The following is a 72,089-nucleotide window of genomic DNA, read 5'->3' as shown; positions in this document are numbered from 1 at the left end:
GTAATCACCTCTATATCTTCCAGGAAGCTGATTTCTTGCCTCACCCCTGTCACCCCAGTTTAAAGAATGGGACTGAATAATATATTTAAACTTTCCAATTGATATGACTGATTCAGAAATAGGGGTGGACATAAAGCACAGAAGTATGAGCCAAGTAACTATATTATAGGGTAGCTCAAAACTCAAGTTGAACATCTGCATGACTATTAGCAGCATCTACACTGATCAATATTAACTTAACATCATCTTTCTCTAGAGAAGCTTTTGATTGAAAGGTCCTAAGAAGAGGCTGCTATATACAGTTCTTAGCCAGTCTGTGAGATTTCATGGGGAATTCAAAGGATTTTTTTTACCCTCAGGTAACTCACTTTGCTCAAATAGGTTTATATCTCTTATCTGTGGGGTAAAGAAGATGAAAAGTAAACGATTTGATGGTATGTGGTGTGAGGTTAGCAGGAGGAATTGTACTATAGATTCTGATATACCTTAAAGGGTAGGGGGTCCTATATCTTAAAATTGCTGGCATATTCCCAGATACTGTGTCCATTAGATTGAAGAAGATGCAAAAACGTTAATTGTAGAAAACAAAATAATAAGGAGAGAAAGAGAGAAAAAAACTGTATTTTTACAGCAAAATTATTAGTAGTAAAATTATCAGAGAAGAGCAATAGTATTTTTGTTTATTTGTTTTGCTTTGTTGCATGTTTGCTGGAATAGCTTTTAAATGTTAAATATATGGAATAAAAAATAAATATATAGAATAAAATATGATAATACTAAGTGGTCCTCTCCTCCCTACTTCACACACAGTATTTCCCTCATCCCTTTGGTCCTTCACCCCTTCAAGTAGTTAAGTTTATCTGTAGATATTTTTTATATGAGGGAAGGAATGTGACAACAAAAGGCAGTGTTCTTTCTGCCTCTTTCTGGCTTTTGAGTTTCAAAACACTCAAGAGCTCAATGAATGGAAAGGACTCATGGTGTGGATAAAATATTTTAGATAAGACTTCATGAGTCAGAGCAGATATTCCTCATCCTTTATTTCCCACCCCACCCTGGGCCTCAGACTAATGACAAACAAAATCCTCGGGTTGAAAGGAGAAATGAACATCAGAGATAAGCTATGAGACAAGTAGGATGGTTTTAAAACATGGCTCCAAAATTCTTTGACATGCTCCTCCTATTGAGAGGTAGGGGTCTAGGTCCCCTTGCCTTGAATCTGCTTGGGCTTTTGATTTCTACAACCAAGAGAGTATGGCAGAAGTAACTAGTGTGACTTCTAAGGGTGGGCCATAAAAGGTAATGCAGCTTCTACCTTATTTTCTAGAACAAGGGCTCTTGGTGCCAGAAACTGCCATGTAAGAATCATGGCTCCCCTGAGGCCACCATGCTCTGAGGAAGCCAAGCAACATAGAGAGGTCATAGTTGGAGCTCCAGTCAGCAGTCCTTGTCTTCAAGCTCTCCCCACCCAGGCTCCAGACGAGTGAGTGAATGCATCCTCAGATGATTCCAGCCCACAGCATTGAGTGTCCCCAGCTAAGGACAAGACATCGCAGAGCAGAGCCGGCATACCTGCTGTGCCCTGTCTAAATTCTCAACCTATCAAATTCTATGAGATAATAAGAAGTTATTTAAGCTGCTAAATTTTAAGTTGATTTATTATGAAGCAATAGTAGCTGGAACAGAGATTGTTTCTCTATTTCTCATGAAAGATAAACCTCTCAGATGTGTCTATAGAATCTGGGAGCAAAAGAGACTTGTGTGCATCTCTAGGGTACAGCCCCAGGAAGACAAGTCTCCAGTGAAGAAACACTGCCGTATGTCCAGGCATAAAAGGCCAGAGATAGGCTCACAGAGTTGCCCTGGTCTCTGTGGCACAGAGGGACCTCTATCTATCCCCAAATAGCATGGAGGTAAGAGAGAGAACTGCTAGATCTTTCAGAGCCTGAGGATGTGCCCTAGAGGGGCCTGGGTACCTTTGTTAGCCCTGCAAAGCCTATACACAATTCTGAAGTAAAGAGGTAGCCCTTAAGTGACTGATCAATATTTTGTCACCCTGTAGAAAAGAGGTGTAAGACAGAAATTATGTTGAATTATTGTAAAATTAAGACAATAATCTTTCTTATACTCTCAAGTGTGTGTACTGAGATACATTCTCTCTCCTTGTGCCTGTGGTATCACCTTATTGTTCCACCAAAATTCTACTTCAGGTTCACTTCCAATGTCACCAACTGCTTGACCACCAATATTATGAGTACCCTGATCAAGTATATTCAATGATCCAACATTGTCAATTTATTCCTAACTCCTTGGCATAAACTTTTATCACCACCTGGCCCTACTTACACATGCAGCCCATTTCATAATACTGTCTACTAAAACCTCAGTACCATTAAACCCTTCTGAACTTCCATAGGCCATATTCTTTCTGACTTCCATGCTTTTTTCTGTACTATTACTCTCCCTTTCTAGACTGTCCTTCCTTCTTTTCCACAACCAGATCATGTACGCCTGATAATCCTAACAAAATCCTCTCATCTATCAACACCCAGCACCAAAATTACCTTATTTGTGTAAGCTGTGCCATTACACCCAGGCTAAGCAGAGTTAGCCATTCCCTTTTTTATTTTATTTTATTTTTTATTTTTTAAAGATTATTTATTTATTTTATTTGAGAGAGAGCACGCACACAGAGTGAGTGAGAACACGAGTTGGGGGGAAAGGCAGAGAGAGGGAGAGGGAGAAGCAGACTCACTGCTGAGCAGGCAGCCCAGTGTGGGACTCTATCCCAGGACCCTGAGATCATGACCTGAGCAGAAGGTAGATGCTTAACCGACTGAGCCACCCAGGCACCCCTGCCATTCCCTTTTTTAGTGCCCCTGTAGCATTTTTTTTCATGCTTTGGTTCTAACACTCCTCATAAGAGTATTGTAATTATTTATATCCCTCTCTCTTAGAATTCTGAGCTTCATAAGAGCAATGTCTTCATCAAGTGTGTTGTAGCGATTGCTAAGCTACTATCCCCCAGGGAATCACACCTCTCCATATCCATCATCTTGTGTGGTTCATCCACATTGACTCTAAGCTTGGCTATAGGATTTATTTGGGGCAATGGAACACTGGTAAATGTGATTCATGCAGAGGCTTTAAAGATGCTTAGAAAGTGAAGCTTGCCTTTCCTTTCAAAGACATCCAGGCTGCCCCCCACCACTCCATTAACATAACATAAAAAAAAAAAAAAAAGACATCCAGGCTAGCGTGCTCGAAACATGGCTCAGCAAACAGCCAGCACCAACCACCAGACTCATGAGAGAGGCCCTTTGGTACTGGCCAGCTTCCACCTGACTTGCAAACTGACCATGAACCCATGAGCGATCCTAGCAGTGCCTTGAGGAGACAGATGGGCCATCCCAGCTGACCCTTTTCAAATTGCTAACACAGAGAATGTTTTTGTCCTAAGCCACTAAATTTGGAGGGGGGTTGTTATATAGCAAACCTTATAGTTGACTAACTGCTCTAATAAGCAGTTAGAACATCTTAGTGGCCTAATGCGATGAAACTTATTTCTTGTTTAATCACATTGCAATGTCGATTGACAGGAACAGGAAGCATCTCTGTACTACACAGCCATACAGGAACCCAGGCTCCTGTGTTCTTGTGATTCCTCTCTCTCTATTCCAGGTCCTTTGAGTCCTCTTCATTTACATGGCAGATGGAAAGAGAGAGAGGTGAGAATCACACATGGGTTTTATTTATGGGGAAGGTCTAAAACAGGCACATGATACTTCCACTGGCATTCTGTTGGCATGAACATGGTAGAGGAGACTGGAAAATGCAGTCTAGCTGTGTGCCCCCAAAGAAGAGGAGAACACAAATACTGGTAAGGATGAATGGTTACTGCCATAGGCAGAAATGTTTTATTCTACTTTGTGTGTTCCTCAGCCTAACACAACACCTGGCTAATAATAAATACTTCATAAATACTTATGGAATGAAAGAATGAAATATTCAGTGATGCTGTAGTGCCTTATTTAGGATAAGATCTGAGAATTATGCATGAAGGAACATCTGTCTCATCCAGGCTCCTAAATCTTTGAAGCACTGACTTTATGATCGAGCACTCACTAATTTAAAAACCAAGCCAAGAAATAGATATTGATGTTGTTCTGTAGCTGGGTTCCTAATACTGAGATGATGATATAATAGTATTTTCTTGTCCTGGAGCTTGTAAGGATATCAAATCTAAAAAAACACATTGAAAGTATATTTAAAGTTAAGTCTCTGATTCCCCAAGTCTGTGTGTGTGTGTGTGTGTGTGTGTGTGTGTGCGCGCGCGCATGTGTGCATATAACATTAGTATACTATTTAATCAAGCTACCAGTAACTTAAGCACTTTTAATGAAATATGTTACAAGTAATACAGTTAGAAAATTCATGCAATCTAATTTTCACTACAATGTATGATCCCACATAAGTACAATGAATTGAAAAGCCAAAAGGTCTTTAGTTCTAGTCTTCATTCTGTTATTATGTCTTAAGTTCCTTTAGTTTCTTACTAGCTATAAATTCTAGAATTCTTTAAATCTTCCTTATAAAGTATATGTTGGAGGTGTCCTTCATTTCTCTCTACCCACAAGTGAAAACAAATATAGACCAAGCTTCTTTATTCAAACTCTACAGAACAGTCTCTTTCTTGTTTTATTTTACTTGATAAATGAGAATAGGAGTAAACAAACTGTAAGGTGTAATCTCTGAACACCAAGCATTCAGGTAAAGAAGATGACATGGGTTCCAGGCAGCATTTAACAGAGAGTCAGGGTTCAGCCATGGGGTAGGACATGAGGGGTAACTGGTAACCTTCCTTTTCTCCTTAATATCATCTTCGATGTTTGTTCATTATGATTGATTAATACACTTTAAGGCATGATCTTTCCAAGCATTCTATTTCGAAATACACAAAAGATGGTTTGAGTTAACTATTATTATGTTGGCCTGACAGAGCATTTTTAGATTATCAAGTCCACTAGTAAGAGCTTTAGAGAAAGGGATGGCAAACAGGAAAGTTTTAGTGAGGAAGAGTGGTGAATGTCTGCCTGCCAAGTCGGGGCCCTGAAGGGCCACCAGAGAGCAGAAGGAAGATGCTGGGCACCAGACGATGGTGCCAGAAGCCCCATGCTCTTGGCTATGCCATCCCCCAGAGGAAATTAACAATAAGAACCATCGCAGCAAGTAGAAAGACCACAGAGATCACAGGTAACCTAATTGGGCAAGTGGAAGGCAGAATAGGGAAGCGATGCTCTTGGTTGTGAAGAAGGCACTGTGGAATAGAGACCAGAAAAGAAACAAAGAGTGGAACAAGGATGAGTGGGAGTGGCTAAACTTAGTCATTGATTCACTTGTTTATTAGTGCATATCCCAAACTTTTTCCTTCAATATTGCCCTTCAGCTGTTGTCAGGTATACTCTCTCAGGTTAATTTCAGCCCATACCTATGACATTAACTTGTCAGTTCAGCGGGAGGAAAGTAACCCAGGTAATTCAAAGGAAAGAATAATGTACAGCGTGGATATGCAGTTTGTATAAAGTTTTTACCTTTGATGGGTTACTTTGATGCTGTTAGGGACAGTGATAACCCAGTCCTGGAAACATCTGATATTAGGAACTGTTTTGATAATACTGGTATCACTCTGAAATTAGAGCCCATCCCTCATTTCCTCCCTATTCCATTCCTTTTCAAAAGAACTCTACAGAACAGATTAATGGTACATTGTTCTTCTATAATTCTCTGGTTACTCTCAGAGAGTCAGGGTAAATTGGAAGAGAAGAAATGCAAACCAGCTTGAGGCAGCACTGCCCAATTTGATCAAAATGAAATGCAACCATCGTGGGTTCGAGTTTGGTGGTCCAAAACATTGGAATGTTTCAAAGACATCTAAAATGCAATGCCAGTGTTGTTTTATTTGGTTTGGGGTTTGCTATCCCTTTATGTTAAACAGGAGTTTGGAAAAATTGCACAAAAGACTCACTGTCTATTTTCATGGATGCCTACATACTAAGTAGCCAGTGTTACTGATAAAGGAAAACATCAAATAGATGTGGACAAAGTCTCCACTCACCTACCTCATGAGCTTAGAGGAGGCTGAGGACAAATCACATCTGATCTTTACTTAGCGCACTTCTTCACAGTGGCAATCCTGTCTGAGGAACTAGATTCTGACTCTTCGAACTGCACTTAAAACAGATACTCACCTGGATCCTCCTACAGCGCCCCACGAATACCTGTGTTGAGTCCTCTGTGCATCAGGGTGGCTCTCCTCGAGGCTGGACCAAGGGATGAATTGAACACTATCCAGGTCTCCTTAAGGAAGATACAGGTACTACCAGCTCTCTCTGAACCCTGGAAAAATACTACACTATAAACCAATTTGGGAGGAGGGGAAGTTAAGTTCAGAATACAGAACGGCAAATTATATACCTTTGTGATTCACCAAAACATATTCTTCCGATATACTCATTTAAAATGTTTTATTTTGTTTGTTTAGCCCAGATAGCAAAATACAATCTTGTCAGTCAAGACTGACTTCAAACTGCCTGCGCCCGTTAGAAACGTTTCATTAATAACATGTGTTTACCATTGAGAGAAGTAGACTTCGTGTGCTAAGATTTTGTTTGTCAGTCATTCATTGGAACCCCACTGTTAATAGCATACAATGGTTTGTGGTTATGCCACAATTTAACCCAGGTTTAAAAATACAAACTAGAGCCCCGGTGGTCTAGCAGGAACAGGGAATGAGTGAAGGTATTGGCTCAACCTGCTTTGTGGGCTGGTGGCTTGGAATGCTTTACAAACTAATCAAATTTATTGACTATGATCCTGAGGAAAAAAAAATATCACATGCCGGGGTGTGCATCCTGGTTTGCCTGCAGTTTGGTGAGGTTCTGAAAGTCTGAAGGGGGAAACAAGGCAACTATTTGGCATTCCTTTCCCCAAAGACAAATTAGAAACAGATATCACAAAATAGGAGATTCTTTTTTCAACAGTCTAATAAGAAAAAGAGATTTTCTTTTCGAGTTTTAATTCCACTGTATGTGGAGGATAAGTAAACAGAGTTAATATTGCACTAGGCTGAATGGGCAGCAAAAATTCTATTAATTCAGTAGTTTGAACAGCAAGTGTTCTAAATGCAACACATGAAAGAGTCGAGTTTGCCTGTAATATCAGTTTACCTTCGTCGGGCCGACTGAAAGTTAGCTAGGATTAAACCCCACTAAGTACAGATGCACTCAATGCAGATATATCATCAGAGAGATCTGTGTGCAGAATGTTCGTTTAGAGCACAATGAAACATAGTTGTCTCAGCTATGGATAGAAAATGTCCTCGTATTTAATAAACCACCTCAGTTCTATGGAAGTGAGCTGAACAATAAGTAGTTGCTCTAAGATGTTTATGAAATCTCATAGTCTTGGAAATAACACCATGATCCTAAACATTTGTGAAATCTTATATCATATGTGCTTAAAACCAATTTTCCAGTTGCTTACAGTGCATGCTTTAAAAAATATTTGTATTTCAAAATAAAACAAGATCACATTTAGAGAAAATGTAACCCATAAAAAAGTTGCGTTAGCCTGTCCTTAAGTTATCTCTTTACACATTCCTAGAGGAGAGATTTGATACTTTAAAATTTTTTAATGGTTTGAGGATTTTTTTTTCCTTTCTTTTCATCATTATTTTTTAAGGAAAAGAACATACCTAGAGAGAAAAGTTTACTACTAGAAGAGCCATCTTCCAAGTTGTGAGTACTTAGAAAATGAAGACTAAGAGACAACATCTGTTAAATGTGCACTTTACGTTTTCAAAAGTTAAAGCTGACATTCACTTCGTCCACAAGTATAAATTGTGTGTGTGCCCTATGCGTGGCAATATGTCAAGGACAACGAAGGACATAAAGATGAATAAAACTGGATCTACCTCTGAAGAGCTGGTGTTTTGGCAAAGTACACAAACACCCAGTGGTTCTTAAATCCTTCAGTATCTGAAAGAGTAGGGTTTTGATCTCATTTTTACTTATATATGATTATTGGAGGTATTTCCTGTGACACTTTTGTTTATTTTTACCAGGACTTTGTGTATAACAAAATTTTCCTGTAATTGGTTTGATGGAAATATAAAAAGGGCACAAATGGTATTTAGTGTAAATGGCCCTTTCTCCAGGGAATGGGGGTAGGCAGCACACATAGACAGTAAACCTGAGGCTTGCCGAGTGATCCTTGATATCCAGAATGAAGGAAACAATTCTAGAAACTATGTCCTCTGCTTAAACTCTGACCAGACCGTAATACGGTCGGCTTTAATTCTAAATTCTAGCTGGTCCACTATAAAACAGCATTTTGAGGTTGTAAAATGTTTAATAATATGACAAGAATTTATTTTGTGTTATGAGGAAAATAATCATTTCACCAAATCGCTTAACAGCCAGGATTTTTTTTTTAAATATGCCTTATTTACAAGATTTCACATAGTAAATTCCATTTTTCCAGGGAATATGTCCATTAATTTATGTTATTGAATAGAGAGCTATAATTTGCCTTGTTTATTTGTTTTTTCCAACATGAATCTTATGTTGGATTTGAACCAATTTTAGACATTAAAATAATGCTATAATACTATTTAATGTACTGATTTTCCTTAATTAAAAATATCACTGATTACAGAATCTTCCAACTCGGGTCCTAAGAAGAGTCTTAGAGGTAAATTTTGGACTTAAAATGGTACCTTTCCTTGCCATCCTCACTGTGCTGTCAAAAATTGAAATTGATTTTCTGATTTATTATTTTCTAAAGACTGACACTTTCCTGAAGGAGTTGTGGCTAGTATCAAGTTGACAGTGAAAACTATACAGTACCCTTACTGTTAACAATCATCTTTGCTAAGATTTTCACTGTTTAAATCTTCAGATTGGAATCCTTGGATAGTAGTATGATTTCAAAAACTTCCCCTTTTTTCTCATGACCCCTACGAATAGCTACTGCTTTTCCAACATAATGACTGAAAAGAGCAAGTTGCAGAAAGATATCAAGTGACTTTCGGGAGTTTGACACACAGCCTAATAGTGCTGTGAATCCTAACCCCAATTCTATGTATGGAATCAAACTGCCTCTTTTCCAGGCTTAGTATAGTATCATTCTTGCTTTATAGTTTTGTCTAATTAAAATTAAGAACTTCTGTTCATCAAAAGATAACATTAAGAGACTAAGAAGGCAACTCACAGAGTGGATAAAGATATTTACAATATATCTATCACAAAGGACTATTATTTAGAGTATATAAAGAACTCCTACAAATCAATGAGAAAAATGCAGACAACTTAATAGAGAAACGGGCTAAAAGACTTAAAGAGGTACTTCATAAAAGAGGATATCCAAATGGCCAATAAATATATGGAAAAATCCTCAAGTTCATTAGTTGTCAAGAAAACGGTGATTCAACCACGATATAATGCCATTAAACACCCACCAGACTGGCTAAAACAATAAAGGTAAAAAATTCCAAGTATTGGCAAAGATATGAAGCCATTTGAATCTTTATCCACTGCTGGTAGTAGTGAGAAGTGGTATACCTACTTTGAAAAACTGTTTAGTGGTATTGGCTAATTCTTTTAGGAATATATATATATATAATTTCAACAAAATATATATGTATATATATTCAACAAAAATACATACTTGGATTTACCAAAAGATTTAACTGGAATGTTCATAGCAGCACTATTCATAATATCTCCAAACCAAACTGTATACTATCCAGATGTCTATCAGCAGTAGAGTGTACAAATAAATTGTGGCATCTTTACTCAATGGAATTTTATACAGCAGTGAGAATGAATGGTCTGCAAGTATATGCAACAATAGGGTAAATCTTGCAAAAAAGTATTCGGCGAAAGAAGTCAGACAAAAAAAGAGTACCTACTGTATGATTCCATTTGTATAGATTACAGAAAGGCAAAACTAAGCTATGCTGTTAGAAGTCAGGATAGTGGTTAATCTTATGACTGGAAAGGAACGTCTGAGAGGTTCCACAGTGTTGGTTCTGTTGGCTTGTTTTTTATCTAGGTTCTAATTTCAGAAGTCTTTTCAGTTTGTGAAAAATTCATCAAGAATACACTTAAGATAAATACACATTTCAATATATGTATTTTATATCAATAAGAAGTTTTTAAAAATAGCTTTGTCTCTTCAGTTTACATTGCTTAGGAAAAGAGTTGTGATATATCTTCTGTAGTAATCAAAGTAATCATCATGAAAGATGAGCCTACTAGCTGACAAAATTAAACATATGGACTCCCAGTTCATTTCCTTTTTAAACATCTTCCTTCCTTCCTTCCTTCCTTCCTTCCTTCCTTCCTTCCTTCCTTCCTTCCTTCCTTCCTTCCTTCCTTCCTTTTATTTATTTACCTAGTAAAAGAACTACATTAAACAAATTTTGTCTAATTCTGGGAAGGAATATTGTGCCAACTTACCCACCTAGATTAGTATAATATTAAGTCATTCATAGACTAGCTGCCCTTTCAAACCAGGGAGGAAGTGAAGGTTAATGCTTGCGGTGAGGTATATGACAAAGAAGAAACAGAGCTGGTATGAATATTTTCTGCCTGTCTCTACAACTTTATAAGGAGACAAGGAGAACATCCCTGTCCCATAAAAAAGCCCTTAATACATTAACACAGGGAATCTACCAAATTAATGCTTTCTTTCTCAATGGACCTACTTAATCTGCACAAAGATGAGTAATAATTTGTTTTACTGAAAGGCAAGCCATGAATATTAGAAAATTAATAGACTTCTTTTCAAGGTTTATAAACAGAAGTAGCAGCAAAACAAATTAGGTAGAGCACCTACTACACTATCTTTGTTTAACTGACAACTGGGGTCCTGGGGGTATCCCAAACAGCTGAGTCCAGTGACCTCAACCACATTTCAGCAAAAGGCATTCATACATCCTTAATCCAGGAAAGTGCAAGACATAACATCAAGACAAGAGTCGGTTTGGCCTGATTAGAGAATTCCAACTACCTATAAAATCTTTATCCACAAATTCTTCTCATTTAACTCTTTTTTGGATAAACAGGGACCTGTCTGTATATATATATAAAAGCAAAAGAGTTGTATTGATTGCTTTTATGAGATTACATTGAAAATTATAAAAATACGAAGTATCTCTGACATTTCCTCTAGTCCAAAATATCTGCAAAACTATTTCAAAATTTCCACAAAATCCTTGTCACCTAAAATTTTACTGAGCTATTTCTAAATATAGGTAACAGATATTTAAGCAAACCCTAAATTTGCAGTGACTTAATCTAATGGAAGTTTATTTGCAATTATTTGAATTGTCGGTGTTACCCCTAAGCATAGCAAGTGATTTTTCTCCACATGGTGAGTCAGAGACCCAGGCTCCTTCCATATTTTGGGTCTACCACACCTGGGATCTTACTACCATCATCTGCACTGAATTGGAGGAAAGGAAAAAATGTAGAAAGCATACTTGCTACTTAAAAAGCGAACTCTGAAACAACTTCCTTTCTTACTCCATCATTGAAAACTAATTGTGTGGCTGCCTCAAGATGCAAGGAGAAGGTTTGGGAAATTGTAGCCTTGCTGAGCAGCACCTCTGAGCCATGTGCCTCAGTGTAGAAGGAGAAATGTGGATTCTGCTCAACATGCGACCATCTGTGGCTAGACAGTTGAAGACAATTTTCTTCACCTCCATTGGTAGTAAACTTTACAACTAAACAAGGTGATGAGTAAATTGAGGCTTGACATTTCAGTTTAATAATGGAAGGGGAAGTGGACTAGGGAAGGATAGGAGTTAGAATTGGAGATTTGAGGCTGATCATGACTTTTTCCCTCTGCTTATGAAATATTCATAGCAACACACTCATTGACTCATTGACCAAACAAGTACATATAGAACACCTCTTAAATTTTAGACTTAGGCTCTATAGATACAGCAATGAACAAAACAAATTGCCTGACTCCATAAGGCATACATACATTTTAGTGTAAGAGTCAAAAAATAAGCAAATAAACAGATACATAATATCACATAGAGACGAGTGCTGTGAAGAAAAGGAGTGAGGGAAAGGTGATTGCAAATAACAGAAGTCATATATTCAATGGTGAGGTCAAGGAAGATCTCTCTAGGGAGTTGACAGTTGAGTGGAGAATAGAATGAAGTGTAGGAGTGACTCATTAGGATACCTGGGAGAAAAGTAAGGTCCTCAGGCAAAAGCAAGCCTTACCTTTCCAAAGAAGGGCAGAGTAGCTGATTCCATCTTGGCAGTGCTAGACTGGCCAATTCATGCAATTGATACAGGGCTGCTGAGGAAAGAAGCATTGGGGAGTGGAAAGAGATAGGACTTTCCAGAAAAGTCATGGAAAAAGACATGATTCAAAACTGAAGTCTGCCACTCACAGCTGGTATTGGTTTTAGGAAATCATTAACATATTTGACCTCTGATTTTCTCATTTGCAAAATGAGGAGACCTCTTTCTTTGAATGGTTATGAGGTTTACATGAGGTAATATACATAAATCACTACTGTTACATAGTACATTGCAAACATTCAATAAATATTAATTGCTCCTCCTTTATACCTAGTCCTGGGGATGGTAAATGGGAAATGATCTCTTTCCTTTTTCCATTCCTCCTCAAACTGTGCAACTTTCATGCCTTGTCTATCTCATGAGTTCTGACATCTTTTTCTGATCTCAGAGAACTGGCTTTGCTTCACAATGATGATGATGAAGAGGAGAGAGTGACCAGTCATTCTAAAAGGAGATGGACATTGATAGAGTCATCCACCCATCAGTGGTCCCTTCCTTAATCATTTATGCCATGTTTATACATTCAAGGATTTGGTTGGGAGAAGCCAGAAGTTCATGGCTATGCAGCACAGTTTGAAGGTCAAAGTTCTAAGTAGGCTTCTTCCCTATTTTATTCTGTCTGTGCTCATTATTCATTCATTTAATTTAAGCTCTGGGGCAAGTTGCTGTCTTTTGGAAAACTGTCGAGGAAAGATGAGATCAGTTGTTTTGTTGGGTTTTTTTTCTTCTCAGACTCACCTTTATGGATTCTCCATCTGCCTTGTGACTTGACCGTGGCCAAGACATTTCTGCATTCCTTGGTATACCAATTTGGTTTGGTTTAGCACAAATACATATTTAAAAGCCCTACTGAACTTCCATTGGAACAGGTCTGTATTAGCCCACAAACTAATTCTGAATTACTTTGTGTGCATTGCTTTACGTGTCATTTTAAGAGTACAGTCCTCATTCTTTCAGAATGTATTTATCATCACAGTGTATACATGTACTTCTGAATTTGTCACTTGACAGTAATATCCTCAAAGCATGCCTCCCTCTCTAGTAAGTCCTTGGCTCCCTGGGAAAAAACTCAATGCTTCCCATCTTCAGAGAAGCACCTAGTCACTCTCAGGAGTGCAAAACACCACAGGTTATTAAATATTTACTTACATGCACTTGTATTCACCTACACCCAAGAGTCCTGGTTGTAATTCCCTTTTCAGAGAGGTGGTGGCTTTATCACATGAATATCACTTTGAGAACAATTTACAGAGCTCTTTTGACTAGAGTTTATGGTCACTCATTTATTTTGCCTGCTTGGAGTCAAATCAGGTCTTCCTTTTTCCTTGGTCCTACCTGTCCTATCTCCAGGTAATTTCATTTTTTAAAACACTCACCCATTGAAACACCAAATTGCAATCTCAGGACCTCAGTGAGACAAACAGAATATCCAACAGTGTCATTGTAATTTGGATTTTGAAAATTTGAAAGAGTGCTAGAACATCTCTGGCCTCTGTAATAGCAAGAGCTCATTCTCATAAAAAAGTGAAGCTGTTTCCTAGACAACAGGTTATGCTCTCATAGCCTGGAAAACCCTGCCCAGCTGCCTTCCTCTCTCTCGCCCTGACAGCTCCCTTCAAGTTTTGCTGCTTCTCTCAGCATCTTGCTTCAAGTAAATCCTGCAAAGATGCTTTCAGGAACATCTGCACTCTCTCATGCGGGAACACAAGCAGAGCGGATATCCTGCAGAAGGAAATACCAGTAAACATTAAAACACCAGGAAAGACATTTGTTGGGGTATCTGCAGACACTTCTCAGGACTAAATAAGTCCCTAAATATGCCCTACTTCACGTAGCTGGCTATTGAAACTCTGTAAATGCTGCAGAAAACTTCTGTATTGCTTTTTATATCTCCAAATGCCAACCTCTGATGTGTTGGGGCAGGGCCTAGATTTCATGGTGCAAATAAAAAATAAACATTTGCACCAACTTTTCTTTCCAAAAACACCTTTAGAGTCCTCATGAATCTTGGACTGTAGTACAGTTGACTAAGAAAGCACTGTGCTTTGTACTTACAAGGTATTTAATAAATATCTGCTAAAATCAATGAATTTTAGAAATAGAAGTTTCCTTAGAAACTGTCTAGCCTAGGCACATAGTACCTTTGATAAAGTGGGCCACCCAAATCTTAATAGTCAGCAACCACGAAGCCTAGTTATTACATTCGAATTTCTACAAAATACTCCAGGAAATATATGGAGCTGTTCAAAAAGAACTCAAAGTATAATCTCTTGCTCTTAAGCTTAACTAATTGAACTAAAATTAGAATACTTTAGTATATTTTTTGGTAAATGACTTGAGTTTTACTGGAACATCTTTGAATCAATGTAAAAAATAATATTAAAAGCTACAATATATTTTCTGAGTTTTTGGCATTTGTAAAGAATATAATGAATGAAATACGTGCTAATTATAAAAATTGTGTGAAATATCAAAGACTATAAAGAGGACCATAAAAGTAGTCCTGCAGCAGAGACATAAATTGTTAATATTCCCATATCTTCACATTGTCTTCTTTCTCGGAATTTTTTAAAATAATTGAGGTCTCTTTATATTCTTTATTTTGCTTAGTTAATATTTTAGCATCAGTACTGTCCTACTGTGAGAGTCAGTCTCCAGTGTCCCTCAATGATCTCTACCTACTGGTATTCACATTTTTGTATAGCTGCCTCTCATATTGTACTAAGGTTGGTCTGTGTGATCAATAGCATATGACAGAAGTGACAGATTAGGTTAGATATGATTTCAGCTTTCATACTGATTGTGATCAAGTGTTCTTTCCCTCTCTTGCTCTCTTTCTCTCCAACCCCCCGCACACCCCCCCCTCCAGGGAAGCTGCTGCCATATTGTGAGCACTTTTATGACAGAGCCCACTGAAGCCTCTAGCCAACAGCCAAAAAGCCTCAAATATGTGCATGAGCTTGGAAATGGCTTCTCCAGCTCCAGTCAAGCCTTAAGAAGACTACAGGCTTGGCCAAGAGCCCAACTTAAATCTTGAGCCAGAACCACCAGATAAGCCACTTCTGGATTCCTAGTCCTGAGAAACTGGATGAGATAATACATGTTTGTTGTTTTAAGATAATAATATGTTTTGATGTAATTGTTGTATAGCAAGAGAAAACTAATTTTTAGTGGTTGCCTAAGATTCTTACAGATTTATCATGATTTATTTTACGACCCTATTATTGGATTTTCAGGTTGATCTCGATTTTTTTGCACCTTTATGATTGCAGTATGTATCTTTTTACACATTATCTATATCTGTGATTAGTTTCTCAGAACAGACTCTTAGAGGTAAAATTATTAAATAAAAATATTAATACTTTCAAGGCTTTTGATATTTATATATTGCTCTCCAAATTTATTGCACTAGTGAATAGCCCCATCAATTTAAATTTTGACTCACAAAAGGCAGGTCTGTGACATGAATGAACTGTATCTGTTACAGCACGAAATGTTCTTGATGTACATCGCTCTCTACTTGATTGCTTTTTATTTTAAGTGCTATTCCGGAGAATTAGATCTTAATATCCATTTGCTTATTGGTTATATCTGATGATTCAACCATCCAATGCAAACACATTAGCTTTTCCTCCATCCTTGTTCTCTTTCTCTTTCTGTTTTTGTTTTTGTTTTTTTTTTTTTGGCCCTCATTCCAGGGAATAGCTCCCCCACCCTCACAGTCTGCCAATCCAGAAACCCAAGAGTCATCTTAGGACTCTTCCATCTCACCCCTCCCATGCACTCTACCCCTTATCCTTAATGGGTACATTCCTTTCCCCTTTCCAGCCCCACTGCTACTGCCTTAGTGCAAATCTTGTTCAATCTCCCAGATTGTCTCCTTGTCTTGATTTTTAATCTTCTCTTACCCATGGCTCTCTGTTGCCATAATGGATTTGTTACTCTTGGAAACACTAATGATAATTTGATTTTATTCAGCTGTAATCACTTACTTATATCTTCTACTTCTATGACCGTATTGCTATACACTGTAATGCTAATATTTTTTGAACAAAGACTATAACTGTTTTCATGAGAAAACAAACAAACACGTGGACAAATTATACCCACCCATGGTGGCAAATCATGGCTCTCAGTGACCATGTCAATGAACCATCCAAGAGGATTTGGGTATTGCAGATGCAAATCTTGGCAGTGTCAGGAGAAAAACCTGCCCCGAGGTAAAATCATTCCTTCTTCTACCCCTCTCAGAACATTCACTCTAGTTGGGATTTTGTTTGGCCTTCCCTTAGGAAATCCCCTCACCCCTCCAGGTGGATTTCCCGACAGACTTGGCACAGGCTGCAGGACTAGAGGCAAACTCAGGCAGCTCCAGAGTAAAATGTAGACAATGAGGAATAAAAACAGAGTGAAGATGATGCATCATTTGCCCCATGTCTTTCAACAGTTACCTACTTTGGAGCATTTTGGTATTCAGAGGAAAAAAGATGGTAGTTGTTCCAAATAATAAAGTTAATTCTTTGCTAATTATTATAAAATTTTTCTTGAGAAAAAAAATGGATGCCCTCTTAAATCTGTCTTTGGATTATCTGGTAAAATTCCCATATCACTTCTGGGCCATCAATTTTGTCAGCTGAAGTAACCAAAAAGAACTAAAAGTAGATCAAGTGCAAGTTTGAATGTATTTTATAGATATTTACAGGAATATAACATTTTTAATGTAGTTCCTCTAGCTGACCAGTATATAATAAAATAAAATATATTTTTAAATGATGCCTTATTTTAGCCAAAGCTAAAAATAAACAGTATGTTTTAAGTTCTCTGGGCACAAACACGATTTCCACAGTTCAAGGGATGCATCTCCTAAGTTGAGGCTGTTTCTACTTAGTCTAATGTCACTATTATTTGAAGAGACATTGAAAGAACATATTAGAATATGATTCTCATTTTGTTTGGTTCTTGTTATCTAAGCAGTCATTTTTCACTCTCAGTTAAAATTAGCACAGAACATTCTTCAGGACAGCCCCTGCATTCCTAACATATTTCCACAAAGGGCCCTTGGTTGGAGGCCCCTATCCTCATGATGGGAGGATTTTTGTGAGTATTTTATTAATAATATTATTCATCGTCATAGCTACTTATTATTTGCTGGACATGGCGCTAAATTTTTTACATACACTTTCTCATTTAATCTGCAAGCCAGTGCTGCAATATATCATTATTATCTCCATCTTCTAGAGGAAGAAACTGAAGCTCGTAGTTTGAGCCAGTTGACCAAAGTCACAAAGTAAGGGGCAGGAACAGGCTAGTTTAACACCAAAGCAGGTTCTCTCAGCCTTGATACTGTTTTTGTGACTCATTGCCTAGTAATTCCATATCAGATTAACTTATGACCTTGATTTTTCTAAGATATCTTCTGAGCCTTTGAACAAGTCACTGTACATTAGGACCTTGATTTATGAAGAAACATCCCCACAGAGAATTAACCTGGATTTAACGAATTCCAATCGCTTCCTGCTCAGAGGAGAGAAACCTGTATATAGTTTGTGCTCTAGTGACTTACACCCTCAGTTTCTATTTCTAATGTCTCTTCAGGGGTACGCAATAATATTTCTCCAAGGGCACTAAATTCTCCGGGTCTAATCCTCGAGTGGCATCAGCTTTTGCCAGGATGGACTTATGACTTAGTCCGCGCAATTTAAATTTTTCCTATACATGTGGGAACTTCCCGAAGAGCCTCCTGCTCCTCAAAAGTATACTTTCAGCCTTTTCCAGGCCTATTTAGTGATATGTATTTACTTGTAGGTATCAAATGGATGTTTCTTTCAAAATAAACTGCATTTTAAAATGGTTTTCCATTCTTTAAAGTAATTAGGCGCACAGGACACATTCAGTCATCCACAGGGTAGATTGTCCCACTGTTCCTGTTTTCCTTCTTCTCTTTCTTTTGCCCTCCCCACCCCCACCCTATGCATTTTCTTACTTATCTTTGGAGCATTTTGGTGTTCAGAAGGAAGATGATAGTTATTCCAAATAATAGAGTTAGTTCTTTGTGACATAATTTATGATTTTTATTGGGCAGAAATGTAGACTCTCTAAAATTTGGTTTTGGATTATCTGTTAGAATTCCGATGTCAGCTCCAGGCCATATATTTATTGCCTGAAGTTGTCCAAAACAACAAAGGGCCTGTCACATTCAGCTTAAAAATAACATTAATAATGACTGATATTTGATTAGCATTTTGTAGGTTACAAAGCTCTTCTGCAAATATTAAGTTATTTAACCCTACAACTTTCTGTGGGAGGAAACAAATTTTTATTAAACATTTACTACAAGCTAGACATTATGTTAGTGCTTTACATTTAGATTCTCCTTGTCTTCAAAACAGTCTTCCAAGATATGTATTATTTCCAGTTTACAGAAGATAAATTGGTATTGAAAGAAGTCAAATAACTTGTCTAGTATCACAGAGCTTTAGGATTCAAGCTGAGAGTACTGAGACCCAAAATCCAGTTCCTGGCCCTATGCTGTTTCCAACATCCCAGCCTACTAAGGTGGTTCCCAGTGTCATCCCAAAGAACACAGTGGAAGCCATGGGAGCCTGAGCATCTACCATATATCTCATTCTATAGCAACAATTTTCATCTAGGAGAATGAGTAGAGAGGCTCACGCATTTTTATCTGCATCACCATTATATCTCTAAATTCCCTTCTTTAAAGTTTCTTCCCTAAACTTCCTAATTATAGACAAGTGAATAAATTCCTTTCTGGTTTTCTTCCAGATGTCCATGGGAAGGTAAAGAGTTGATATGGGAATGAGGCCTCTTGTCTCCAGATAAATGACGAGTTTATTCCACTCCAAAATGTTTCTCAAGCCCATGAGTAATTCAGTTATACCAAGTTCTTATGTGTATCACTGTTCACAATGCATGTCGGATAACCATACCAGGTTTGTATTTTGACAGGGTCAGACTTACCCAAAAGAGCATTTAGCTCTTCCAGATGGCCAAGATGGTAACTCACACTCTTTGCTACCTGCTGGAATAGCACCAAAATAGTAACATCAACTACCCCTAGGACACTGCTAATGACCCGGGATAACAGAAACGTGCTGGTTCTCTTTAAAAGAGGAAAGTTCCACTTTGCAGATTTAGACAAAGGAGAATGACTAGGTGAGTGAGGTATCACAGAAGAGAAAACAGTACCTGGGTGGGCCAAATTTCAATATCTCTCAAAAAAGAAATTTTCCCTCTTAATACCTGCTAAGACAAATTTTATAAACAATACATAACTGATTCTACTTTTGTGCCAAATGATAACTTCACACATACACACACACACACACACACACACACACGGATGTATGTATAATCATGTGATTGTATATAGGTGCTTTATTATTAAATAAAATTACCTTTATCATAATAAGAAAAAATAGTCCCATAAATCTGAAGCATAATAAGAACAAAGTAAAATTAATGACTGTTTGAGACATGGGTCTGAATCGCTTTATAAATACAAATGCAAACCTAGGTGTCTAGTAGACTTTAGAATACATAGTCTGTGAAATTCCATAAAGTGGCCAGCTTTCAGATATAAGATCTGCAATATTAGAATTCCTCTATAAATATTTCCTTTAAGTTAACAGCTATTTCTTGGTAATGGTTTTTAGGACATCATTAACTATTATCCATAGTTTTGCATTTAACTAAACTTTTCACTCGAATCCTACGACAGGTTCCCAAAAACATGTTTTCCAGTGTGTCTCTGAAGATACAGCAGAAAATGTGACTTTTATTTACAGCTTAATAAATAATGCAATAATGTGAAGTGTTTTAAGTACAGCGATGTGCTACTTTAAACAAAATGGTAAAAATATATAACTGACTGTGTCTAGTTGTTTTCACTTCTTTTAAGGTTTAGATTTCCCTTGCCTGCCTGTCTAATTTAACTTAAAAAAAAAAAAAACTTATGGAAAGTGGGAACCTTGGATACTTCAAAGTTAACCAAGATCAAAGGCAAACGAAGTCCACTGAACAAGGAACAAGCCTGAATGCAAAATGTATCACGTTAATACTGGCTTGAATTCTCTAGTTCATGGTTGTACCGAAGCCTTAACCCGGAATTTGTCAGGTATCTGAGCACTGGGAGTCCTTAGAGAAAAGAACGGTTTGCTTAGTTTCTCTGGGAGGCTGATTCAAACATAGACTCATCAACATGACCAGGTAACTATCTTATCTATTGGTAACTGAAACACTGAAAATGTGAGAGGCTTCTCACCTACTGCATTTCTGTCCACTGTTTGTAACTCCTGACAAACATACACCTTCCACACACTGCATCTTAATTACAGAAACCTCATTTTCAAATATGAATTACCAGGGCATGCTAAGAATATTGAAATCAGTTGTTGTATCTTCGGCTGCTTGATGCCCCCTTTGGAATGAGACCGTTTCTTTGAATGTTTGCGAAATTCCAATCTAACTTTTAAATCTTCCCCGGTTTTCCATAATTTTAGGGTCTGGGGATTTGGGCTTATGTTGAATTCAAAAAATGCAGAATTATTAACATGCGAAAAGGTAGTGTGGTCTGTAATTCAAAAGATGCAATGGGTGTTCTTGAGTGTTCTGCTTCATTGAAGCCCTCCTCCACCACACGTTACCAGTAAAGGTACAACGTTTTTCCTTGAAATGGTCCATGCTGTTTCGTTTGAAACGCTGTGTGCTGCCGCTGGCGTTCTGTGGTTCTGTCTCAACAACATTGCTCAGAACTCACATTCAGCAGGTATCAGCCAATAGGCCCTTTAGTATCAGAGGAGGAAATAAATCACATTCTACAGAAACACCCATCTGTTTTGAATAGTCCCATAGATAGATCACTCTCTGTTTCAGGGAATATTTAATGTTAGAAAAAACTAGTCCAAACAGTTTACTCTCCTTAAGACTAAGCAGCAAGAGGTCTTCCAGTAAATGCTTCAAAAACTGCATAGCAGGAGAGGCCAGAAACATCCCTCTGTGACTCAAAATAAAAATGGAAAAAAAAATTACTACTAATCTTTATGACTTTGGTGACCTCTAGTGATCAAAACAGAGAACAAGGTTTTTTTTTTTCTTTCTTCTAGAAAAGAGGGATCTTCCAAAATCAGAAATTATATATTTGTTTTGTAGTTTTTCTAGCCGTTCTTTAAATAAATTAACTGTAACTAATTTGTCTTATTAGTAACCAGCAGTGTATTCTCATAGTAGAATTCTCATAGTACAATAAGCAAAAGGGGGGAAATCCCATTATTTAAGAGCATATTCTTTTCGGTCCCGTTTCTGTGCATTTATATACAGGTTCCCAGCAACATACAAAGGAAGTAATTCTCCACAAAGGATCATACAGGACATTTATTTTGCGACTTACGTTTTTAACAGTATATTGTGAATATCTTTCCATGCCATTAAATATCCTCCTATGACTTTTTTTACTGCCCATTTAATATTTCATAATTATTTATTTAAACATGTCTCTAATATTGGCTATTTAGGTTGTTTTCCATTTTTTTCCCCTCCTATCCTTGAAGTTAATTCTTTGAACTCTACCAGCATTATAGCATCAAAATAAAGTCTCAGAAACGACATTTCTGACTCAAAAAATATGCAACACGGCATGGTTTTCAATACATATTGTCAAATTGCCAGGAAATTCTAAGAAACGGTCCCCTAGACGCGAGTGATGTGTCATCCACAGGGAACATATGGTAAACTGGGAACTCTCTGGCGGTCTACGTGCAGAGCTACCACACAAGATTCCTTGAAGGGCTTGTGGCTGAAGAGGGAACCGAGAGTAACCCAAAATGCTGTATGTGAGCTGCATAATAGCTCTTGTTCATTAATGCAAGCTTATGTCGCTTGAGAAAAGGAATATGCCTTGAGTTTTCAGGTTCTGAGGTATTCTGTTTTGTAAACACATACAGACCTATGGTTCCCATGGCAGCGAAAACCCCTAATCTCATGTAAGGTGTTTACATACTAGCTATCAACTAAAGGCTATGTATGGAAAGCTGTTGCTAAAGGCTTAATTTTTTTGAATGGTTTTTGCATTCACAGGGTAGATACACAGTTCTTTTTTTTTTTTTTTTCCCCCTCTTTGTACGATATATAATGCCCAGGTAAAGTTTGCAATATGAGGGAAAGCAGGGAGAAGAGAAATTCTGGACATCTGTTTTCGCAATTATCCAAGTAAGGGTAGCACATTCTGCAATACCTTCTGAATGTATAAATTGAATTTCCTGGCTATACTGCTTTATGAGTTTACACTGTCAAAGAGATGCACTGTATCCAGCAACCACTCTACACACGCCCTCTCCCTCCCAGGAGGATGTATTAGAATCTCGCAGGACTGTGCCATTTTTAAAAACCACGTTCGTATACTCTTTGTTTCTCGAGGCCAATTACAGAAAGTGAAAATCAATAAAATCTCCTGGTTGATTAACACTGAGGAAGGATGGGAAGGATGAGTGGCATGACCTAAAAAGATTGATAGCCACCGCCTCGGACCAACATGTATAAACTGGTCTTTGCCGTAGAAGCATCATCTGGTTCAGCTGAAGGACGTGTAACAAGGTCTAACCAACTTACCCTGCTTTCAAGCCATGCTCTCAAGGCGCCGCTGACCTCCCAACAGCTACAACAAGCCATGCCGGCTTTCTCCCAAGATTGAATAACAAAAGCAGAAGCACCACCTCCACACACGTTGGGGCCTCCTGGGCTGGAAGAACCAGCTCAAGCATTGTTCTTTGTTTGAGTCCCTCTACTCAAAATACCATGCGGAATATACATAGTTACCTCCTCGACCCCGCTCACCCAAGGCAAAGACTCTAGAGAGAGCCAAAGTAATTGTTCTTTACTGAATGGTACATGTCATCAAAGTGAGACATTTATTTTGTACTTTAACGTTCTCCCCAGGTGAGCAATGATGTCAATTAGGTGTCTCATTGACAGTCTTGTGCCTTTTTAAGGAATAACTTTTAAGTTATTTCCAGGTCCTAATTTTTTATTAGCTATGGCATTTTGCAGAATCATTATCATCTATAATATTTAAACAGGGAAATCCCTAAATCGCTATGGAAGCTACTGCAGGACCCCACTACTGCGACCTTGTTTTCTTTCTTATGACATCGTATTTTCTTGCATATTCTTTTAAACTATATCGAGCATCAGTCACAATGTTTGTATTGAAGGTATTAGAAACATTACCATATGACTCATTTATTAAATCCTACCAGCTAATAGAACGTGAGTCAAGTAACATAGTAATTAACTGTGTGTTTGAAAATGACTTCTTCTATCATTTCTTGTTCCAAGAGCTTTTGTTCTATAAAGATAGACATCAAAATTTTCCAGTAATTTCTTCTCCTTCCCTCCTATGTCCAGGAGCTGAGCAGAATGTCTGAATAAAAAGGAAGGCGGCCTTCTGTACTGTCACATTCTATGAGGGAAAAAAACAGCCCTGGCTCTTCGGCTGAACCACATAAATGAGAAACAGATTTGTGCAATGTGAGTTCACTCCAAGCCACAGAAGGCCAACACCATCCTTTGACATATTTTTAAGGCTAAAGGGTAACTGAACCCCTTCTACACTAGACAGATAGTAAAAAAAAAAAGGAAGAAAGAAAGAAAAAGAAAAAAAGAAAAAAATCAGCAGGGTTTGTCTGGAAGAGACAGTGCAGGCTCGCATCTCACTTACAGGAGTGTCAAGGCAGGACTAAGGGGCATATGTGGATTGTGCTCCACATCGCACGTGATTAGCCATGCATACAAGGGCCCTCCAGGCATCGGAAGCCAGGTGATCTGCAGTGACTTGAGGGAGCTCGGTCACCGCAGTCTTCGCTCCCGTTGTGGGCACTGGTGAAGCTACCGCCCTTGGTCCCTGGCCAGTTCAGCTCAGCCTCAGCTTTGCCTCATTCTGGTAATGATTCCTTAATGAGGCACATCAACACTTGTCCTCATTAAGATTCTCTCGGTTACAGGTATTCCAAATCCACTTCAAAATAGCTTCCTAGAATGGGCAAATTTATCGCAAGGACCCTGGGCTACCTCACAGACTCCAGGCATCAGAGAGGGTGGGAGGACTGGCTGTTCAGTGGAACTCAGGATGTTTTTGTTGATGTTCACCTGAGCACGCCATCATTAATAGAGCTTAACCTCTAACTTCCATTCTTCTGTGTTTCTCAATAAAATATTCTCCAGGGGCGCCTGGGTGGCTCAGTCGTTAAGCGTCTGCCTTCGGCTCAGGTCATGATCCCAGGGTCCTGGGATCGAGCCCCGCATTGGGCTCCCTGCTCCGCGGGAAGCCTGCTTCTCCCTCTCCCACTCCCCCTGCTTGTGTCCCCTCTCTCGCTGTGTCTCTCTCTGTCAAATAAATAAAATCTTAAAAAAAAAAAAATTCTCCAGAGGGGACTCGGATGGTCAGATCAGGTGTCCATGTGTGAGCTAATCAGCTATGGTCAAAATTAATAGTCACATAATAAAATATATGTCATCTTTGGGCCCACCTCTGAAGGACAGAAAGGTATCCCGAGAAAAGGGGTGAATTCTGGGCAAAAAAAAAATGTGTTTTATAAGGTTTCAGCTGGATGTTACAGAAAACTGGAACTTATTTGAGACAGTATGGCATAGGCCACCTCCATGTCTCCAGTTCCGGAGGGGAAGGCTTAGCGACATTCTGGGACCTGTCCATTCAGCCTAAAGACAGTACAAACTTCCCCTTGTCTCCTGTCCGGTATTAGCTCCCTTCTCTCCGTGTATAGGCTGACAACTCCACACCTCTGTCTCAGTCCAGATTCCTCTTCTGAGTGCCAAATTGAACCATCCATTTCCTACTTGACCTCTCCACTGGGATCTTCTAGAGAAACTCCAAACTCAACATATCCAAATGAAACTCATGATCATCCTTCACAAACCTGGTTTGCCTACAGAATCCCCTATCTCTGTAAGTGGGACCACACTTTACCCAGTCATGCATGCTGGAAAGTTCAGAAGCAATGTGTGGCCTGCCTCTCATTCCCCTTATCCAGTTAAACACAAGACCATTCAATATTGAGTTCTAAATAGTTGAATAGTTAGTTCAACTAACTCCTCAACAGTTCCCTTATTCAAACAGCTGGCTTTTCTGTTCTTCAATTTCTGCTAAGGCCTTCTTACTCTTCTTGTCAGCAGAGTTAGCTCCCTAGCAGCTGTTCTCCATCCGTGGACAGTATGACCCTGAGCTGCTGCATAGTCTTCCATGGCTTACCAATTGTCCATGCTATGAAACTCCAAATCCTAACCCCAGATCTCCCTGACCACAATCTCCAGCCGTATCTCTTGCCATTCTCACCTCTTACTCTCTATTCCCCAGCCATAATGGGTCAGGTTCACTCCTCTGAACAGCATGCACCTGTCTCAGGACACAGAGAAGTCTCTATTTAAAGCCTCTTCACCTACCCCTGCATGCAACTAGGGAACGATGTCCTAATTTTAGTATTTGATCTGTCCCTGTCCTTCCAGACCATGCTAACTGACCTTTCATTGTATGGTCTAGTACAACAGGAGGGAATACAGTTTACAGAATATAAACTCGGGCCTTGGTGACAGACTGCTTGGATTCAAAACCTGACTCTACCACATGCTAGGGGAATGGTAGTTAATTCATAGATTCATGGATGAGGATTAATATATTACTCACAAGAAGTAATTAGTACAATGCCTGATCCTTGGTTAGTGTTCAATAGCTTTTCATTAATGTCATGGATTTGTCAGACAAAGCCAACAGAGGAACAGTGTAATAGGTATCCTATCGTTTTATAACCTGAAAATAAAAGCACTTTTTTGGGTTTGGCTGGCTCTGAGAGCCTACAGAACCTCACGTATATTTATTACTACAGCAAGCCCCATAGTTTCTGTCCTCTGACTCCAAGAGTGCAGCCAAGAAAGACAAAATACAAGGAATATTGGGATGAATAATCCCAGACTTTTATAAAATACCACTAGTTTCTCTGGGTTAGTTTTTAAGTTTTAAATATTTTTTTAAATTTATTTATTTGACAGAGAGAGAGACAGGAGAGAGGGAACACAAGCAGGGGGAGTGGGAGAGGGAGAAGCAGGCTTCCCACAGAGCAGGGAGCTCAATGTGGGGCTCGATCCCAGGACCCTGGGATCATGACCCGAGCCAGAGGCAGACGCTTAATGACTGAGCCACCCAGGCACCCCAGTTTTTAAGTTTTTAAAACATTGGAAGTCTAGCACTAAAAATGACTCTTGGCTATTTGCTCACTGACATTTGAAATACGTGATCCAACTACTCCTCCAAATTCGGCGTACTGGGGAAAAAGGTGAGAACGTCATCAGGAACATCCTGCTGTTGGCATCATAATCCTCTGCAGATATGAGAGGTAACAGGGAGTTACATAGCCACATAGAGGGAATCTTTTCTTTCCCTGGGGGGATTCGCCTATCTGTTGATTTCTTCCATGGGAACATTAGTAGGTTGAAAGCAGAAAGACACTATAGGAAGGAAAACTGTCAGACCTTTTGGTGGTTAATCAGGGCTGGCATAACAGATTGGGAACTAGAGGAGCCCCACCACAAAGCCTGTTTCTCCCATAGGACACTTGCTGAATTCTAGAATGGCACAGTAGTCTGGGAGCTAAATTGGAAAAACAGAACAAACTCCTGCCAGAGGGCAGAGCCTCCAACAAACCATAGTGAATCTCTTCCTCAGGACATCGTCATTAAACTTATATGGATGGGAAGCTAGAAAGCTAAGGTCAATGTCCTACAGAAAAAACAAAAATGTATTAGGCATGCAAAGAGGTAGGAAAATATACTGCAAAATTATTATTTTTAAAAGCAAAAGCTGATGGCTGTACAACAATGTGAATGCATTTAAGTATGCCATTCAAATGTAAGCCTAAAAATTGTTAAAATGATAAATTTTATGTTACACGTATTTTGCCATAATAATTAATAACTAAGATAAAAGCTGAACTACCGCTGTCCCAATTCTAGAGTCAGCAGACAAGAACGTTAGAATAATTATGATTAGTTATGTTCAAGAAATCAAAGTAAAAGGTACATAGAATAAATGAAACAGGTAGAATTTTAACTGTGAATTGGGGCCTATAAAAAGAATCAAATGCGCATTCTGAATTAAAAATGCAATATCAGAATCAAAGAACTCATGCTATAGGTTATTTTTTAAAAGATTTTATTTATTTATTTCAGAGAGAGGGAGAGAAACCACAAGTGGGGAGAAGAGCAGAGGGGGCGGGAGAGAGAGAATCCCAAGCAGACTCCCCGCTGAGCATGGAGCTGGTTGTGGGGCTCGATCTCACAACCCCGAGACCATGACCTGAGCCAAAATCAAGAGTCAGATGCTCAACTGACTGAGCCACCCAGGCACCTCTCATGATATAGATTTAACAGCAGACTAGACATAGCAGATGACAGGATTATTAAAGTTCATCAGATAATATCCAAACTAAAGCACAGTAAGAAAAAAAGCAAAGGAAAAAATATGTAAAATGAGTAATAGTTAAAAAATCTAATGTATATGTATCCAAAATCCCAGAGGGGAAAGTGAGAGGCAATATTTGAAAATATTTGAAGGGATACGCAAACAATGAATCATGGAACGCTACATCAAAAACTAATGATGTAATGTATGGTGATTAACATAATAAAATAAATAAATAAATAAGTAAATAAATAAATAAATAAGTAAATAAAAAAGAAAATACTTGAAGGGATAATGGTCAAGTTCCAAAATTGTTAAAAATATCAATTCACAAATTTAAGAAGCTAAGATTCCCCTTTCCCCAATTACACGCAGACATATCATAACCACAGTCCTAAAAATCTAAGACAAAGGGAAAATCTTCAAAGCAGCCAGAAGACAAAAGCACACATTACCCTCAATGAAGGAACGTTAAGTTGGGAATAGATGATCTTTTCAATAAAGGGTGAGGAGTCAGTTGGATAATCACAGTGATAGAAAAAAAAGGTCTCCTCAGCAACCTGACCGAATCTCTTGGACTTTATGTTAAGCAGGGAAAAATCCAGACAGGAAAGAGTTCATAATATGTCATTTGATTTATATGAAGTTTGAGAATTGACAAAACCCATCAATGGTGTTAAAAGTCAGAGTCGTGTCTACCTCAGTGCAGCAGGATAGAGAGTGGGAAGGAGAAAGAGAGAAATCACTGGGAATGTTCTATATCCTCATCTGAGAGGTGGTTTCACATACACATACATGTGTATGTATGTATGTGTGTGTATATATAACTGACCCATCCAATTGCACACTTAAAATTTGTGTATGCTACATCTCAATAAAAAAATAAGAAATTACTATATATTTGTCTTTTATCTTTTGCTGATACACTTCCCCCAGTATTTCTTTATGTAGAGAACGAGGGCCAAATTCATGTACCCAAAAGTAAAGGGCAGAGTGAATTGACATCCTAGACATCGAAAAGCGCAAATGTGCACATTGTGTGTGTATAAAATAAGAAGGATAACACAGGTATCCCTCGCTTTTTGAAAGTTCGTGTTGCACCACTCTGCTTTAACGAAGGACCTACATTAAACCTGTTTCCAGTAATCAAAAGAAATCCGAAGAGGATTTTCGCTTTTAGGGAAAAAAGACGAGAAGTGAAAATAGCGTTCAGTGTGTGTTTGGCGGCTGACAGCTGTGGCGGCAGCACAAACCCGAGCTGCGAGAGCGCCCCCAAGCGCCTTCCCTGGGAACTACACTCAGCCTCTCCGCGTCAAGCCGTCACAGCCTCGAGCTTGTCTGTGAGCACCTGTGCTTTATCTCCATTTATTTTGTGCCTCCTTTAGTAAGATGTGTCCTAAGGTATCAGAAAAGCCGAAGAGGGTTTTTTTTGGGGGGGGGGTCCTGAAAACGCTCGGATATGTTTCTATATAAATTAACAGTAATCACTTCTTTGCTTTATGCCATTTGGCTTATGAAAAGTTGCACGAGAAAGTTCTACCTTTGGGTAGCAGGGGAAACCTGTATCTGTTCTGCCTCTGTAATAGGGTTATTTTTGAGCATCAGATTTGTCAAATTTGTGTTTATTTTAATTTTGAAATGCTAAGATAACAAAAGAAGGTCAAGGCAAAGCAGGCTGCAGCTTCCTAAGGCGAAGCCGCTGTATCAGCTTCCCACATCTGCCCTCCTCTTCGGTTCTCCGCGCAAAGCAGCCGCAGTGGACTTCTCCACGGGCGGATCAGGCTAGCATGCAACCATCTGGAGGCATAGTCTGATCTTGAAACAGTTGGGACATTAGTAATTGGCAAAAAGGGACACTTCCCCATGGGGAAACAAGTTGGAACTAGGTTGGTAGATCCAAATTGACTTTCCTCCTCTGCCACATTGTAATTCATCCTTCTTATGGACTAGTGACAATCAAGAAAAAACAGCCCAAAGACATACAGTACCACGAAATTGAGATAAGGTTTCTATGTTTGATGAAATGTCTCAAAAGTACTTGTTTTACTTTAGGCATAGACCCAAAATTCTCAAAAGGTATATAAATTTGTCTGACATATGTGCACGATGTATCTCACAGGTGGGGTTTTATGGTGACCTGGAATATGTGTTTCAGTAAGAATATAAAGAAGTTTGGGGAAATGCGTGGAAGGGAGAAGTGAAATCTGATGTACATTTTTTTTCTGCTGCACTGTCAGGTCTCACATTTTTCCTTCCATTATGCAGACGTGCCACTAGAGGTCACTGCGCAGTTCTACTTCCACGCACCCCGTGTGTAACGCGGGGGCTCACCTCCAGATTCTACACTGAGAACCCTACGGGGTTTGCCTGTCCTTCATCAGGCCAGGTACGGTCAACATGTCTGCCTGAAGGAAACTACAGAGCCATACTTGACCCAAAGTCAATTCCTGCTCCCCACCTTAGTAAGAGCTAACTAGCCCTTCCCGGTAACCAAGAGCAAAGCATCCATTTCTTTCCTGTGGCCTGATGTTCTTTCCTGTGGCGGCTGCCTACGTGGTCTGGTGGCCAGCAATGATGACAATTTACTGACTGCCCCTCAGCCTCGGTAGGGTATTCTGCCAGATGCTGGAGGTAGAACAAGGGAGACAAGACTTACCAATACAACGAAATAATCATGCAGGAAAACAAATGAACTAGCTTAAGTGTTTCGGGAGTTCCAAGAATGGTTAATGAAGTGATTCGCCAGGAAAGCAGGAGGTCACATTAAGAAGAGTGTTCTCAGAGGCCAATCAGTCCAGGCTGAAGACGGTATAGATTTTAGACTGATTTTCCTTTTTTCCTTCTGCCTTAGCGAGAGACTTCCATGCAGCAGGTTAAGTAAACTGAAACTACGATATGACATGGGAGATGGGTAGATAGATAGCTAGACCCACCTCTGCTCCCCAACATCGCCTAAGAGAAATTGCTTTCCTCTGCAGTGCAATATTCATTTGTTGTTCATTGATTTGACAAATATTTATTGTCAACTGTGCCCCAAGCCCTCAGTGATAAGATAGCCCCAGGCAGGGCACGCACACTTAGAATTTGTAGTCCAGTGAGGACACAAAGATGCAATATGCAGTGCAATAGGATAAGCCCTATGATAAGAGAAGAACATGGTACAGTACAAGTACAGAACAGGAGCCCGTGATGAAGACTTAGGAAGTCAGGGAAGGCTTCCTGGAGGAAGTACTCTTAAACTGAGATCTTAAGCAGAATAGAAGTCGATCATGTAAGAAGAGAGTAAGTGTATTCCAGGCAGAGGTAACAAACACAGAAGAAAAAGAAAAAACAAAACAGGATTTTATTTTTGTATATACAGTTTTGGATCTTGCCATTTTCCATTTTTATCTTGAGTCTCCATATCTACTGTTTTTGAAAACACGATTTGATTTGATTTTTTGAAAACGTGATTTTAATAGCTGCCTAGTAATCCAGTGTGAGGATAGTGACTATTTACTTATTTTCAAAGGGAAATTGCATTTTTAAGGCTCGTGCTAATTGTTCTCACCTTAAAAATATGAAATCATGTGAAATAATCTTATTGCTCATATTAATATCCAAAATAAATCTCCTTTATTCGACTGTCTGCTAAAAACAATTTCTGCAACCCAACCTGATACCCAGCCATAGCAAATACTAAATTTAAGTGAGCTATTGGTTTCCTAAATATTGATTACTTTTAACTATGTGTAAATTTTGCTATAATTGCTTTGCATGAATTGGCAGGACCTTCAGAGGGGCTCTAGGATTCTGAGGCTTTATCGTTCTTGCACTGTCCCTCAGAGTCCCCCTCTATGTCCCTCAGTCTTAGTCCCCCTTCAAGCTTGCATCTCAGTGCCCACTGTGCCCCTCAGAGCCCCCTGTCTGGGATGTTAGCTGACATTTATCTCCATCTTTTCCCCAGTAAAAGATTTTTTTTCTCTCTGTGGCTCCATTTCCTGAAGGTGCAAACCATTAGTTTCATAAATAGTTTTTTAAACCACGTTTTGGGTAAAAATATACATATAATTTATTTGACAAATTCCTGACTTAGCAAGTCGATTTTCTGGGGCAAGCAGGAAAGATACTCACGGCTCTAACAGGAAGATTTAAGTAGAATACCCAAATCGCCTTCTTTTGAGCTGTTTCAATCTAATTCTTATTGTTTCGTTTTCTGCCTCCCTTTAAAATGGACCTTCCTCAGATGGCCATACCCGTGACTTTAACCTGCTTTCCAACAAGGTTTTGGGGTCATCTGCTTTTGTTTTTGCGTGTTTGCATGATTGTCCTGGTACGCACTTGTGCTTGCTTAGTGAGGCATATTGTGGAGAGGAACGACACCCTGACTGCCGCCATGTGGGCTCTAGCTGTTGCATTGAAACTCTGGTTTGAACTGAAATTTTCTTGTGTCTCATGTATTCTCAGATCACTGTGTGACTTGTCATGAGTGTGAGAGTTCTTTCAAACCTCAGAGCAGTCAATGGCAATGTAAGTTCTCCAATACATTCAGTTCACATGTAAGAAGTCACTTTCATCTGGGCCCACAAGGATCTCTACATGAAACCTGAGAAGGTCTCCAGCTCCCTAAGAGCGACCCCAGCCTGGCTCAGGACCCCCGCCTCAGGCCTTCAAGGCCCAGCTGGGCAGCTCCTGAAGACCACTGCCTTGCAATGCCCACTTAATTTATGCCAAGTAAATTTGACATGTAGCAGTCGGTTCCCTGCAGTGAAGATTTTACTTAACACTTTAATAATGCCAGTTAAGCAGCTATCCATGCATCTTTACTGACAGATGTTTGACAAATTTGCGTAATTTAAAATGCCTCCCAGGCCTATCAACTGGTGCCTCAAAAAGGTGTGTCTGAAAGATAAGAGCACCCGGGTGGGAGCCACAGTCCACCACACCAGTCCGTCTTTGGTGGTTTCCCAGCACTGACTATTGAGAGCCAGCTCATGATCTCAGGATGTACGAAAAAATAGTAATTATATTACTACTCTCAGGTAGGTGGATTTTTTTAGCATGATGCTGTTATATTGGATATTAAATTTTATAGATTAAAATATAAACTGCCTGCTCTAAGTTCTATCTTACTTAAACGAATGAATGAATAGTATCTCAGATGGTGGGTGGATTTTTATTGGAACTGGGCTGGTAAGGCAGACGGAATTGGATTAAGGTGCTCAGGGGCTCAGTAGTTGTGGCTGGATCACAATTTTCCAGTATGAGAAGCATGCTTCAGTTCTAAGCCCAGCTACAGTGAAAAGAATTGTATCAAATATTATAAGAACTATCTCCATGTGAATAAATTTGTTGCCTTCTTTGTGTTTAACTTCTAAATTAAAGAGTCACTAATGAAGGTGGATATCCGGTCCTTAGTTTTCAAAAAAGTTTTCTGAAAAAATTCTAATTTCCTCCTTCTCCCACCAAAAGAGTACAAGCTACAGCATGAACTCTGAATTCATGGAGGAGTTGTTTCCCTCTCTGTGGTCTGTTACTGAGGTACGATGGAGGAAAAAGAAAAATTGGCTTAGGTATTATGTGGTTTGGGGAGAAATCAAAATGTCAAAATCAATTCATTAAGATAAAGAAATAACATGGAGTATTATTTATTTTTATTTATTTTATGATTTTTAAAGATTTTATTTATTTATTTGAAAGAGAGACAGAGATAGTGGGAGAGAGAACGGGAGGGGAGGAGAGAGAGAAGCAGGATCCCCACTGAGCAGGGAGCCTGACACAGGGCTCGATCCCAGGACCCTGGGATCTGATCCACACAGGCGCCCCTATTTTTTTTATTTTGAGAGAGAGAGAGAGCAGGGAGGGGCAGAGGGAGAGGGAGAGAGAATCCCAAGCATGCTCCATGCTCAGCGCTGAGCCCAATGCGAGGCTCGATTTCACGACCCTGAGATCATAATATGGACTATTATCAAGTTGTAAAAAATTAGCAATATTTTTGGCCTCTTCCTGAGAGTGGTATGGTTAATGTCTTCTCAAATGCAGCGTTTATGTGTTAGAAATACTAGTGCCCAGCACAGAGATAAGAAGCAGGCAGTTACCTGAAATGTATTTAGCCCCCAGACATTACTCTGACTCAAATTGGAGCACAGATCAAGCATCTACTGGGCACTCTGTAGGAGTCAGGGAAGGGATCCAGCATTTTATAACATATATTAGGGGATAAAATAGTGTAATGGTTAACAGAACTAGGCTCAAACCTGCTTCCACGTCGGAAAGGCTGGGGAATATTAAGGCAACGTATCCTCTCTTGGCCTCTGTGTCTTCATCTTTAAAATGTGTACAATGTTGGTACCTGCCTCCCAGGAATGAAATAAGGACTAAACAAAGTAATAGTAAATTAATAAATAATTTAGCTATGATAGTAATTGTTGACTAGGGAGCAAACCTGTGTATGTGATGATGATTTCTGAGAAGTCAGAATACGGGAAAATTACAGGAAAACAGAACACTAACAAAACTGCTCTAATTTTTTTCAAGTAGCAAAGTACAAAGACAGTTTGAAGAAGAGAAAACAAGCGGAGGGGCTGTGGTTTAATATTTAAATATATTCCAGTACTTGTAGGGCTATTACACAGAAGAGAGAAAAGGTGTTCTTTGTGTTGTTCAGAGGGGGAAGGGGGCCTCCTCAATCCAGCTAGATGCATTACCCACTTTTTTTTTTTTTTTGCGGTGGGGGTGGTGTGGGATATTTGGAAAAGATTTCTGGAAAATAAATAAATTCTTCGTATCTACACCTGCTCAAGCAATAGCGTACTAAGGCCTTCTGTGAAAACTTCATGAGAGATCAAGGCCACGTGACTCCAAAGGCCGCCTGGCCCTCAGTGCCAATGCTGCTACCATCTTGGCCTTTTGTGAAACCCTCTGAAGAAATTCTGTGGACGTGACTACTTTATAGAATAATGGAAAGGTGTCTGAGCAGGGTCCTGCCCCCACCCCCCACCCCTCAGCAGTTGAAGTGAAGAATCTGGAAAGTGTGAGGCTGGTTAAACATCTTTGGCTAGGGAGAAAAAAAAAGAAGATCATTTTTCTTTCCCTAGAAATCTTAAGGGTAAAACCAATATTTCTAATTCTAAATTTATCAGATGTCATCCTCTAAATAGAGAGTAAGTTCTCTTGAGATTATTTGATTCCTGGTCCCAGAATTCATGTGCTCTTTCGGCACTTACATGCCAGGGGCTGGACACTGAGGCCACAGCAGTAAGATCGGTGAGCTCCTGGGGAGGATCCACTCGGGGTGGGTGGGGGCAGACAGTGGGAGGGAACACGAACATTAAACCGAATAAGTAAACTAGTAACGTAAGAACAGTGGTAAATAACACAAAGAAAATTAAACCGGGAAAGGTGATGAACATAACGCAGCAGGCTGATTTACAAAAGGGTAGCAGGAAATTTTTCTCTGAGTAAGTAACATTTATGCTGAGAAGTGAACCACGAAAAAAGCCAGCTTGAGAAATCTTGGGGCAAGGCATTGAAGGTAAAGGGAAGAGCAAGGGCAGAAGCTCTGACACAGGAGAAAACTTAGTGTGTTCAAAGCTTTTCTTTGAAAATCTGATTCAGACGCTAAGAAGGAATTTGAGAATAGAGTATTGCAACACTCCGACCAGCAAATGATGTCATAAATCACGACCCTCTTAAGATTTCCTGATTTTACTTTAAAACTTATGCAAAATTTGTATTCTAGGCCACAATATACCGATTTAATTGGAAGATCCAAAGGCACAGGTATTATGGCTGTTTTTTTCATTAGTGTATCTCCAGAATCGAGCACAGCTCTTCACATGTAGTAGGATATCGGTTGAATCAACAAGGAAGCAAGTAAAGGGAGGGAGGTGGGAGAAGAAAAGAAGGAATATTTGTTTTCGGTTCTTTAGACAAAATGAGAGCTCCGTGTAGATAAACCCTGATACCCTGAGCATCTTACTACATACATCTGTAGGTATATCAGTTTGAAAAGCACATGCTTAGAATGACTAAGTGAAGAAACAAGGCATCTCCTTTTTCTTCGGTGATCCAAGAGAGTCTTTCTGCCCATGTAGAAGTTATAAGAAAGCGTTCCAAGCTGGGTTTCGGGGACCACTTTAATTTCTTCAAAGTAAAACCTGTGTCTTTACTTACGCATCCCACACATTGCTAGACGCAAAGTAAGCACTCAATAAATAGTAGCTGCAGAAATGACAAATGACCAAAATTTTGCTGCAGACTAATTTAACTGTGGAGAATCTATCCATCCTCAGTTTCCTTGTGTCTATTGAATAAAACACGGAATAAATAGTACCTAAAATTCCTTCCATCTCTAAACTTCAGTGACTTCTCAAAGCTCAGCCTGAGATAAACTGTAGTGTAGTTCCCAAACCTATGAATCTCATTAGCTTGGAGTGAAATTGGGTTTTTAGAAAGAAACGGACACCCGCGATGAATGCCTGGGGAAGGATCCCTAAGAGAGGGGAAAGAAGAGATGGTACCTGGAAACTGACAGACACTCGGGGTTCCTGTGTGGCATAGTTGGTTAGGTGTCCAACTCTTGGTTTTGGCTTATTTATTTATAACCCTGACATATTAATTTTAAATTGGGAAGCCAGACTTAACACTCTTTTGATGAATTTTTTTTTACTTTGGTTTCTAGAGGATTATTGAATACACCTATGAACTAATTTAGGAGGCACATTTTAAGTGATTTCCCCAATTTGTCTTTATAGGTTATATTTCTACTCAAGATGTCTCTGAAACCACAGCTCATGAATTACCAAGTAAGTTACCGACAAAAGCAGACGGGTAATAGATTTCCAGCCATTATCATCATTTCTGCATATTTAATAAGTATCTATCTGTGTGGTCTTCTGTGATACATGACCTAGATGGAAACTAAAGCAACAGTCCTGAGAAGAAACATCCCAGGGTTATCTCCGGGTGTTGGGATTGTAGGTGACTTTTTTTTCTTGTTTTTTGATGCTTTTTAAATTTTCTGCAAGGAGAATCAATAAAATGTAATTAGGAAAATTTAAAAAAAAATTAAAAGCAAACTGAACAAATCTCTGTCTTCTGAGAGGCCTCTATCAGGAAGCAATGCTGATAAATATTAACAGGAAAACCAAGATCCTGGTAGATGCATTTCATTGTGGTTATTACTACTCAAATAAACTTGGTTACAATGTCTGGTGAAACTGATTTCAGGGATCTGGTAGAGAAAAAAAAGCAAGAGTTGTTGGTGAACAGATGAGATAAATCATCATTAATAATTTTCCCATTTTCCATTTTTATAGGGTTTGTTTCTGTTATGGTACACAACTCATACACATCTGTTATGATGCATAACTCTGTTATGATACACAGCCCCAAGCTGCCAACTGCCACATTCTAGCAGCTAAGAGTATCAGAAAAGTGGCAGCATATAGAACCTTAGGATGCTTTATTCACTGAGACACTTCTATCACATCATGGGAGTCAGGGAGTGTTCTGGCCCATGCCTGTCTCAGAAAAGTAAGCGACTCTAAAAACGTCATAAGCCCTAAATCATAAAACATTGTACATTCCTCTCTCCGTTCCCGAGCATGATACCAGCCCACAAAGCAAAGGTGTAAGAGGAGAGGTCTCAGGACCAAATTTAAGGGGGCACCAAAACCTTAAGTCATCAAGATAAATACTTTCATGAAATATTTTTTAAAACTCAAGATTAATTCAAAAAATCAATGATGAATAAAATATCATAATTTAAAATACAGCCAGGATCCCTCCGAGTCAGATCTGGGGGTGAGGTGAGTGAGGGCAGGCAGAGCAGAGCCAGCTCAGACCCTGGCTTCTGGTGGGCAGTTCCTGGAGAAGAAACATCTTCATCCACCCAGCAACCAAGGCTCTGAGAACTGCAGCCGGCATTCAGTCTTCTGGAAAGCTCTCTTTCTGTTCACCCCTACTTCTAGGGAGTAGCATTTTGGGGGCCCCAACTTAAAATTCGCAGCGTTTGTTGTAGCTTCTTGTCCTCAGTGGGCCCTGAGCCCCTAGCTCTGTGAGACCATTAAAATCTCTCACAAGTTTCACAGCCTCTCAGGCCTCACTTGCAAATAGACAAATGTCTTCAGAGGAGAGCTGCTGGCCAACGTCAAGCTCACCCATCTGCACCTGCCCTCCACCTCCAGAGCCTGCTGTCCTGGTCAGCTCTGATGCCCTCCCTAGATGCTTTCCATCTGCTCAGCTCTTCTGCTTCCCATGGACAGGAGGCTTGGTCTGCAACAAGCTGGTGTCCTTGACCGGAAGCCAGAAGTTTTTGTCTATTCCTCCAGATGAGTTTCAGAATCATTTGGGAAAGTTATCCCTTATGCAACATAAAAGTATTCCCATGTTATTTGGTTAGTACAGAAAGAATGATGGAATTAAAAGAGTAAATTAGCTCATAGCAAATAAAAAATTTTGTAATAGTAAATCTCTGAATTGGGAATATATCGTGTTTTTCTACTGAGTCCTCTCTTACATCCTCCGAAGAGTTGAAAAAAATTCTGAAAGAAACTTCAGATAAATTTATGTGTTTCCTCTTTGAAGAGGTATTTTACATGTTCTGTTATTGTCTTAATTAAAACATGTTTCTGGGGCACTTGGGTGGCTTAGTCGGTTAAGCATCTGCCTTCGGCTCAGGTCATGATCTCAGGGTCCTGGGATCGAGTCCCACATCGGGCTCCCTTCTCAGCTGGGAGCCTGCTTCTCCCTCTGTCCCTCCCGATCCTCATGCTCTCTCACGCGTGCTCTCTCTCTCTCAAATAAATGAAAATGAAATCTTTAAAAAAAATGTTTCATTGTATTTTCAAATTGTTTATTGATAGCCTAACATGAATTTATTACTTTGCATATGTTCGTTTTGTAAGTGACATCACTAACCTTTTTTTTGTTGTTAAGATAGTTGATTCTCTTCAATTTTCAAAATTAGGCAACTGTATTCCCTATAAAAAGAAATTTTGTTTCTTCACTTGAAATAAATACATATAGCTGCTCCTTTCCTATCGTATTGCATTTATTAGAACTTCTCAATGTTATATATGTTAATGTTCTATAATGGTCATGATAGTAGTCATCCTTGTCTTGAGGCTGTCTATAATATGCATGTCACACCATTAATTATGATGTCTGTTGCTTTCAGTAAATTATCCTTATCATGTTAAGAAATTTCCCGCTAACCTTAAATGAAGAGATTTAATCAAGAAAAGATCTAAAATTCTATAAAATACCTTTTATGAATCATAGTTGAAACTTTGAAAGTTGACTTCCATATCTCAATGGTATAATAATAAATTTCCTGACAGTTATCATGAGAGAGAAAATATCTATTATACTAAGTATAACAGGAATATTTTTTAAACATTTGTTTGCTTTTCTTTAAGAATGTCTGTTCATCTTATTAGTTTCTGTTTTTTCACTGTATTTTTATTCTTCAATATGTTGAAGTGATGAATTATATCAATGGATATTATCATATTGCCCTATGCTTCCCATCCTAGTATCAGTTCCTTGGCTTTTGTATTCTTTTAATATTGTGCTGCATTTAATATTTGTTTTAGGATTATTTTACCTATATTTGTTATATATCAATTTTTTCTGCAATTCATTTGTGTGCACACATGCACTTGCTATCAAAAAGGTAAATGAATTTTTGCCTTTTTATTCAAAAATAATTTATTAATCACTATGTGCCAGTTTTAAAGATATTTTGAAGAAGAGTCATCTCTTCCAATTATAGTAGAAGGATTTTTTTACAAGAATAGGCAAAAAATATATTTTCTTCATGTGTACACGAATATGGTAAATTATATTATCCCATTTCTTTTCTCTAAATTTTTATTTTGAAAAATTCCAAGCACATGGAAAAACTCAAAGAAGACTAGCAGAAATATTCATATATTATCTTTCTTGATTCAATAATTGTGAATAATTGACCATATTTGCTTTATCTGTCTATAAGTGTATAAACATACATATACTTTTGTCGTGTCATTTGAACGTAAGTTACAGACATTATGACACTTCACCCATAATCATTTTCACATTCATCTCCTAAGAAAAAGGACATTCTCCTAAATAATCACATTATTTCAAATTTAACAATATTAATAGTAATACCATAATATAATTTTTATATTCACATTTTTCCAATTGTCCCTTGAATGTCTTTCATAGCTGTTTTTATTTAAAATCAAATTTTAACCTACATTCGTTCATTGAATTTGGTTGCTGCATCTATTTTAGTTTAGAATAATTACCCAACTTTTTTTTTAATGTCATTGATTTTTTTGAAGGCTCCAAAAGAGTTGTTTTGTTTGATTGGCCTAATTATTTCCTCATTGAACGTATCTCTTGAGGGAAATTTTTGACAGTGTTCCTTTTTTATGGCTATTTATTTCTCAGGCTTTTTTTCATTAGATGCTCAATCATATATATTTTTCCAAGACACTTTTTATTTTATTTTATTTTACTTTATTTTATCTTTTCATTTTTTATTTAAATTCAATTAACATATAATGTATTATTAGTTTCAGAGGTAGAGGTCAGTGATTCATCAGTCTTATATAACACCCAGTGCTCATTACATCATGTGCCCTCCTTAATGTCCATCACTCAGTTACTCCATCCTTCCATCACTCCCCCTTCCAGCAACCCTCAGTTTGTTTCCTATGCTTAAGAATCTCTTATGGTTTGTCTCCCACTCTGATTTCATCTTGTTTTATTTTTTTCCTCTCTTCCCCTATGATCTTGTTTTGTTTCTTAAATTCCACATATCAGCGAGATCATGTGATAATTGTCTTTCTCTGATTGGCTTATTTCGCTTAGCATAACACCCTCTAGTTCCATACAAACGTCATTGCAAATGACAAGATTTCATTTTTTGATGGCTGAGTAATATTCCACTGTGTGTGTGTGTGTGTGTGTGTGTGTATATATATATATATATATATATACCACATCTTCTTTGTTAATTCATCTGTGGATGGACATCTGGGCCCTTTCCATAGTTTGGCTATTGTGGACATTGCTGCTATAAACATTGGGGTGAGTGTGCCCCTTCGGATCACTACATTTGTATCTTTGGGGTAAATATCCAGTAGTGCAATTGCTGGGTCATAGGGTAGCTCTGTTTTCAATTTTTTGAGGAAACTCCATACTGTTTTCCATACTGTTTTCCTGAGTGGCTTGCATTCCCACCAACAGTGTAAGAGGGTTCCCCTTTCTCCAAATCCTCGCCAACATCTGTCGTTTCCTGAGTGGTTAATTTTAATCATTCTGACTGGTGTGAGGAAGTATCTCATTGTGGTTGTTTTTTTTTTTCTTTTTTTTTATTTTATTATGTTATGTTAATCACCATACATTACATCATTAGTTTTTGATGTAATGTTCCATGATTCATTGTTTGCATATAACACCCAGTGTTCCATTCAATACGTGCCCTCTTTAATACCCATCACCAGGCTAACCCATCCCTCCACCTCCCTCCCCTCTAGAACCCTCAGTTTGTTTCTCAGAGTCCATAGTCTCTCATGGTTCGTCTCCTCCCTCTGATTTCCCCCCCTTCATTTTTCCCTTCCTACTATCTTCTTCTTTTTTTTAACATATAATGTATTATTTGTTTCAGAGGTACAGATCTGTGATTCAACAGTCTTACACAATTCACAGCGCTCACCATAGCACATACCCTCCCCAATGTCTATTACCCAGCCACCCCATCCTTCCCACCCCCCACCACTCCAGCAACCCTCAGTTTGTCTCCTGAGATTAAGAATTCCTCGTATCAGTGAGATCATATGATACATGTCTTTCTCTGATTGACTTATTTTGCTCAGCATAATACCCTCCAGTTCCATCCACGTCATTGCAAATGGCAAGATTTCATTCCTTTTGATGGCTGCATAATATTCCATTGTATATATATACCACTTCTTTTACCCATTCATCTGTCGATGGACATCTTGGCTCTTTCCATAGTTTGGCTATTGTGGACATTGCTGCTATAAACATCGGGGTGCATGTACCCCTTCAGATCACTACATTTGTATCTTTGGGGTAGATATCCAGTAGTGCAATTGCTGGGTCGTATCTCATTATGGTTTTGATTTGTATTTCTATGATGCCAGGTGACATTGAGCATATTTTCATGTGTCTGTTGGCCATTTGGATGTCTTCTTTGGAGAAATGTCTGTTTATGTCTTCTGCCCATTTCTTGATTGGATTATTATTTGTTCTTTGGGTGTTGAATTTGATAAGTATGTTTTATTTTAATTAATGGTTTTTAATTAAAAATGTTATCTGTGAATTTTATGCATCTTTTCTCATTCCTAAAATTACATATTTGTGTTTTATGTTCTCAATGTGTCTTGGTTGAAACTTGTAATGGTTTATTTTATTAATTCTTCAAAAAATATTTTGACATATTAATCAATTTCAGTATTTTATACTTAGTCATTTTTGCTCTTATCTTTATTGACTCCTTCCTTAATTTCTGTAAGCTTTATTTTGCTATTCTTTTGCTCATTTTATTTATTATCATTTTTTGTTTAATAATGATCAGTTGAGATTGTGTGTTTTGTGAGTTTACTTTTGGCCATTATGACTAAACTTTGGTTAAGAGGTGTTCTTGCTTCAATTTCAAAATAGTCAATAATTCCTGCATTAATACTTTACTTTGTTGCAGTTGGTTACTTCCTTAAATTTTATTATTTCCTTCACTTTTTTCCCATATAAATTTCTCATTTTATTGTATTGTGGTCAGACACTATGCCCTATATAATTTCCACTTTGGGATTTTGGTTGAGTTTCTTTGTAACCCAAATTATTACATGTAAGCACTAGAAAGGAAGATGTCATCTTTATTTTTATTGTACAAAGTTCTATAAATTGTTATTTAATCATCTTTGGCATATCCATCTCTAGATTGGTATAGTATAGGTTAGGTTCTGCATACAGTTAGATTCCAAAGAATAATACCAGTATTCATATAGCATTTATTTAGTGCCAAGCACTACTCTCAGTCAGGTACATATATTTAATTTTTTTATTGTAGAGACATACATGTAACAAATTTCACCATTTTAACTATTTTTACATATGCAACTTGGTGGTATTTAGTATATTCACAATGTTGTACACCCATAGCTACTATCTAGTTTCAGAACATTTTTATAACCCTAAAAGGAAATACCGGATACATTAAATTCTCATTTCCCCTCCCACCAGCCTTGCTAACCATTAATTTACTTTCTGTCTCTATCAGTTTTCCCATTCTGAATATTTCATATGAATGTAATTATACAATACATGGCCTTTTATGTCTGGCTTCATTCACTTAGCATAATGTTTTCAAGTTTCATCCATGTTGTTTTATTCCATTGCATGGATATACCACATTTTATCTATTCATTCATCAGTTGATGAGCGTTGGGTCATTTCTACTTGTTTGGCTTTTGTAAATAGTGTTGCTATAAAGATTTTAGTACAAGTTTTTTTTTTACACCTCTTTTTGATTCTCTTTTGAGTTGACCTAGGAGTAGAAATTTGGGGTCATATGGTATTTTATATATAACTTATTGAGGAGATGCCATACTTTTCCCACAGAAGCTGAACTACTCTACAGTCCCTCCGGGAGTGTATGAGAGCTCCAGTCTCTCCACATCTCCAGCCACACTTGTTATTTTCTAGTAGGTGTGTGAAGTTGTATCTCATTGTGGTTTTGATCTGCATTTCCTTAGTGACTGATGGTATTAAGCATATTTTCATGTGCTTGTTGGCCATTTGTATATCTTCTTGGAGAAATGTCTACCTGAGTTCTTTGCCCATCTTTAAATTGGGTTGTTTGTGTTTTTGTTACATTATAACAGTTCTTTATGTATTCTGGATACTAGACCCTTAGCAGACAGATGATTTGCAAATATTTTCTCCCACCCTGTGGCTCTTCTTTTTACTCTCTTGAGAGCATCCTTTGATACACGAAAGTTTTTGATTTTGATGAAGTCCAATTTATCTATTTTTAAAAATTTTGTTACATATATTTTGGCATTATATCTTTTTTTAAAGCTTTTATTTATTTATTTGAGAGAGAGAGAGAGCACAAGCAAGGGGGGCAGCAGGCAGGGGAACAAGGAGAAGCAGGCTTCCTGCTGAGCAGGGAGCCCCATGCGGGGCTCGATCCCAGGACCCTGGGATCATGACCTGAGCCAAAGGCAGACGCTTAACCGACTGAGCCACCCAGGTGCCCGTTGGCATCATATCTTAAAAAGAAAACCACTGACTGCAAATCCAAGGTCATAGAGGCTTACTCCATGTTTCCAACTAAGGGTTTTATAATTTTAACTCTTATATTTATGTCTTTGGTCCGTGTTTTGATTTGATATTTTTAGATGGTGTGAGATAAGAATCCAACTTCATTCTTTTGCATTAGGATACTAGTTGTCCCAGCACAATTTGTTGACGAGACTATTGTTTCACCATTTAATGGTCTGGCACCCTTGTTGAAAATCAGTTGGTATATGTATGGGATTACTTCCATACTCTCAATTCTCTTCCATTGATTCTTTGAGCAGCAGCACACTGTTTTGATTACTGTTGCTTTGTACTAAGTTTTGAAATTTTGAAGTGTAAGTCTTCCACCTCTGTTCCTTTTCAAGATTAGTTTGGTTATTTGTGGTTCCTAACAATTCCATATTTAAGACTGGCTTTTCTATTTGTGCAAAACTTAGACATATTTTAACTCATTTAACTCAATCAAATAACCTGTAAGATAGAGACAATTATTATCCCCATTTCACAAAAGATGAAACAAAGGTACAGAGTGATTAGCCACACTGCCCAAGGTCTCAGCTAGTAGTTAGGGAAATTAGTTTGAACACATGCACACTGGCTCTAGAATCTGTGCACTTATTCAATACATTAAATTGCCTGATTTCTCTCTTACAGAGTGATGTTCCAGGCTTGGCTCTTCCTTACTCTTGCAACATTGTCACTCAGTGCTCTGCTCATGCTTTCTCTAACGCAGAGACTGTAATCAAGGCTGATGGTTTGTCTTCTCCTTCTGGTGCAGTTAGTGAGCCCAAATTGTGTGACTATGATGTTAGCCTTTTGTTCCTTTTAATCTGGGCTAGATAGACTTTTTATCTCGGGATCTCCCTTTGATGATTCCCACTTATTTCTCAGGCATGATTATATTTAAAAATCAAATGAAATAAAGTAATCCCAAAGTACAAAACCTGAGAATAGTACATGGGTTGAAGGCAACTGGCAAGAGGAATTGTGGCAGTGAAATTGATTCCTGCTAGGAGAAACACTGCACAAATATGCCTCTTGGAGTCCTCCCTGAACTATTCTGTCGGGTGCAGATCCCAAAAGCATCTTGTCAGGCAATTCAGCAATGTCACTTCGAAATGAGGGTATAGAAGGCAGCAACACATGATAAAGTTTATTCTCACTGACTTATTACTCCATAAAAGTAAACATCAATCACTGTGATTGCAAGCCAGATGTTTTTCAAGTCCTGTCAGTGTTTATTGTTTTGCTTCATCAATCTATCACAGTTGGAGAAAACTGTTAAAATTGTTCCACTGCTATTGTAATTCTGTCAATTTCTTCTTTTGCTTGGTATTTCTTGTTGCTATGTTCTGGGGATATAATGGTCCATATTTACCTAAGAATCATTGTGCAATATACCCTTTAACAATATCACTTAATCCTCCGTGTCTTTTTAAATGTCTTTGCCTTTAATTCTACTTTATCTATTTTTAAAATTTTGATTCCTATTTTTATTTATCTTAATTTGTCTAATATACCTTTGCACTTATTCTTTACACATTTTGCATTCTTCTGTTTTATTTGTGTTCCTTGTGATCTAGCATACATTTGTTGGGGTCCTTTATTCCTGTCTCTTTTGACTCAGTCTAAAGGTCTTTGTATTTTAATGTGCAAATTTCATTTATATGCATTTATGGATTCACAACTGACATTTAGTATCTTTTGTTATCTTTATTCCATATTTTCTTTTTTTAATGATTTATTTCTGATGTTTTGACATATCTGTGATGGTCAGTTTGCCTTTATCCTCTTACACGTTTTGAAGGTATATAGCCTCTTTGTAATTATCCTGTTGGCTAACTTTATGTTTTTAAAGAATTCTCTCTCAGAACCCCAAAGTCGTTTTAAAGGGGCACAGTACACATAGAAACTCCAACTGCTTTTATGGGCCCTATAAAAGCTGGGTAAGATTGTTCTAGGATGGAGCCAACTAGCCAACAGCTCATAGGTGCCTTGAATGGATCTCACTTGTGTCATGGGCTGTTGATTCCCTCAGCCCCTCTGGAGGCCAGGTTTTCAGATAGGGATAGCAAGGTATCTCAACCTCAAGACGCATTCAAATGTGATTAAGACGTAGTGAATGTACGCTGCAACTCACTCTACACAAATACATAAACCTATATGAAACAAAATTCCACAAAATAATAACTGTCCTTATTATGTGATGCACTCTCTTCTATTTTATACAATTTAATATTTTAATGCAGTAGTAACGACGCAGTGAATTGATTTCAAGGCCAATTACTATAGGAATTCACTATCCTGACTACATGTTGGAGGAGCTCTCCCTAAAAAATAGTGATGATTGACTTCCATAGCCAGAGATTCTACATACCTTAACAGAAGCACCAGCACACTACAGCCCGGGAGCCAAATCCAGTCTACCACCTGGTTTCGTACAACCTTCAAGTTAACAATGGTTTTTACCTTTTAAGTGTTTTAAAAAACCAGAAGAAGAAGAATATTTTGTGACATGTGAATATTACATAAAATTAAAATGTTAGTGTCCATAAACAATTAGTGGAACAAAGCCATACTTCTTTACTTACGCTTTGGCTTACATACTGTCTATGGCTGGTTTTGCACTGTAATGACAAAGTCGTAACAGAAACCAACCATGTGACCCACAAAGCCTAAAATATTTATTCTTTGTCCCTTTACAGAACGTCTGCCAACTCCTCCACAAGGGATCTCATTTTACAATTTGAAAACTCAGTTTTAGACTGAGGATTTCCCAACTAAGTTCTTGTGGAATTCCTTGGAGCTGCTCCCAGGGGCCACGGACACAGGGTGTGAGGCTCCTGGCCCACTACTCACGTTTCCATCCGAACCATTCCACTATGTTCATATTCCAGTATGTTCACACACTGAGGAACTTACCTTTGGAAAACGCATAAAGTTAAATCAGATGTGGGGGAGAGGGACTTTTCTAAGACAAAACCACAAGAAATGCCATCGTTTAATATGACAAATGGTGAATGTTATTATTTCTCAAGCAACTCAGGCTAATATCCAATTGTTTTCTGAATTTGCTCAGGCTCTAGATAAGGGTGATGTAAGAACCTTAGGAAATACAAGAATAGATCTCAAAACCCAGGAAAATGAAGTTTCTACGTGTGAATTTAGTCTGGAGCAACGGCTCTCACTGCTGGCAACACACTGGAATCTCAGGCCTGAGTACCCCAGGTGATTCCAATATGCAGTCAGGATTGAGAATACTGATCTAGTTTCTATTATTGCTGTTTGTCGTTGTTCAACCGGTGGCAGAAAGTATCAGTGGTGTGAGAACTTTGGGATAAAATTTTCACTTTTAGAATTTTTCACATCCTGCCTAACTTCTTTAAGCTCAAACCTAATGTGTGCAGGGAGTTCAGCTACCAAAATGTCAATGTCTTAAATAAAGCTGGCACACCTAAAGTATGTGAAATCCTCTCTGGTTCTGAGGATTTGGAGTAGGCAGTAGTAACTGGATTGGAAGAAGCTTGGCTCAAAAAAGTGAAATTTCAGCTAACAAGTTGTTACTAACCAGTAACATCTGTCTTTCCATAACGTGGCTACATCCATTCTATGCACCCTACACTTCCATGGTAGAGGTACACCCCTGCCATCTCAGGTAATGCACAAGGTGAATTATTATTTTTGTATCTTTTCAGTTAGCCCTGATTTGCCATAAGTGAAGGCTTGCTTGAGAGTTGTTGCATAAATTTGTTGAGAATTTAATGTCTGGAAGCTACTTACTTGCTGCTCTCATTCTTTTTATTCTGCGTAGATCATGGTAGACCTTCAGAGACAATTCTGCAGTCAACTAGATCTGAATTCAAAACCCAGCTCTGCCATTTATCAACTGAATATCTTAGGCAAGTTAGGCAATGTTTCTGATCTTTATTTTTCTCTACAAATAATGATTAATATATAATATTATGCACTCAGGTAATTGTCTTGAAGATGGCAGGAGAGGATACCCAGAATGTAGTGAATAGGCAACGTGTTAAATACGAATATTATTATCTCAGCCATATAAATGTCCATGATTTGGGACTAGTGAAGTTCCTCAGGCTATATCTGTTCCATTACTCTCATATTAGAAGCAAGAAACTTTCACCCAGATAAATTCAGTGACCTATTCAGATCCTCAACCAGTTAGTGGCAAAGTCAGGACTAGAACTCTGACCTCCTTTCTCACTGGGATAGTGGAGACAAATACCCCTTGCTTTCTTTCTGTCTGGGCTGAAGAAAGTGCAGTGGCTGAGATAATAGGCTGATTTTTCTCTCTATCCCTGCTGCCTCAACAATGATTTGGGACGATGAGGATGGCCAGCGGCTGGACAGTCCAGAATCAAGCTATCACGTTCAAGGTTCCTCGAGGGAAGCTGTTGTCATCCTAGTCCACAATGAGGACTCAATGAGGAGCTGTTATTCCATCAAGTTAAGGAAGGCAGAAGTCTGACCACTTGGCTGCATGGGCGCTGCCAGAGCATGCCACTCTGTAGATAAGCAGAAACTGGGCCATTGCATTGGACACCTCGCTCATGAAATTCACCAGTTAACAGGCTGCTCCTTTCTTTAAGAGCTCTTGACCAGACAGTTCAAACAAAATATTGAGGGCTATTCAAAACACTAGGCTCAAATGTCATCACATTCTTTAAGAAGCTCAATTTTTCTAAATTGTAATTGGCTATTTTGGCTTCCTAAAATCCTTCCAGAAAAGAAAAATCAATGACAACAGATAGGATGGACATCTGACTATATTATTACAAACTCGACCCGGATTGAGTTTGTCAATCCTGTGGTTCAAGAGCAAAACTGAATATTTCCTTTAAAATACTGCTTCACAGCAATAGTGTCCTCCAAACATCTTTTTGGAGCAGGCAAGATCCCCATTTATATATTCATTCTGTATAAAACAAGAGGGTATGGCCAAAAAGACACTGAGTTGGAAGTGAGGAGATGTGAGTTCTTTTCTCTGTCTGATCACAAATTAGCTGTGTAAAACTTCCACAGATAAATTTATCAATCAATTTTCATGGTCATCACAATGTCAAAAAAAACCAAAAAAACAAAAAGACAAAAAACTATAGCACTTAGAAAAGTTAGTTTTCTGACTTGGAAACTACTTAAGGCATTTCATATGTAGGGTGTGTTCTTGTAAGAGTTTGCTTTTGCGAGATAAGACTTCTATCAACTGCAAGTCAGGAGGGAACCAAACCCAAACCAGCAGCTGCAAGAGCTGGCCTTATCACATCGAGACAGGAGCTCACTACTGGAAGTTTGCGCATTAAGCAAGATTATAGATAGGGTATTTGTCCAACATTGCACTTTATTATTATTCTTTCTTATAACATTTCATGTTAGAAATGTCAACTGTTTGGGAAAGCCGTGTGATTTGGTGGGTAGAGCATAGAAGAGAGTGTCAGGAGACTGGACCTCTATTTCCCATTGTATCCCTAACGTGTCGTGGGCCCACAAGTCGCCCCACCTTTTTGGTGCACTGGGAACAGTGACAGGGGCCTTCTCATGTTCCCTGCCTCAACACATGGACGTCTCAGGCTGGTAGAGTTTTAGTGAGCAACTGTGAGGTCAGAGCACTGAGGATAAGAGACAAAAGAGGTTAATGTTCAGGAAAAATTCAGATACTATGTGTGAGATGATACAATCATGAAAATTTGGAATCTTTAATATTCTGGATGGTATATATTCATTCATTCCTTACACCCTTCCCAAACCTAAAATTATGGGATTCAGTTCCAGTTCCTGTAATGTACTTTGTAAGAAGTACCATAGCAAATGCCATTTCAGTGTCTGGCGACTGAAACAAAATTTTAAACAAGAAGTTTGAGGCCTTGCTGCAGCTACTCTTGTATTTTCTTTTGCACTAATTTGCCACTTGAACTTTAAACTCTTGTCAGTCTGAGAGGTTTACCAGCCTTGGCCTGCTGGCTACCCCCTGGTCTCCACATGAATGCACATTGCAACTCTTCTGTCTTCGCATTTTAGCTCACATTATTTCTTGACCTGAATTCCCCTCTTCCATATTTCTACCTAAAATTCTTCCCATCCTTCAAGGTTCAGACGGTGAGTCATTGTAAGTAGACATGGGGTAAGAACTTCAGAGTACACATTTCAGAGCAACTAAGGAAATGTGCAGTGTTGGGTAGCCAGAGGCCGACACATCTTCTGTAATGCCTCAAGCTATATATGTTTCTCCTAGAGAACTGGAATTTTTCGGGTATAGTCTGGATGTGTTCTTCCTAGAAGAAGTGAACAGATTTAAAAAAAATGACCCTCATGTCAATATTACTAGAACAGAAAACGGTTTCTCTTCATAGCTATAGCAAGAAGATACTGAGGGCTAAGAGATATAATGTAATTAGTACAAGAAATTGGTGTGAAAAAATCAAAATGAAGAATATATGACTATTTTAAAACTCCTAGCCCTTAGGACCCCAGAATCGCAAGGAATTTGTCTTTTTGTGTGTGTTCAATGCACCCTGATGTTCACCAACTAATACGCTAAATATCTAAGAAATCTTGCTGGCAAGATTTCAACCAGGCACAGACCTAGAAATGGAAATATTATTGGAAATCAGCAGAATTAGGTCTTGGTTCTGTTCCTTACCAGCTGTGTTAAACTGACCTTATCAGTTAATTTTTATGATATCAAATTTCTTATCTGTAAAGTAAGGAAGTTGGATTAGATGTTCCAAGAGACTTTGTAATCTAAAGTATAAAAGTACATTCTGAATTAAAGAGGACAATATTTAAATTGACCTTTAATTTGCGATCGATGCAATCGGATTTGTTGAAAGCTCATTTAGCTACAGAAATCTAGGGGGGAAAAAAAGAGAGAGATGTTTCTCATAACCCTGTCCCTAAGAGGTGTAGGCAAACCATGTATGCTGTTTAATGGTTACAAATTTGCTTGGATGCTTTTGACCTAGTCAACCCAACTGAAGATTCTATTGTAAAAAGCCCTGCTTAAAATCCCCTTATTCACAGAAATTTTGCACCTTTGTGTAACTGCATATGTCCACAGATGTCCGTTAGCTGATTAGGGCCCAAGGAATGTGGGAGAACCACACACACTTGAGGGCTATTGCTGCCAAATGTAAGCATCAAAACATTCCTGGTGGTTGTTAGGGGTACGTGTTGTGGGATTTTAGTTTCCTTACCTTGAATTTTGAAAGTAGCTTAAGCACGTGAGAATGTACAAAGAGATACTTCTTTCATTTCTCCTAGATGACATTTTTCAACCAGAGCCTAGTATATTTAATTTGAAGTGATTGATAAAATTCTTCAAATTGTCCCATGTGAATCTATCTTAGAATAACCAGGAAGTTCTTTAAAATTTAACTAAGTGCTAGAAAATAGAAAAGCTTATGTGAGTGAGCAAAATTATTGATCCTTCAAGCTGACATTTTTTTGTAAACTGTGCATTTCAGTAAGAAATACTGCTGAGCAAGCATGGGTATTAACTACTACTGAAGTACAAGATTTTTTTTTTCCTGAAAATGGAAGGAAGACTATGACAAAGATCCTTTTATAGATCAGTTCCAGATATTTGATTGTTGAGGAAATGATGTTTAAAAACATTTTTTATCAAGTTGCTCTTAGGGCATTTATTTACTGTATTTATTTACTTACTGTGTTGGTGACTTTAGGTGACTATAATAAGAAATTGCATCAAAGCAGCTAAATCTGGAGAACTAAAGCAGGCATTTCTAAGAACATAAATGGAAAATTTCAACCTCAAATCAATTTGACCACCAATCAGTTTTTATGTAGTAGAATGCAACATTCTCAGTTGGGACTTGAATCAGGTATATGTAATTTTTGGAAATTACCTCAAGGACTTTTTTTCTCTAAACAATATGTTGCCTTCAATGTTAGATATTCCTGAGTTCTGACTACAGTTTAGAACCTTGGTCTTCAGCCTCTACTTCTTCCGAACAAAATTTCCACTAAATGCTCATTTCCTCTGAGAAATAGCTGTTGGAGAAGAAAGACATCTATTTGCTAGAGACTGAAAATGGTTTTGATAAAGTTCAAAACTTACTTTAATGAGGTCTGTCTCCCTAAGCATCTTCTCATTTCAATACCAAAAAAAAAAAAGGGTTATATATACTTTGCTTATTCATTTGTTTAAAATTCAAAGCACTAAAGTACCTGTTTTAAGAGATGTTAGATCCGATTGTTGGGTCTTTGCCATATTTTTTTTTTTACAACATGCTGTCATTTTCTATGCCAGTAAGCCCTCAGACTATAGGTCTTCTCCGCCAAAAGCAAGGCCAAGTAGTGATAAGGACCCTCTGTGAGGAGGGATGGCTGGTTACAAAGGGCCTGCTTATCTTGGCCACTACTGAACACGAGGCAGAGTCCTCTTGGGATGAGTTCTGGGCAAGCTCTTTTCCCCCACATCCTCCAACCTACTATTCACAGTGATCTCCCCGAAATGAAAATTTGGCCTCAAGCCCTTTATTGTCTCTCCACTGTTTTAAGGATACAGTCCGTATTCCCTACCAGGGCCAGCAACACGCGGTGCCCCTGCGCTCTGCTAACCTCTTCATCTGTTTCCCTTGTTTGCTCGCGGCGTTCTTCTGTTCCCATGTTGCACTGTAACCCCGAAGATGCTTGCAGATCCCTCAGCAATGTGTCAAACTCCAGGGCACGGCTGGCACTGCTGACTCAGTACCTAAATATCCGCACAGGCGAAATCCGAGAGTTCTTGCAAAATGAGTTCCAAAAACACCTCCCCGAGTTCTTTCCACCTCCTCCTCCTCCCCATAGAATTGACCACAGCCTCCTTCGTGCCGCACTTCACCACCACCTAAAACACATTATGAGATTTAGATCAAATCGTTGTGTCTCTTTACTAGGCTGGAATTTCCTTGATGGGAAGACCATGAGTTAGTTAGTTAGTTAGTTATTGTATTCTTTGTACATAGCACAAAGTAGGCATGCTAAAACAATTTTGTGAACTAATGAATAAATGAATGAATACCCAAGGTTCCCAGGAACCACTGGGGCCCTTGGAAGACATATCTGGATTACAAACAGTCAATCATAAGATTTCATTGAGCCTTTACCACACCATGCCAAGCCCTGGGACTTGGTGGAGTTTGTGGTCCAAGTAGGGGAGATAAGAAAGGATCTTCAAAAGGAAATGGTATTGAACTGAGACCTGAAAGGCAGACAGCTAGGCCAGATGGGGGTGGGAAGGGATACATCAGGCAGAGGGAAGAGGAGGCACAAAGGTATGGGCATGGTTAAGAGTATGGTGCATTTGAGGAATCAAAATGTGTCTGGCATGGCTGGAGCCTGGAGAGAGAAGGTTGAGGGGCAAGCAATGAGATGGGGAGACAGGTGGGGGGCTGGGTCATGCAGGGTCTTATAGGTGTTCACAAAGAGGAGAGGGCACCCACCCATAGACTGAGCACCTCCCTCTCTGACCCCTGCAAATCCCCACTCAGGCGGTCCTTGATGTCCTGCGGAAGAGTTAGGAAGCCTGGAGTAGGGCATATTTGTGTTCACAGTCAAAACTCCTCAATGGCTTTGGTTAAATTTTTAACATTTTAACTCTTTTAACTCTTAAAAACTTTGGTGTGGATTGTTTTGTTTTTCAGTTTTAGATTTTTTTTGGTCTTAAAAGTATGTGCTTGTTATTGAAATGTTGAAAATATTTTGTTGGTCTTCTGTGAATGCATGTTTTTCAAATATGCTTGTCCTCATTCTGTGGATGCCACTTTGCCATACGGCTTGTTTAATTCACTGTTACGTTCATTTTAGATGCAATCTGCAAACTCACCTGGTTGTTTCTCTATAAGAAATTAGCTAAAAATTTATAACTATTAGTATTTCACTGAATACCTATTATGAGCAAAACACTGTTCTAATGCTGAGGGGATTCAAAATGAGCTAGCCCTGGGAACTAGCAGCCCTGGAAACAAGTTTTAGGTCTCAAAAGAACCCATTTGGTGTCCTAAAGTGATTATAAATGTATGCCCTACCTGTAAATAATTATGCTGAACTGAAAGGTGTAAAGGAGATGTAACATTAACTAAGAGATATAGATAATTTTAGTTCATTAGTTATCCTTTTTTATATTTTTATGTAGTTTCATTGATTCCTAATAAAAATATTCCTTTCCATAATTTTGATTTCAATGTATACTGAAACTTAAAATTCCTATCATCAGGTATTGCTATCATCAGGTATTTCTTCTTACATTATCTTTTAAATCATCACACTTGAGTGTCGAAGATGAACTTAGAGGTGTGCCTGGGTGACTCAGTTGTTAAGTGTCTGCTTTCGGCTCAGGTCATGATCCCAGGATCCTGGGATCAAGTCCCGCATCGGGCTCCCTGCTCGGCGGGAAGCCTACTTCTCCCTCTCCCAGTCCTTCCTGCTTGTGTCCTCTCTCTCTTTCTGTCAAATAAATAAATAAAATCTTAAAAAAAAAAAGATTAACTTAGAGATATATGTTATTTACCATGCTATTTAGCTCATTTGTGTAGCAATTGTTTAAATACATGTGATGAATCAGGTGGTAGAACCAAGTCGAGGAACAAGATGAAAATTGAATTTATAAAAGAGGAGAAAACATTGCAGACAGTTAAGGGATGATGAACCCTGCCTGCACAATTTGGGGGTAAGGATTCATTGGCAGCTGGTAGAAAGAGGCAGGTCTTAGTACTTGGTCCTTGAATAGACTGACCAGAAATGTCAAAGACATTTTTCAATTCTGTGTGGATTCTCCAGGAAACCTTGAGCATTTAGTCGAGGAGCCAAGGTGACAGTCTCTCTGGGGAATGTCTGCAGGTGCCCTTCCACCCCATCTTCATCATACCTGGGCACCATTTCCCTCACTAGAGTGTCTCAAAGCGACGAGCAGAGATAAATGCATGGAGTTTAGTATGCTGATGGTTATCTAAGAGTGTTTTATAACTCTCAGAAGCATAAAAATAACATAAATGCTCAAAGTCAGAGATTGATAATTAAACTATGATACATTCATACAATGGAATACTATATAGCCATTAAACATCTTGTCATAGAAGATTATTCAACAACATAGGGTACATGTCTGTAGTATATATATTTTAAACACTATTTACATATTTATACATACTTAAACACAATGATCCTATATTTAGATGCAATAGCTAAATTTCAGATGGCTATACACCAAAATGTTTAAAGTGTCCTTCTCTGGGTGGTTTGATAATAGATGACTTTTATATTGTTTTTGGTGCTTTCTTATATTTCCCAACTTTTCTTCATTGAATCTAGATTACTTTTTTAAAAAAAGATCTTACTATTTATTTGAGAGAGAAAGAGAGATCAAGAGACCATGAGCAAGGGGAGGGGGGAAGGGGTAAAGAGGGAGAAACAGACTCCCTGCTGAGCAGGGAGCCCAACGCAGGCTTGATTCCAGGACCCTGGGATCGTGACCTGAGCAAAGGCAGATACTTAACCGACTGAGCTGTCCAGACGACCCTAGATTACTTTTGTAAAAAAAAAATCCCATTTAATTTATAAAAACCTTATATAATAATTTATAAATTTTATATTTATAAAATTTTAAAATATAAGTATAATTATTTAATTATAAAAATCAATTTATAATATTTAATGAGATTTTAAAAGGATATGTGAGAATACATACCTTGTATTCATGTCTGTGTGCTTATATGTTTTTATTCTAAAGAATAACCTAGAATTCATTGCATCACTTGGTTATGTGGGTCCTCAGCCAGTAATCTTAGACTGGAGCCAGCATTTCCTACAATTCTATTAAAATTCTGAAATGCTACTTTAGAAAGAGACAAAAGAAGTATGGGTGGGGAACCTTAGAATTGAATTGGCCCTCTATCAAGCCAGAAGAAAATTGAATTTAGTCATGTCTTGGTTTTAATTTTTACCAGCGAAGTAGAATTGTACCAAGGAGGTAGAGACAGGAAGGCATGGGGCAGAACTTTCATCCTATGTCGTCATCATGAGCCTCTCCCTTTCTTTAACATCGACAATTTCCCAACGTTATGGAAAATGCCATGCAAAAGCAGCTTCCAGTCTCTCTTCCCTTTATAAGAATGTTAAAAATTATAACCAACATGTATGTCATGCTCATTATGTGCCAAGTACTCTACTAATGTGGGTGTGTACACGTACACACATGCACAAAACTATTTAGTCCTTACAATGACATTTTGAGGCAGATTTTATCATTTTACACATGAGGAAATGAAGATATACTTTCCTCATCTGTAAGCCCCTGCTATGTAGAAATTCTGGAGCTGCCACAGGGAGGGACGTGGGATAAATTTGCATTTTATGATATGCTCTAGAGTCCACTCAGTGACCTCATTGCTGATCTTTTTCTCAATTTCTGTTTTCTACAGGTTTAGTTTCCACAGAGAAATCATCACTCACCACTCCTGGTGCAGGACAAGACACTTTGGCTACTACACACCAACAACTCCCAGACAGGGGACAAAGTTTGTTCATTTTTTAAATTTTTTGTAATTCAAGTATAGTTAATATACAGTATGGTATTAGTTTCAGGTGTACAATAATATGATCACAGGAGATGTACTCTTAATGCCCTTCAATTATTTCACTATTGGTAGAAATGCAAGCTGGTGCAGCCACTGTGAAAAACAGTATGGCGTTTCCTACAAAAACTAAAAATAGAAATACCATATGACCCAATAGTTCCACTACTGAATATTTACCAGGAGAAAATGAAAACACTAATTGGAAAATATATATGCATCCCTACGTTTACTGCAGCATTATTTACAGTAGCCAAGATACGGAAACTGCCCAAGTGTCCATCCATAGATGCATGGATTAGGAAGATGTGGTACATATACACAATGGAATGTTACTCAGCTATAAAAAGGAATGAAATCTTGCCATTTGCAACAACATGGATGGATCTACAGGGTATAATGCTAAGTGAAATAAGTCAGAGAAAAACAAATACCGTATGATTTCGCTCCTACGTGGAATTTAAGAAACAAACAAAGAAAAAAGAGAGAAACAAAAAAAACAGGGTTTGTTCATGTTTTAAAATAGTTGCTTTGGACTTCATTGTTATGATGCAATTCTATTCAACTGGACCCATCACTGTGGCAAAACTGTGACCGACACTGAGAAACAGCGCCAAGTAGACGCAATCCCTACTCCAGAGGAATTCTCACTTCTGGAATATCACGCAGAAATAATACTGTGGGCTAAAGAAATTAAAACAATCTAGCAGAGCGCATAAGTGCTGACTGTGACCATGAAATGGTGGGCCAGATGGAAGGGACCCATCGTGCAGTGGTGAGGAGGGCTGGGGTCAAACCATGCAGGGTCAGCTGTCCCACCTGCTGACCCTGAGTGAGGTCCCCAGGGGGTTTCTGTCCCCTTCATTTTCAAATGGGCCCATAGTTCTCATCTTACAATATTTCTCTAGAGATCAAATAAGAAATTGCTTCACCCTGAGCCTGACATATCGTAACTGCCTAGTAAATGAGAACTCTTAAGCCACGCTGGGCATGAGAGAAGGGCGGTCAGGTCTTATTCGCTGTCCCTGGCTATTTTTCTCAGAAAAAGATGACTTCACAAGAGCTGGCTGAAAGTAGAAAGGGAAATTATCTCTTGTAGGTGGGGTTTAGGCAGGATACTCCAGATTTTTTTTAAAAAGGCTCAGCAAATACTTAGAGTAGCTGCAGGATCATTACCTAACAGAAACACGGAGAAAATGCACTGGGATAAATGGAAGCAGCAGATTTTAAGAACAGAGACCAGGGGAGGAAAATTAGGCTAAGGCTGGGAACTAATTATTAGGCTTCTAGGTTCCATGAAACAATCTAATTTTCAAAGTGACTTCAATGTGAAGCCAACAGGATGGTGTCTAACCGGAAAGCATTTAAAGGTCAAATATAGACACCCAGTGCTACGTGCCCTGAATCCTAGAAATAATGGCTAGCATGGTGCGGCATTGTAAGTGTTTTCATGCATTACCTAATTTCATCCTCACAGGAAGCCAAAGAGATAGGTATTACAATCTTCCTTTGCCTAAGAAATTACTAAAGCACAGAGCAATTAAGGAACTTGTCCAAGGCCACATAACTAGTAAGAGAGATTCTGTGACTGAAACCCCACCTGCTTTGTTCCAGAGCTCATACACTAACCACAACTATCAACTGCCATGAAGAAAGAGAAGACAAGCCCCCATTAACCTTTAAACATAACCTCTAAAGAATGACCCAATATAACCAAGTCCCTGACTACATGATACCATACGGTAACATATGTTATTTGTAATAACTAAATTCAAGAAAACTGTAAGGCTGTAGTAGTCTTACTACTTCATGACATAAAATAGCACTGGTGACTGCAGAGAAAGAAACATAATCAGGTGAACGCTAGTGGTGCCTTCAGGTGCATTGAGGCAACAAACCAGAAACTTCTGCAGATGCGGAATCCAGTGCAACAGTGGTCAAAAGCTCAGATGAGACACAATAAGGATTTGGATTCAGATGGCGGCTGTGGTGTAAAGCTAGAAAGTTGGTACCAACATGACCTCTCTCGGGTTTGGACTGAAGTTTACGTGGGGTGATGGCTCATTGGGTCGCCCTTCTTCTCCGCAATTTTACATATATTTTTAAATGCACTGCTTCTTGTACAAGTCAATAAGTGGTTCTTCCAGTACTTTCTCATACCCTTTCCTTCATTTAAGGAGATGGTTTGCTAAAGTCTGACCCATGAATACCTGTTGGGTAGTTGAAAGTAGATAGTGGAATTACTAATGTTAAAATTGACACATTGCCTCAGAAGTTTTACTAGCTAACTATTTAAAATTGAACAATAGCTTCCCAAACACAGTTAATAAAAAGAAACTCACTAAGTAATGTAATTCCAAAATGGAACTTTAAAGATACACCCTATGTATTCTGACTTTATTTTGAAATTTTGTGTTTTTAGGAGCAAGGCAACAAATTGACCACACTTTCTCTGAACCAGGTATGTTAATACTTGACATAGAATCACAATAATTTCATCTTAAATGACACATTGCTAGTTCCAAATGCCTAAGAAAATAAGAAGCATCAATTTTTATCTTTTTAATTTCTTTAAGGATTTTATTTATTTGTTTGAGAAAGAGAGAGAGTGGGGAGGAGCAGATGGGGAGGGAGAGGAAGAACGAAAAAATCTCAAGCAGACTCCATGTTAACCACAGAGCCCAATGTGGGGCTCCATCTGATGACCCCGAGATCATGACCTGAACCAGAACCAAGAGTCAGAGGCCTAACTGACTGAGCCACCGAGGCATCCCAAGAAGTATCAGGTTTTAAAACAGAAGAGGGTATATTATTAACTTTCATGGCATGAAATTGTAAAGGCAAAGAAAATATGTTCTTTTTAAAATTAAAATGTGCATTTCTTATTTTCTTAAATATTTTGGAACTAGCAGTACATAATTTGATAATTTTTCTTTTAATTTAGATTTTTTAGCTTTCTAACCAACCATGGGTACTTGAGAGAAGTCTCGTAGAAGCTTATAAAACAATTGAACTTCCTTGTTTCCTACTTGTAAAGAAAGCAAGGAGCTTAAAATCATCTGATTACTTGGCACATATCAGGAATAAATATAGACCATTTATATCTCAAGCCTGATTTGTTTGGGGCCCTATGCTACTACTTTAGGGTTATCCTCCCAACCCTCTCTGACTGGAGGACTGCCATCCCCACTTCTTAGGTGCTGCTGTGGATCTGGATCTGGTTGATTTATGTGCTCATTTACTATTCCGCCTTTCTAAGCCTCCCTTCACACTTGGCCTACGTCCATTCTTCACATAAGAAAAATGGATTGTAGAATCGAGTCACTAGCTCATGAGTTAAAGCTACATGGACAGGAAGGCTGGGCAATACCAGTGACAGGAAAAACTACTTTTACTTTTTAAAAAATCAATAATAAGTCTTTTAAATATAAATTAACCAAATAAATATGCCATTTTACTTGTATGTCTTGCCTTCAGTTCTATTTACTTCATTTGAAAGCACAACAAATATGGATGAATAGGCAAGACTACCTCTAACTTAAATTTTGTTTCATTCTCAACATGTAAAAGATTTGAGAAATATTTTTAGTATATTTCCAGTGTAGTGTATTTTGTATCTTACATTAGAATTATATTAATTGGTGTACACATTTTATATCATATTAGTGTATATTATATTGAGTTTATTTCCTCCAAAACTGCTGATTCAATGATCTGCCCAATACCCTTTTGTACATCAAGACATTATTTTCTCTCATAACTTTGAAACTATGAGTTTGTGGTTTTTTCCATATCGAGGTAGAATGTCCACATGGCTCTTCTCCATAATTATGCTTGTGGGGTCCTGTAAAGAACAATGGGAGTGAGTTGGAACTCTGAAGCCTTGGTTGTCATTAGATGTGTGACCTTGGACAAAGATGTTAGTGCTCAAAGTTCCAGTCTCCCACATGGTTACTGTGAAAAACCTAATTTTTTAAAATATATAATATACATAAAAGCATATTAATGGATTTTCTATAGAAAGGCAAAGTGATATTACTCTGATTTTATCTGTTTTATTTTTTAGTTGATATGAGGTAGCTTATCTCATACTTTTGTAATTTTCTGTTCTCTTTTTCTCCCATAGCGATAATAGGGATTATTTACGCAGTAATGCTTGGTATCATTATAACTATCCTCTCATTTGCCTTCTGTATTGGCCAACTGACAAAGGTGAGAATTCAGTTTTTAATTTTGCTGTAAGTGCTGGTGTGAACAACTCTATTCCTCTGAGTTCAGTTAAACTCAAAGAGAAACAAAACTGCATAAAACTCCCATCTTTTTCAACTGGACACATAAAAGTCACTGGGTTATTCTAGTGGAATGTTTTTTGTTTTTTTGGTTTTTTTGCATTTGCGCTATAAAGGAACCCGAAATATAAAACTCTTCCCCATTTTCCAATGAAAGATTTTCCAAAGTTTTTGTCTCACTTAATTTAATATAGTTTGATGGTTATAGATGAAACAATCAAATTTCTAAATATAGTATGTACTTTAACTTGTGTGCAAAATATTTAAAATAACATGATATATTTACATATGTTTAAAATTTTTACTGTTTTTTAGTCTCATATTTCCTGATACAAATTTTTCAAACCCCACCCATGTGTTTTCCATGTGTTTAGTGATTTTTTTCATCACTAAAGCTAACTTTAAATCCGTATGACACAGCATTCCAAAGCACATAACCTTTACTATAACTTTATATCTAAGATGTTTAAGATACAACATTTGTGTGTGTGTTCTGATGCCATAATTAGAATGTAATCCTAGATCATTAAGTATCTGGTCACCAAAGAATGGTACAGTTGAGTTCTCGTTCATCCTCTGTTCTTGATCTCTCTTTGTGATCTCCACACTATAACCACTATATATATTCTTTTAAAAAGGCTTATTTAGAGGGGTAACAACTTTGCAATGACAGGGGTATAACAACAACTTCTAGTAGGTGACTTCTATAATGATCTAAACCTATGATTGATTATCATCACTCCATGTAAATGTATCTTCTCTAAAGAATACTTCTTAATAAAAGTCATTGAGAGTGCTTGTTGTGATATGAGGGATGTTGTAAAGACTTGAATGTAAGGTGATGAGTTCTCTGGTCCACTGTATAAACACTGGGGGAAAATCATCTCCTTGTGATTGAGCGGATATGTCAAAATGAGTTGTCGTCTCTCTTGGCTGATGATCTAAAATCTAGAAAAGTCAATAAGATACTTAGTTGGCAAAATTCAGAGAAAATCTTCTATTTGTATATAGAAAAACTGGGTCATGATCAATAGGCTAAGAGACCTTACCTCTTTTTTTTTTTAACCCTTTCCATTTTAGCTTTTCATTACAACAGGGAAATATGAAAGTCAATGTCTGGGGTTAATTCACCTATGGAAATATCAAATACTATTTCAAAAGATAAATACAAGTTGAAATCAAAGTTTGTAAATATCTATGAAATTGTGAATTTTTCTGAAAGTAACTTCTACAAAGCACATCTTAATCAAAAGAAAACGAACGTTAGCCAAAACACACAAAAAAAGTTTTGAACTTGAGGCATTTTTCTTTATAAGGTCTTAAGTTTCTAAAATTGTGGCATTAATATTTGTCTGGTTTTTATCCATAGAAAAGTTCATTTCCTGTCCAATCTTCATCCCCAGAAGATGCAGACTCTGAAGTTTTGTAGAAACAAGGAATCCAGGTTGGTGCTAATATTCTTAATGCCTTTTGCCTTTTTTGGAGGGAAATAAATTAGTTACTTCTTTCTGAGTTGGGAGGGGTATGCCCAATTAGGATTCATTTATATTCTATTTCATCAATGCTACCTCTGTAAGATTTTTTTTTTATGTGAACATTTGTCTTCAGCATAGTGAAATTATCCCTTAGGCAGAAAGAGTCTTTTAAAAAAAAAAGTAAAACAAATACTATAAGTAAAAGCAAAAGTTAAGTTCTTTTGTATACTTCGTATTTTCCAAACTGCAAAGTTGTGTATAGGAGACCCTACAGTGGATATAGTTTAATAACCCCTGATCTACAGCCAGACCTGAATTTGAATCTATACTCCAACACTTACTAGCTGTGTAACTGTGAGCAAGCTCCTACTATGGAGATAATGATAGTTAATGTGGAGATAATTTAATATGGACATAATGATAATGTTGACCTCATGGAGTTTCATTAAATGAGCTACAACAAGTAAAGCATTTAGAACAGTTCTTGGCCATAGTAAGTGCTCATGCCTGTTAGCTCTAATAAGTAATGCAGGCTCCACACCCAAATGACCTCCTCTGCACAACTGGCCAGTCATTGGGTCCCCTGTTTTCATTTCCACCTGCGTGTGTTAAGTAGATATACAACACATGGAAAACTGCAGGTGAATTTTGTTCACAAAGAACAGTATTAGCCTACAGAGTGGTTTTTAAAAAGAGCATTCATTGCCAACTTAAAAAAATAGGAGATTTTTATGTTAAAAAACACCCAAATATTAGTACTCCCTTAGAGAAAGAAATGTAAACTCTAATAACTCTGGAGCCTCTGTACCAGCATGAGAGGAATTCTTAAGAGCTGAGTAGTGGTTGCTGCCTCAGCTATTGGCTTAAATACCAAGCCAATTTCATTTATTTCATTCATTATGGCCCCTTGTATAACCTCGATAATTGAGCATATAGTTCCTATTAGATGTCACCTGAAGCATAAGCCCAAGTGATATCTATCTCGGGAGATGTCCACCAAGAACGAATCTCTAGGATGGGCTCTAAGGCTCAAGTAAAAAGGACCTAACTCCGCCTACAAAATTGACTAGGGTTTTTCCATAATTACAAAAAAAAATAATGACAGGGGCGCCTGGGTGGCTCAATCAGTTGAGCATCTGACTCTTGGTTTCGGCTCAGGTCACGATCAGGGTCTTGGGATCCAACCCTGCCTGTGCTCTGCACTCAGAGGGAAGCCTTTTGGAGATCCTCTCTCTCCCTCTTCCTCTGCCCTCCCCCGGCTCTCTTTCTCTCTCTCTCAAATAAATAAATAAAATCTTTTTTAAAAATCATGATAGAACTGAAGACCTGTACATTTTTGGATTCTAGTTTTAACCTGGGACTAAGCACTTATCTTCAAAGGACTTGCTGGGTTTCCTAGACTTTGGAGTGAGGAAAGAAAGTTTTAAAGATTCACTCCAGCTACATAACCTATAGGCAGGACTTGCCTCATCAAGTTATCTTGTGGATTGTTCTTGAAGCTTAATCATGATTGTTACATAATTACTTAATCCCAGGAAGGTCATGCTCTGTAGAGTAAATGGCATATACAAAGTTCTCAGGGAAAAAGGTTAGTAAAACCCAATCTGCTGATACTTAACAAAGTTTGGAGTCATGTGCCAGATTCAGTTCATTTACTAAAGGCTACCTTGTTATAGGACTTGCAGGTGGAACTAATACGTGTTTCTTAATCTACATTATGCATTATTTCAAAAAAATATGTTTTGATGCTATTTCTAAAATGGAGCGCTTACCACCCAAAGCCATGAACATTACCTAGGGCAAGACAAGGCAGTTACGGGCAGAAGGACATGACAAAAGGCATGGGAGAAGACAGATTATGCTGTCCCCAGGGAATTATGTCCATTTCTATATTAGCAAGATGAATGCTTTTGTTCCCAGTTCATGCCTCAAATATGTGGAAAGACGGGAAAGTCAGATGAACCAAATTTCAGGCTTCTTTTCATTTCCCCATATTTGTGCACATGAAGTTATTAAATGTGTCTTAGGAAGTTAGTGAAATGGTTTATAAAATCCGATCCCACCTCACAGGAAATATTGGGAAATATATAAAGTATTTAAAAATGCTCTAGTCCTATTTTTGTAGCATACTGCTGAAAAGAAATGTGCAAGTCAAAGACAGTAAGAGACAGAGGGACCGTGTCATCTCAACAAGAACTGGAAATGTTAGGGTATGAATTACTTTAATGCCCTTGAACTTGCGCATAGTTTATACCTGATAGGAAGTGAGAATAGGTGGATCTGAGTTAGCTGTCCATTGTGGTGGCCGTGGGTGATTCCAATAACGCATTTCTCACAGGAAAATGTTTGGGATACACAGTTCCTGTGATACCCAAATGGAAGAAAACTGTGGAAAACACTCCATTTTCACAAGAGCAAAAGCTCTTCTCATCCCTTTAGTGTACTCTCCAGGAGTAACATAAATCCAACTTTCTAGCTAGGAAACGTTGAGGGTCAGATCTGATGAAAGAGACAAACCCAGCACCCTTTTCCCACGTGCTGGTATCAGAGAGGAATTTAGCAGTGAGGTGCTGTACAAACTGCTCCTTGCTAATGTCCAAGGAACAAAATTATTCCCAAGGAAGATTATAGATGAGGGAATTTGCCTGAGGTTCAGAGACATATATGTAATTCAACTCACTGATCAGTTGCTGCCTTCTCACTATATTCAGCCCCCATACAATTTCTGTGTTAGCTTCTCATCTCTGTAGAACTTAGGAGCAGAGTAATTATGTTTGTGCCTTATCTAAGGCTTTTAGAATAGATTTTCTAAGAAATTCTTTCTTTACATATTATTCTCTAATAATGCTAATCTGAAAGAAAATTCCTTTCATTTCCTAATAATTATATTCAAGGACAACTCTGTAAGAATGTAGAATTCTAAAGTGTATTCTATGTATTAATTTCCTATTGTGCTTAAATAGAACTATGTCTCATACTATTGCTTTTTTTTTCCCCCTCTATAATCTTTCCACAGAAAAGTAATTCATGAGAATCTGCTCCTCAAGCCAAATTTTGGAAGAAGTCAAAGACACAAGACTTCAGTCAAAAGAAAAATGAATGTGTGAATTATATACTCCAATATATTGTACACCTTCCTAAGCAGTACAACTTCAGGATGAAAATTTCATCATGATGAGTCCAGTGACTCAATGATGGAAAATGTCTCTACTCATTAACATTTCAAAATGAAGAACAATTATTTCCTTTCATGCTTGCTTTTGTGTGTTAGCATTATTTTTATAATCAATTGATTTAGAATTCTGATCCCCAAACTCCAGTTGGCTTCACCTGCAGTTCTTTATGACTTATTCTATTTTATTGTAGTTCAATGATTGTGCTGTCAAATGAAAGGCTTGTAACGTCTGGATGGTATCTAAGTTCTCATTCCAAACTTCTGAGACTTGTCATTGTTTTAAATATATTAAGGGGACCTGAGATCCTAACATTTCCTTCCACTGCAAGATAGGGTATGACACTGATGATGATGATAGTTCAGTCACACTCACAAAGCTTGTGCTTGGAGATGACTTACGTATATGCATGCGTAAACACATACGTTATAGATAACATAGATACAGATGTATAAAATGACACATTCATCCTCTAATGCATAAATCAACACAAAAGGGTTTTCCCACTTTAAGAAGTGAGATGTCATACATGTATGAATGACCTATTTAAAAGAATTTTTCTGACGGTCGAGTGTTAATTCTTTCAGGGCACTGACTGATGCATTGTGGTCCACTGGCAGAGTTATTTATGTAAGAGGTCATGGTGTCCTGACAAAGAAAAGAATTAATGACTTTTCCTTGCAAACTTAATAACTCTCTAAATGCAGTATAATGAAACTTAATAACTCTATAAATGCAATAAGACGTGCAAACTTGACAAGCAGGTGAATATTTTAATAGGTTGTTCTATATTCTCAATTGAATTCTTTAATCCATCCAGCCCTATTTTATCCTTAATAAATCTTTGAAAATTAGCCTAAATAATCCAAAAGAGATTTCTAGATATGAGACGAAGGCTTTGTAACCATACAGCTATCACTCATTTATAGTAAAACTTAAATAGCAATATAAAAACAGAGAAGTACTCTCCTGTGATAGTCTATTTCCAAATTACTAAAAATCCGTGTGGCTTTTCATTGTGTGATAATTAAGTAAATAATATTGTGTACATATTTGGGCCCGGCAACTTAAATTTTTTAAAATAAATTAAAAAATCTAAATCTTAACCTACTTGTTTGTTCTGAGAGTGTTCTTGTGTTAAATTGACTATTTAACTGAAAATAAGAATAGCTGAATGGAGCACTGGGTGTTATACGCAAACAATGAATCATGGAACACTACATCAAAAACTAATGATGTAATGTATGTATGTTTTATTATAATGTATGTTTTATTATAACATAATAAAGAAAGAATAGCACATTTCTGTTATTACATATTTTTTAAAGTAGTTTAGCAGTATTATTGGGTTAATTTAATCAAGTGAATTACTCAAGCACCAAGGCAATTTTAAATGTATTTTTTCAATAAAAATAAAATGTTGAGCCAAGAGAGAACAGGAGACTAAGCTTGTCTCTAAAGTAATTTACAAATCAAAGGCAATAGACCAGAGTGGCTGTCCCTTCTCAACAAGAGCAAGAGAATTCAGAGAATAATTAAAGTATGAATTACATTAACCTCCTGGAACTTTTCCAGTTAATTTCTCTGTACTTCTACCTGTGGACTTTTCACATTTGAACTTAATGTTTGTAGGAAGAAATTACCCTTATGGTCTTTATAGTTTTATAATTAAGTCAGCCTAAGACTATAGTAAAGAAATCACACCTTGGAGGCCAACATGAATGGTTCATGTTGAATTTCTTAAAATTGAGACCAGAGTCAGGGGTGGGAGTGAAGCTGTTTAGAAAATTTGATCCTTCAGGCCTCGGTGTGTGTTTGTGTAAGTGTGAGCAGAGGGTCTACATGAAGGGAAATGAATGGAGAAAGGTGAGGAACTTGTGAAGGAAGAACATGGGGAGCCAAGGAATGACATGGTGGAAGGGGTATCTTAGTATATTAATATGCAGTAATAGATCAAGAGCCTTCTGGTTTATTCTAAGTATTTGTCTTATCAAATGCAGCACATTTCTCATAAGAAACTCCTAAGAGCCAAATGTCATCCAAGCAAAAATCAACACAAAATTCTACCCAGTATCACGCACAGGTTTATCCCTGCGTCAGTGGGTATCTATGTAATGAGCGTCTTTCGCCCTCAGCTCTGTTCAGCTGGAGTACGTGTGCTGGCGACTGACCGATAACTCAGTTTCAGCTTCTAGATGGAAACATGGAGTCTGAATCCTCACAGCATGTGTGCATCTTGTGCTGTATTTACTATGATCTGAATTCTATCCCCTACTTAACTGTGAGTCCTTGGGAGCAGGGGCTTTAATTCATTTTTGTGGCTCCTGTGAGGCTTCACAAAACATGCTCTTTTCTTAATATTTAAAATGGCATTACTCATAGTGCTATAAAGGCTTCATCTGGCACGGTATGGAAAGAGAATCAATTTTGGATCCAGAGTTCAAACACTTGCTTGTTTATTCACATAACTTCAGTTTCCTTATCTGCAATGTGAGGGTGAGACTAACTGCCTTGCAAAAATGCCTCGACATTGGTGTGAAATGAGGTATGGAGGGCGTGCCCAGCACCCAGGAGGTGCTCAGTAAATGGCAGCTCTGATTAACATCACCTGTGACAAACTCTTCCTTCCTCGCCACCAGCAAAGCAGCATAGAGTTCTATAGCCAATCCACTTTACATGCCCCATGGAAATATTGAGCCTTTGAAGGCTGTTCCCTCATTTCTTTCTGCCATCTCATTTTTTGCTGTGCAAAATAGAAAAACCAGTTTTTCTTATCTTTTGTCGCTGGAACATGACAATATGCGCTTTCACTGATTAGATGTACAAAACGAAATCAGTTGCCTTTTAAGATTTCGGTTGTCATTAGTAGCTTTAAAATGTTACTTGAGATTAAATTGAAAAAGTAGGTTTGTTTTGAAGACAATAAGTTTAGAAAAATTGGATCTCAGTGATAAAAGGAGGTAACCTACTAATTTTCATCATTTTTAAAACATCCAACACACTCACTCACTCACTGTAGGGTTTTGTAACTGGAAAAAAAAAAAAGCCTTCCCCTCTCGTAGTACATCTGACTTGGTTTCTTTCCTTTCTTAGAGAATTAGTTGGAATGCATACGGAGAGTCAGAGTGTTAAGGAAAAACATTCTTGCCATTTGTGCTTAACAGCTAATAATGGAACCAACCTACAAATTAAATATTGTGTAACTCTCAAGTGTCATAGTGTATATAATTTACCAGAAAAAATTTCCTCAAAGTAAGAAATCACTATTTTTTAGATATTAAACAACTATTAAACTGACAGAAGCATAGCCATTCTTTTTGGAATCACTGATTCTACTGACTTTTGAACCCAGGAAGTTTTGATCATGTTGACACATTCTCTTCGCAACTAATGAAGCGCTGAACACTACAACAAAAACTTATGATGTACTACATGTTGGCTAACTGAACATAAAAAAAAAAGACAGATTTTCTTCAAAAAGAGCATTCTCTTTTCTAATTCTGGGTGCTTTCTGGATTCATAAACCTTCCTAAACTGTCTCTTCTCCTTACATGACCTGGTTGTAATTATAACAATGATTTGTTTCATTTTGCTATCTACATAAATGAGAACATTGGCAGTATATGTCTTAGATTTTAAGGTCTTAGCAGAAACAAGCTTGATTTTTTTTTCTTTTTTATTACCATAGCACCATAGTACAATTAAGCATTCAAGAAATATTTTAGCATTTAAATTTATTTTAAACACAAACTTCATGGTTAATGATATGTTAACATTTATTGAGCATTTACCATGTGCCAAACATTGTTTTAAATGCTTAGTGTGATCTTCAGAAAACCCTTGAGATAGGTACAAGTTTATTCTTGAAAATGTAGAAAACAGTATGTTTACTGCTAACTAAAAAAAAAAAAATACAGGTGCATAAATTATTAAGTTCAGAAAACAATATGAAGCAATATCCAATAGTTTCTTTTTTCTTGTTGTTAAGAGGCACTAATTTAAAATGAAGTGGTACCAACATTGCAAGATCCTGTTGAATATCTCGAAGCTAGAGCTTTATGTTAAAACTGAACACCAGCAACATCTTGGTATCGCACCATTGTCCATATCTCATGAAACACGTTTGTGGGTGTGCTTGAAATGTGCTGTGACTCGGCAAAAATCATCCTTGAAAGTTGAAGGATAAATGTTTCAAAGAACGTGCAAAACAGAAAAATTCATCAATAAAATAACTTGGTCTGTACGTTTTAAAAGGAATCTGATCCTTTTTTTTTTAACGTGCTGCCGTCTTAAAAGCTATTTTTTTCATAGTAAGACATATATGAGTTTGGTGCAGTGTTAGGAGTAGGTATGTATATGATCTTCCATGAGCTCAAAAAATTTTACATCATTTAAATCTTGTTTGAAAGAATCAGGCTACTTCTTCCTCTTAGAAACCCAAGGAAGCAATAGCAGAGGGCCGGCCCAGCAACAGGAGGCAGAAAATCATGCATCCTTTTCCCCCTCACACTAAGTCTGCTAGAGGATAGGATTTATTCCCAGATATCTGATAGCCACCCCATTCAGCAGCGGCCATGGTTCCCACAGGGGCTTATAAAGAAAACCCAAAAGGAAAGCAAAAGAAGCTGTCATCTCTCTCACCTGGACCATTGGAGCAAAAGGTATAGGAGTTATGTTGTCCATTTCCATGGACATAGAACAGTTCTTTTTCACTTCTAAAGCTAAATACAATCCTCTATGTAATGATAACCATGTCATAATTTTTTTAAATCTTTAATAATTTGTTTTGATCTCCTCACCTCAGAGTTTTACAAAGCTTCCAATATATGCGAGTCCAAGTTCCCAGCATTCTCCCCTTATTCTTGTTTAATACAGCTATAGAGCATGACCTCTCGTATCATGTGATTTACTCTTCTCTTATTTCCAGCGTGTACCACGAGAGTCTCGAGGGCAGTACAGAGGATCTTCACATCAGAGCTCCACCACTGTGCTCAGAATAGAGCCCACCACAATGATATATTATTACATATACGTCTAGTAACTCTTCTTGAAATCAAAACTAGGATAGACCAAGGAGAGCCTGGGTGGCTTAGTTGGTTAAGCATCTGACTCTTGATTTCGGCTCAGGTCATGATCTCAGGGTCGTGAGATTGAGCCCTGTGTCAGACACATGCTGAGTGTGTATCCTGCTTAAGATTCTCTCTCTCTCTCTCTCCCCAAGCCCCTCCCCTGTGCACGTGCACGCTCTCTGTCTCTCTCTCCCTCTAAAAAAAAAAAAAAATTGAAAAAAACTAGGACAGACCAAGAGTTCATGTTTTTTTCTTTTTTCTCAAATATTCTGTAGACACACTTGGAAATGAGAATAGTACTGTGTTTCCTGGTAGTTTGAAAAGGTGTCTTAAAGTGACCAATACTGATTTTTTTATTTATAAGAATGGCTTTTCCCACAATTCCTCTACTAGGATTGGAAAATGGACTTGAATCCTAACTCTTTCATCTGGTTGCTGACCACTTAGATAGCCCTCTTCCTGTGAGAGATACTTCTCTGTATCCTCAGGACCTGATGTGGTCGTGATTTCAAACCTAATCAGGCTGTTTGCCACCCTCCATTTGAGTCTGAGTATTGTCACTGCCTGAAATTACTGCTACATTATCTCACCCAGTAGACTGCATGTGTTTTTAATTAGAGCAGTTTAAGAACCAAAATATAATGATGCTAACATATAAGAAGTTTATTTTTTTGTTCAGGTAATGGTACAGAAATATTCCAGGTCAGTGGAGAATAGAGATTATCCTTCACATAGTCATTCATGGATCTAAGCTGATGGCATCTTTGCCATTGCCAAAACATGGTTTCCAAAGTTTCTCTGGACATCACCATTCCAGAAGAGGGAAATAATAAGTAGGAGCACTATGTGGGAGGTTTAATCCATCCCTCCCATAAATCAACAACCAAAAGGAGGGGGGTGGAGAATGGCCATTTCTCAACTCACATTCTATTAACTAGTATTCAGTCACACCACCACACTTAACTGCAAGGGAGTCTGGGAAAACTCAAGCCCTGTGCCCAGAATAAAGGTAGAATGGATTTTACCAGACAGTTGGAAGTCTCTGCCAGAACCCATGCCTCTGGTCACGACATACTCATGCATGCCCTTATTCCCACATGTATATCACACTCTCCTCTTCTCCCCTCTGTTATAGCATGTAGCTCAAAGCCCAGGACCTCTTGGTGATGTATGGTTTTCTCATTAGACAATCAATAAACTAAGAAGACAAGTTTTCTGCCCACTGCTATACCCAATACACAACGGTGGACCTAGGATATCTGTAATAAAAATTACCATCCAAAAAAGATGGTACACACATCAGTCATTGGTCCATGGCACA

At 38.0% G+C, this 72,089-nt stretch overlaps 1 protein-coding gene across 2 annotated transcripts; it reads left to right on the top strand.

Moving 5' to 3' along the window:
* Nucleotides 1-32,780: 32,780 nt before the first annotated feature.
* GYPA (glycophorin A (MNS blood group)) lies at nt 32,781-65,777 on the top strand. 2 transcript variants are annotated; one of them, XM_036112696.2, is made up of 7 exons: nt 32,781-32,888; nt 36,603-36,653; nt 56,610-56,705; nt 59,185-59,223; nt 60,889-60,974; nt 62,421-62,495; nt 65,543-65,777. In XM_036112696.2, exons 1-6 carry the CDS (start codon nt 32,852-32,854, stop codon nt 62,478-62,480), a joined length of 369 nt encoding a protein of 122 aa, XP_035968589.1. In that variant the 5' UTR covers nt 32,781-32,851; the 3' UTR covers nt 62,481-62,495; nt 65,543-65,777. The 2 variants fall into 2 exon arrangements, with proteins under 2 accessions (XP_035968589.1, XP_077924336.1); XM_078068210.1 differs by lacking the exons at nt 32,781-32,888; nt 36,603-36,653 and adding an exon at nt 47,272-47,400.
* The last annotated feature ends 6,312 nt before the right edge of the window (nt 65,778-72,089 follow it).

This window comes from Halichoerus grypus, chromosome 3, assembly GCF_964656455.1.
Source record: "Halichoerus grypus chromosome 3, mHalGry1.hap1.1, whole genome shotgun sequence".
Classification (NCBI taxonomy): domain Eukaryota; kingdom Metazoa; phylum Chordata; class Mammalia; order Carnivora; family Phocidae; genus Halichoerus; species Halichoerus grypus.
This window is presented reverse-complemented; position numbering and strand designations above follow the sequence as displayed.

Coding starts and splice junctions, on each gene's coding strand:
- GYPA (XM_036112696.2), top strand. CDS start 32,852: ATGTACGAAAAAATAGTAATTATATTACTACTCTCAG. Junction 56,706..59,184: donor ACTCCCAGACAGGGGACAAA/GTTTGTTCATTT, acceptor TTGTGTTTTTAG/GAGCAAGGCAACAAATTGAC. Junction 60,975..62,420: donor GTATTGGCCAACTGACAAAG/GTGAGAATTCAG, acceptor TTTTATCCATAG/AAAAGTTCATTTCCTGTCCA.